Source organism: Lagopus leucura, unplaced genomic scaffold, assembly GCF_019238085.1.
Source record: "Lagopus leucura isolate 7727_CA_CO unplaced genomic scaffold, USGS_WTPT01 Super-Scaffold_100038, whole genome shotgun sequence".
NCBI classification, from domain to species: Eukaryota; Metazoa; Chordata; class Aves; order Galliformes; family Phasianidae; genus Lagopus; species Lagopus leucura.
The window spans coordinates 2,471,556-2,524,565 of record NW_024962287.1 but is presented as its reverse complement, the minus strand read 5'-3'; the positions used below and the strand labels follow the sequence as shown (position 1 = coordinate 2,524,565).

General features: G+C 39.2%; 1 protein-coding gene across 1 annotated transcript; it reads right to left on the bottom strand.

Annotated features, from left to right (window-relative positions):
* Nucleotides 1-13,824: 13,824 nt before the first annotated feature.
* On the bottom strand, nt 13,825-49,928 carry TFAP2D (transcription factor AP-2 delta). The gene is made up of 7 exons (XM_042883474.1): nt 49,885-49,928; nt 49,076-49,191; nt 45,240-45,405; nt 42,308-42,426; nt 34,927-35,068; nt 29,305-29,418; nt 13,825-14,044 (listed from the first exon to the last, which is right to left on the bottom strand). Exons 1-7 carry the CDS (start codon nt 49,926-49,928, stop codon nt 13,825-13,827), a joined length of 921 nt encoding a protein of 306 aa, XP_042739408.1.
* Nucleotides 49,929-53,010: the final 3,082 nt, after the last annotated feature.

Here is a 53,010-nt window from a genome sequence, read left to right as displayed (position 1 = left end):
TTTCCCCTTTCCCCTTTCCCCTTTCCCCTTTTGTCTCCCCTTTTTGGATTCATGGCACAAAATTCAGATGTAGTCTTAAAAATTTAGGCACAAACTTGTTGTCTGATTTAAGTTAACCGCTTCCTCATTGTTTTCCATGCAATATTAATTCTAGTGATAGAATGTGATATTAATATTAATATAAACATGTCATTTGGAATTGTAATCCTAAGGTAATTGTATATCATTGCTTTCATTATTATAAACGCACAAGCACAGTACAAATCAATATTTCCTACCTAAAAGGCATAGGAATGAGCAAGTATAAATTAATCATTTTTGCAGTTTTGAAATTAAGCATTTTGTTTGTTCAGTATCGCAATAAGGGAGGTGAAATTTAAACTTTTAAATTTCCTCCTCTTTCCCCCCCAATTTTTGAAGTGGACATTTCCTACTGATTGTATTTGACTATTTGAACCTATGTTGCAAAAGCTTCCAGGCACCCACTCTTTGATAATCATACTTGTTTACGGAGCTTTGAAACATCCTATTGAAAATGCGACTACAACGTTCTGTAAATAATGGCCACAAAGCATCTCTGTCTTGTTTTTACATTGTTGATCTTCACTACTGAAGCTCTTCATCACCATTTTTTTTCTCCAACTAGGTGATGGTATATGGTGAATCTGACTACACTGAGGACATAGAATCATAGAATCACAGAATCATAGAATAGCTTGGGTTGGAAGATGAGGATCATGAAGCTCCAACCTCCCTGCTGCAGGAAGGACCACTAACCTCCGCACTTAATACCAGCCCAGGCTGCCCAGGGCCTCATCCAACCTGGCCTTGAATACCTCCAGGGATGGACGGGGCATCACAGCCTCTCTGGGCAGCTGTTCCAGCACCTCACCACTCTCACAGGAAAGAACTTCCCCCTGACATCCAACCTAAATCTTTCCCCCTTCAATTTAAAACCATTTCCCATAAAAGAGAGATATGGAATATAAAAGAAGGAACTAAGTCAGGGTGGTGGAGAGGGGGCTGGAATGTGGGAGTAGGGTTCCACCTCCCAGCCCTACCTACATTACTGCACTCCCCTCTAGCTCTAGTGCCCTCTCGGCCTTTGTCTGAATCTGCTTCTCTATTGAAGCTCCTGTCTAGCCTTCATCAGTTCTCATCACATTATTAATTAAAAGGAACCTGATCACACCAGAATGATATTAGAAAGACATTCATCAGAATGCCCTCTAACATCAAAACCCCTTTTTCACAAGTTGTAGAATCACAGTATGGTTGTCTGGAAGGGACATCTGAAGATTAGCTGGTCCAATCTTCCTGATAAAACAGAATCACAGAATCACAGAGTCACAGAATTGTAGGGGTTGGAAGGGACCTCCAGAGATCATCGAGTCCAACCCCCCTGCCAAAGCAGGTTCCCTACACCAGGTCGCACAGGGCCATCAAAGCAGGTTGCCAAAGACCAGATCTTCTGAATATCTTCATGGATTGAAATTTCACAGTCTCTCTGGGAAACAGATTTCAGTGCTTGCTCACCTCTATGGAAAATAAATTATTTCTGATACACAGAGGGAACCTCTTGGGCTCCAGTTTGTGTCTGTTGCCTCTTATCTTGTCACTGGGCACCACTGAAAAGACTGTGGCTCCATTTCCTTTCCATCCTTCCTCCAAGTATTCAGAGACAGTGATAAGATTCCCTTAAGTCTCCTTAAGGACTTAAGAACCAACTCTCTCAGCTTCTCCTTGTAGGAGAAGTGTTCCAGTTCCTTCATCATCTTTATGACCTCTTGTTGGACTTTCTCCAGTATGTCCATGTCCTGCACGTACTGAGGAGCTCAGAGACAGAGCCAGCACCACAAGTGTGATCTCAGCAGTACTGAGCAGCAGAGCAGGGTCACCTCCCTCTATCTGCTCATGATGCTTTGCCTGGTGCAGCCAAGGATAGTATTGGTCTTTTTTGTAGCAAGGGTACATTGCTGGCTTGTGTTCAACATAGTGACAGGACAAGGGGGAATGGTTTTAAACTGAAACAGGGGAGGTTTAGGTTGGATGTGAGGAGGAAGTTTTTCCCCCAGAGGGTGGTGAGGCACTGGCACAGGTTGCCCAAGGAGGCTGTGGATGCCCCATCCCTGCAGGCATTCAAGGCCAGGCTGGATGTGGCTCTGGGCAGCTTGGTCTGCTGGTTGGTGACCTGCACACAGCAGAGGGTTGGCACTGGATGAGCATTGTTGGCCTTTTCAACCCAGCCCATTCTATGATTCTGTGATTCTATGATACTATAACCCCAGGTCCTTGTTTGCAAATTCAAGTCAGTTCTGCAGGATTGTGTCAGTGGTGCTACTTCATCCTTACTCAATTCATCAAAAGATTTTTTGAAACGAGGATATCACAAAGAAGAACAGTATTTCAACTACAAGTTAATGACAGCTGCAAGGTTGTCTTTATACATAATTACATTATATACTTTCCTTAATTTAGTCACAAGACATACCTGACCTTCTGTCCTCAAGTTCAATTTTATACATAGTGAAGTGTCGTAACTCACAATCCCCTTTCAGAGTCAGTGCCTTCTGGTGCAGAACGAAACTTCTCCAAGGGAAGAGATACATGTTTTCAGATTTAAAAGTTCATTTTCTGTGTATCAACACATTGTTTTCTGACATCCAGCTTATCCAGCTCATGATAATTTTTTCCCCTTTATCAGTTTTCCCACAATCTTTCAGTTGTGCAATCATCAGTGATGTAGTATGTTCCCATTGGTAAGAATGCAAAGTAATGTCATGGCAGGAATTGGAATTTGAATTTGAATTAAGAATTTATGTGCTCAGTCATAATTCTCCCTTTGTCATCCATTTCAGGTTCAAATACCTTTAGATCCATCTGATACATGGAGTATTTTGTCTCATGTAATTGTAGCCAATGTCTCATGTCTCATGTAATTGTAGCCAATATCCCTGTGATTCCAGGTTAAATGTGCACTCAGAGTCAATCAAAATTGTAATCTCATTAAACAGAAGAAAATCAAGTTCATTTGACAGCATCTACTTTCTGTGAATCCATATTGATTAGTATTAATTATATTATCCCTCTTTAATTTTTCATTAGCTGAGTCCTCATCCATATAATACGTTAGTGGGCACAGTACTGATACAATATTTTTAAGCATCTCATTATGTAGACATTTCTTTTTGTCTTTTTAGAATTTCGTCAGTAAATTTGCCTCTATGCTTCAGCCAGTCATAAAAAAGAAATGCTTATTTTCCATGCAGCTGATAATTTACTTGAAAACTCAAACTGTTGCATTCTGAGAGACTGAGCAACCACAGGTGAAGTCAGTTCTCATTCATAGTTCTTATTCCTAGTGTTTCTATTGTCTTCTTCTGAGGCATTAGTAACAGGTGGTATCAGAGGCAGGTTGGTGAACCCAATGGTCTGGTTGTACTCTTCACCTATGTACTCATGCACAGAGCAAAAATAGCACTTTTAAATGAATATCTTACAGAATAAATAGTATATATGTATATGTTTTTCTTATTCTTGAAGCTTTGTGAACCTTAAAGTTAAAGGGAAAAAATGGCTGTCTGTGAGTTCATTGAAAACAAACAGATATCAGATAGCTGTAACAAAAACAACAACAAAAAAATTGAAAATGTGAAATGTGAAATATTCCCGCTCTTTTTGCCACCAAATCCCCACAAAATGACTATGAAACCACATCTGCTCATGTCTATCTTAAGTATTTTTCTGCAGAATATGATCTGAAACACAGACAAAAAAGCTCTCTGTGCAGATAACACATATCACATCTAAAATGTGCGAGTGAAACAAGCAGGAATCTGTAGCTCACTAATTACAAATCCATTCATGTGAAACATGGTATTCCTCCTTGCAGCAGGCTGAACCATGCTCAGTCATGCAGCACGTGCGCAGTGTGGTTGCACGACATGACTGCTTGGAAAGAACATCTTTGGGAGGGTCATTTGGGTTTCCAGGCACTAAGAGAACTGGGTTTTGTCATGGTCCCAAAGGCTGTCACTGTCTGGTACATTCATGGCTTTTGTTTATTTTTCAGTTTTCAGTGTACTTGTCCTTCAGACTTCACACGTGTGTGGAGTTCAAGAGGTAGCCTTATAGAGAAAGGGTCAAAAAATACTGCTAATAAATGGAGCTGTCTGAAATTAACCCCCATTCTACCAAAATCCAGAATTATTTTTTATTGACTCAAATGAGTACTAAATAGGGTCATTAGCCCAAACAAATTTTCAACACAAGTTAGTGACTTCTCCCTGTTTGGTTCGTATGTAGTGGTTTGAATACAGAATCTTCAATTTTGGAATCTTTGAAAGTTTAATTGTACGAATATGGCCAGACTGACAGTTGTCCTGAAGACAATGATCTTGAATCTACCTAAGCAGATCAATAGAAGTCAACAATCTGGAGTCAAAGCTGTAATACCAGCTAATTAAAATTCAAATAATCATCCAGACTGTTGGATGTATTGAACCTGTATAACTGAAGGACTGTGTGGGTTACAGAGAAGACCATTGCTCCCTCTTCACCAATTCAACTCTGAAATGACAAAAAATTAATAAAATTTTCTCTCAATTATATTTAACTGAAGACAGGATTAATATTTTTCCTTTTCTATCCAAAATTTAAGCACTTAGTGAAGCTAGGCTTCCTCCACATTCAGTGGAGATAATTATCCTATCTCCACTGCAATCAGTTTAAATATATGCCTGAGATCTCAATATCAAAAACCACAGAGCTATGCAAAGGTGTTCTTTCCTTGAGAGGATGAGTGAAAGGCAGATTAAAGACAGGTAGAAAAATACTGTAATAACAATAAAAAGTAAGCAAAGGTCAACCAGCAAAGCTCCCTCCCTTCAGTACACCTTTCCCTAGACCACAGTGCAGTGTTTTACTTTTTCTGGTGAATGAAGGATTGTTCGCTTTTTTTGTTTTGTTTTCCTTTTTATTTTCAAATCTTAGGAAATTTTATATGAGAATTTTGGCCACTCCTTTCTCAGACCCGATTATCTTGGCATACTTCCAGCAGTTTATTTATCAAGAGTCCAATTTCACTAATATGTTCTCTACTGACCACTCCTAATCTTCTGTGCAGTTTCGTTACTTGCTTTACACTGTATATGACTTGTTAAAGGATCAGTGCTTTGATAACTGCTTCATTTAGCTGACTGCAATGATGCCCCAGGATAGTTCATTAATATATGTGGAAAATGTGTATCAACAAAAATGTGTGAAAAATGGATGACTTTGGACAGGGACAGTAATGGGACTCATCTTCTTGCCCTTTCATGTCCAGTCCAAGATTTCAGATGAAGAAATTGAGTTTCACAGTGTGTTGAAATCACTTGTGTATGCCACCATACACAATGTATGCCTTGTGTTGGCACGGGTACCAAGACATGACTAGTAACTACTGCCAGGCAGCTGCTCTTTTCACAGTTTCATGCATTTATGAACAAGAATTAAGGAATTTGGAGGTGGAAGATGTGACGTATCTGGAATAGTGCTCTGTCTGGAATAGTGAGCAGAGCCTAGGCAGGATAACTTATTTATTTCAAAAGAGGACAGAACTTGTGTAGAAAAAACTGAATTCAGCCCAGAGGTTCACAGAATCACAGAATGGTTAAAGTTGGAAAGGATATCTCAATATCACCACCCTTCTCAGAGCAGCACCATCTTGGATATTTTGCCAGTGACATATTCTGTCAAATTTGAAGAATATAAGAATACTTAAGGATTTCCACAACTTTTCCGGGGAACTTGGTCCTGAGTTCCAATACATTCACAGAAAAAAAAAAAAAAAAAAAAAATCCCAAAGGTTTTTTTGCTTTTTAATAGAATTTCCTGCATTTCAGCTTTTGTTCATCACTTCTTTTCCTGTCACTGGACACAACTGAACTGTCTGGTTTTGTCTTGTTTATTCCCCCTCACTCTGTGGGTTCATATACATTGCTAAGATAGATCCATAGGACCTATGGGAAGCCTGTGCTCTCCTCTCCAGAAGCTGAGATGGGCACCAATCAGAGTCCTCCTGGGCAGCTGAACTGGCCGCTGTTGACTGTGCAACTGAACCAAAGCAGTACATCTTGTGCCACTACACTACTCTTTATATAGACTGTACTGCACATGTACGCTCACTGAAAAAAGCATGTTTAGTACTGTTTCAAGCATCTTTGAGTTTCCAAGATACATACAAGAAGTGGGAGACCTCTGTCCCTCAGTAGAAACAGTGGGAAGGCAAGAAGGATAGGCAGGTATATATAAAATGTCACTAGATGGTTATATGTGGGTGAATGGATGATGCCACCAGTGTGTTTGTTAGAATAAAGTGACCATCAGCTTTGTCCTGACTTATGCAAGTCTGTCTGAGTGAGAGAGATCCTGAATGATCAGAACTTTGTCCCATATTTCAGTGCAATCCTAGTAATACTTTCTCTAAAGGCAGGCTGCTCTGAGATAATTCAGAAGCTGCATTTATGTACCCCTAAATCAGATGAATTTCCAATAAAACCATCAGCAGAAAACCCAAACCATAAACCTTTGGCCACGGAACCAACAATTTATGTCTTGAAATCCATTAAGGCCTGAAGTTGCTCCTTATTTCTTGGCCATGTCTTTTCAACAGCAAGGTGAATGCAAATACCAGTCAAGAAACCAGATACTGTTAGATTTGGCTTCTAGTGCCCATGTAAAAACAGAGGTGTATTTTTTCAGCAAGATATAAATGAACACAACCTTTCTTACAGAAGTGGGAGTTGTGTTGCTGAATATGTCCAAATGTTATCTTATATCCTTCATCAATCCTTCTATTTCAGTAAACTCAGAATTTTTCAGGTTGGGTCCCTCATTTCACATTGTCAGAACTCAAATTTGTACGAGCTCTCCATATGTAGTTTACACATAGAATCTGGTAGAGGTGGATTGTTTTTTCTTATTGTTCTTTTTGCTTTTCATCTTCTCTGATGTTGCAGTGTCTACAAATTAGAAGCTATTGTTGCACATTGACATGTACTTTGGCACAGTACTTCTGCAAATCTCAGTGGGGTTTTCTTCTTCTTCTTTAAATGGAGCGAGTGGAAAAATTAACACACCAAAGTGAAGAAAGGTGGCCGACCCAACCTTTCATGTGATTATATTTAAAATACTGATGAAATTGCCACGGTTGTATTTCCTCTGAATTTGGATAAGAGTGTATACAGAGCTGATCAGAAGAATTCAGTAAGACACCAGGGAAGTTGTATTTCCCAGAAGATTAAGTGGTAATATTAATTAGTGAGAGTTCATTTGACAGGGAACAGAGGTGGAGGTTGGATAAATTGAATTCTAACATGTAGGAGTTGCTTTCCAAATAATTTCCTTTTCCACCTGAAATCTTTCTGAAGTCTCTACCACTGCAGCTTTGCCCTTGGTGTGTCATTGTCTAGAATGACTCACAAAGTCATTTCTACAAGTACTGAAACAACACAGAAAGAAGAGTTGTCATCAGGTTCTTAAACAGTTTTGAAACATTATGTCTAGGAAACTGCTTTTAAACCTCCTCCCTTTTTCAAGGAAAATTCCTTTTTCAGCAAAACTTTTAAGATCCATTTATTTTGGAAAACTTGGGTGAACATCTAAGCTAGAGTTCCTTCACATCAAACCTGCAGAAGGATGTAAATTACACCTAAAGACATATTTTTTGATTCTCATTGTTTCTCCCTAGGAAAAGTCAAACCCTGTACATTTGGACAAAAATCTAGAGTGATAGTGCTGACCATTAACTCAGACCATTGGCTGAAGTAGGACTTGGAATTCAACTGCTATAAGCTTGCAGGAAGAAGACTAAATAACTACTTTGAGGCTGTAGACACATGGTTTTCATTGCCAGCATTGTAATATGCAGTCATAGGGAAGGCACTTCTGAGAGTGTTCATCTCTAAGTATCCAGGTTTTCTAGATTTGGTTCAGTTTATATGGAGAAGGACAAGGATTTCTGTCACTTTTCTACCATGGGCAATTGAGAAAGACCAATCTAATGTAAATCAGCCAATCGAGTTTGGATTCCTGTATTAGGATAGAACAAACTGCCTTGTGTTACATCTTTCTTTCATACACCAAGAATAAAATCAGGTTAACAGGTTCTAGATGAGATAAATATTTAAGAGTCAAAATTGCAGGAGGTAGTTTATGTATAGTTTTAGTCTCTGTATAAGATGGTTTCTTCTCTGTGATACAGGAATAGTGTCATTGGTGTTCCTTTATTTTTACATCTTATGTAGGTAGACCTTATGTCTGGGTCTTGTAATGCAGAAGTGAAGGTTATTCAGAGATGGACATTACTTTCAAGCACAAGACAAATTAGAGTTAAATCAGCATAGATTTTATTGCCGTGAAATGTTCGATCAAATGTGGTCATTATTTTCATAAACTCATGTAAAACGGGTATTGGAAACAGAAATATAAAAGGTCATGTTTTTCACCACTGAATTGTAAATTAACTTAGATTAAGTGGAAAGGAAAACAAATAATAAAACAAAAAAGTGAATCCCTAAACCAATAAATAGGACATTGTTGGTGACCAAGTTGTGTACTCACATTTAAATACAATCACAACAGCTGCTGTACAGAACACAATTAATAATACAAAATAAAGAAACTTAAAGAGTAGGAATAATTAAAAAAAAAAAGATTAGACCTCTCAGATGACCTTCACCTGGCAAAGGAAAATGACAGTTTTCCTCTCTCCCTCGTTCCCCCACACAGTTGTAATTGAAGTCCTGTTGAACCTGTAATGTGGGCAGAGGCAGACAATATTTTTACAGTTACAGTTCCTATACAGATACATTTGCTGATTTTTGCCTTGTGTGGCAATCTTATGTCTTCTGTTACCACTGTGATTTTTTTATTGTCCATAAAAATGAAGATTAGAGCAGCAGGACATTGTCTCCAAAAGTTAAAGGAAAGTCAAATGGCAATGGAAGTCATCAGCAGCTCTTTTGGATACCTAAGATATCTAAGAAGAAATGTGCTTTCTGGTATTAGGAAACAAACAAACAATTAAACAAATAAAAAGGCAGTTAGAGAAATTAGCTCTTAGGACACGAAAGCAGCCCCTCTTCAGCCTTGCTGTAAAATAGTGAGTAGCAGATGTGCCACTGAGTCGCATTCAAAGGAGCCGAGGAAATATGTACACAGAGGTCCCAGATTTGGAAGGACTGTACATTTCACCTTCTTAGTAGCAGATTTTTTGTTATTTTTAGGAACAGTTAAAGAGAAGCTTCAAAGGGCAACAGGTTCCTTCTTGATTTGGAGAGGTGAAGTCTTTTCCCAGCGATTACTGGAGATTATCTTTTAAAAAAAGGTAAATGAAAGATCTGAATTTACCCCCTGTGCTAGTTCCCCAAGGCAACAGAATGACACCTGAAAAGAATTAAGGTTTAGGATGGCAGCATGAGGGACAGAACCCTTGGCAGTTTTCAGTTGTCAATTGTAGGTTGCTGCTTATTTCCCCTTCACAAGACACATAAATACTGTACCAGTCCTCATAATCTGCGTAAAACTATCCCTTTGCTACTCATCTCTGCCATTTCATAGTATTAATGGAAGTCTTTGTGAACAGAAACCCAGCTCTTAGGGTAGAGGTTGGAGGTGCAAACATCACTTGTAGGTCTGCTAGAGACTTACCTTCTAAACTTAGTCAATGCCACAAGCTCTTTGTGCCCACCTTACAATAAATACCATCTTACTCTATAAAGAGTGGTTAATCAGCAAGTTTACTTCATGTTTAAGTTGCTAATAAATCCAAGTGGGTGGTCTTTGTCACTCAATGATAGTATTCAACGTGTTTTGGTAGTCATGGTGGGAAAAATGCAATGTGTACAAAGCTGGAAAATAGCCTGAAGTACCACAGGACCCAAATACTTGGACAGCTCTTGAGATATGAACCTAATCATTTCAAGGTTTCCAACATTGCAATGACTCATGGGTTTGGGTACTTTTTTGTATTTAGATGTTTTTGACCAGTGTGGAATAAACAATTTCATCATCTCACAAAGGGAGAACTTCTTTTTGTCAGATAAGGTTTATTTCAAAGTCAAAGAGGTACAAATACACTTGAATTGGTTACCAGTGAGCACTCAGTAACTTCAAACCATGCCTGGCCTTCAGGCTGATCTAATTCATGAGTGTGTTTTGAAATGAGGATATTTCCACAGAGACGAAGTCTTAGAAATGGGGGGAAAAAAGCAAAAGCAAAAACAAAAGCAAAAATAAAAGCAAAACCATGGGAACAATGTTCATGTATGTGTAGAAAATGGATGAGAACTTAGGCTGAGATTTTAACCAAAACCTCAGTGAATTAATCAGCTAAAACCACACTGAAAAATTCAATTTTGAAAACCAAAGGCTTTCTGATGTCAAACTATTCCATAGATAATTCAACAGAAGAGGGAGTAGTGAATATTTTTTCTTTCAATAAAATTAAGTACTGAGAAAAATAAATAACAAAGCCTGTGAATGACAATAAACACTGCAGTTAAATTTTAAAAAGGATTTTTTTTTTTTTTTTTTTTTTAAATATGGTAAGATTCCAAAGGAAAAATAGGAAAAATGGAGATGAAGATGCAAACAGATTCTTAATGGTAAGAATTTCTAGGAGTTCAATCAATTTGAACCAGATCCGTACTGAAACCTTCCAAAAATCCAGAGGTCATTAAGGCTAAAACTAGAAGTTCTGGGTCTTTAAGAATATGCAGATTTGTTAATATTTATAGATAAAGTGATCATCAAGATGAAAAAAAAAATTGTTGCCAGCAGAGCAAAAGCTCATAGGGATTTTGCAATAACAATAGGTGCAACTCTTGAAATAAATTACTGTTGGAACCTTGGATTGTACCCCAAATAGGTGAATATTTCAAGTAATTCTGCATACATGTTATTTCAAATATCAAGCATGGTTGTAGTAAGTTATTGCTTTCTCAACAGTTTTACAGAATAATCTACACAGTCACTTCCCTACCTTCAGAAGACTGATACTTCACTGAGAAATGTGAAAAGGGTTTTCAAACATTTTTACTTCTCTCCTCCATCCACCAAAACAATTTGAATTTATTCACATCTTGAAGTAGAGAACCACAGTTAAATTTCTCCACAGTACATTTTCGTGAGGCAAATCTGTATCAGTGACACAGTCAGATATTTAATTTTCTCCCCTTTTTCTTTCTCTCCTTCAGTTTGGACAATAGAAAACAAATTTCTTTTTCACTTTTAATCCATGCTCGCCTACGTCCACACTCAAGTATTTCATTTTCTAGAGTGGTTCCACAGTGAAGCAGATGGTGTTGAAGACATCACTGAAGAACATTCACTTGATTTTAGCACAGGGCACTGGAGTGACAACTTAATTCAGCAAAGTTTAATTTCTGTTATGCACTTAGCTGATACTAGTGAGTTAAGGAGTTTGAATTCCATGGAGATGCATGTATTTCCCTCATTTCCCTGCAAAGAGGAAGCCTAGATTGATGGTATTAAAGTAGACACCTAAGTTATACCCTTGAGCAAAGACAGATCTGAGCAAAATCATAGGGATTTTTTGTTTTGTTTCAGATTTCCTCACACAAGGAAATAGGAACTCTGCTAGATTTAGCATGCTTTCTCACCTTGATGACAGTGTCCTTATTGATCTCAAAAAGGACAGTATCATGCCATAAATGTTTTGTTTTCTTCCATACATTTGAAGAGTGAGACTGATCAAGTTAATCATCTGGTTCCCTACGTCATAGATGCAAATGCCTTTGGAGAATCTTTACAGTCTCTAAGTTGATAAATCTAAAGCAGGTCATGAAGAATGTTATGTGTCTTAACTAGCATTAGAAAGTTACAAAGAATATGAATGCTTTTAGTCCTGTCTTCCTTTATATCTATTTGGAAAAAAAGACACACTTTCAGGGCGTGATTGTTTTGAGATGGGATGAACTGTACACTCTTAAGCACCTTTCCCTCTCTTCTGATTATGGGGAGCAGAGGGTGACTAGTCCAATCGTAACCATATGCAGTACAAAACACCACCATTAAATGCCAGTTATTATTGGTGGAGAAAGGCATGAACTTCCAGACCCCTCTCATCTGTCTTAGAAACTTGGTGTGCATGTCAAGTGGCCACTCATACATCTGTAGTGCTGTCCTAGGGGGTCCTCCAGCTCCTCTTCTAGGAATACCAATCTCCTACATGTTTTGTGTCATTTCTACCAAAATTGTGGCTGTCTTAGACACCCTAAAGCATCTCAAATTGCTCCAAACACTCACATGTGGACAACTGTATTTCTTTTCCTGCTGTAGAAAGAGATGAATTATCATTGGGAAGAAATAAACTGATTTTGTTCATTTTAGAAAGGGTTTACTTATCAGCATAATCCCACTCCATGGCATCAATCCTTCCTAATTTTCTCAATAAAATGATAACAGAAAAGGAATTGAATGAATGTTTCATTGAAGAATCCAGACTATGGCTGCAAAATGCCTCCAGACTCAAAGAGGCTTGAGTTCAAACTACATCTTCAATGTTTCCTTTGTGAGGATGTGTGCTGAGTAGTAAAGAAATATTTCAGGAATATATTAGTAAGATTGTTAACCACTTAACTGCTGTGGACCGTGCCAATCTGACATACATGTCATTTTGTTATTATTTTATAGATTTTTTTTTGTGTGTGTGAGTGGATTCTGTTAGACCTCTGCACCTCAGCTGGATTTCCAAAGACAGTAAAGCTGCAGAAACAAGCTGCTGGAGAAAAGAAAGTATCGTAAAATGAAGGCAACACAAAAGAAGACTCCGATTGCCTGCGTTGATCCTGTTGAATAGAGACCTGGGTATGGCAGACTGCGGTGCTGTGGGGCCAGGGACTGAGAAGACAGAGAACAGAAGCCCATACAGTCTTTTAATCTGAAGTTCACAGGAGATCAGGGCTTTTAATGAAACTATCGAGGCGTGTTGTTTTTCATTTAGTCTGCCATATTCTGCTCACAGGAGATGCTTCAGTTGCTGCTTGAATAGCCAGGACAGATTCCTAACAGGTTCTGGCCTTGTTTCAGTGCAGCTTTATCATACATTCCCATATGGGGAGATGCAGCCCCCAGCAACGAACAGTTCATCTGTCCCACGACCTGTAGATTCCTCTCTAGCCAGGTTTCCATATTGTCTTCCCAGCGGAGAGTGGATCAGGCATTTCTGATGGACCAGAGGAAACCCTTCTTCCAACCTATCCAGCATGCAAGCAAAGCCAGTATTCTAGAACTGCATGTCCCACAGCTGATGTGCTGGCCCTGACTTTGCTGCCGGAGAAGAAAGTGCTTCACATTAGCCTGCAACGAACGCCATGTGCCACCTCAGCCAAGTCCAGAAGTGCTTATAAAAAACAGTGTTAGTGTATCATTCAGAACAATCAAATACTACATGCACGAAAAGTAGTTTTAGAGCAACATAAATTTTTAAAAAAGTGACAATTTCATCACACAATTACTGTACACTGCTGTTCTTAGGGTTGAATACTTTCCTCTCTCACGCTCTCTCTTTCTCTCTGTTTTAATCTTTCTCTTTTTCCTTTTCCTTTTTTTTTTCCTTTTTTTCTTTTTTTTTTTTATTCCCCCCCTCCTCCCCCTGTTTTCTTTTTGTTTTTTGTTTTGTTTTGTTTTTTGTTTTTTTGTGGTTCTTCTTTTTTTTTTTGATTTGGTCCACTGGAGATAAATCGCCCTCAATGATATATATATTTAAAAAAAATATCAGCAGCAAGACTCTCTTGAAATAGATTCTGTTTGATGTAGCTAGTCTGTCTTTTCTGTTTTGCCCTCTTTCACAGCAGCCTCTGAAGTTTTCCGTAGGGGGGCTTTCTCCGAGTTGGCGTGTCCTTGGCCGGATTCCGCCGCTCCTCCGTTTTTGTGCGATGTGTGCTTTTCCAAGTAGTTCAGCATTTCACTGAGAACAGTTTGGAAAGTGCTTAGGGCAGCACATATTGCAGGAGTTCCAAAACCGTGAGTGATCAAACTGCAGATGGGAAAGAGAAAGAAAAAGAAATGCACGCACGCATAAATATATATAGACTTACATACGTTGAAGTGTTTACAGTACACACATTTCAGGCTGAAAATCGAGACTTACTCCCTAAACTATTTATTACCTGTGAGAGAAACAGAAAATAAAAGAGCAGAGCAGTGAGAGCAGACTGCATACAGCTTCAAAGGTTGCTTTCGGTAGGAGCATCACTTCTAAAGCACTGTGGGACAGATCTGTGGATTGCAGATTGACACGGTATTGTTGACTTCAGAGCCAAGAGGGGATCCATGCCCTAGGCTGCCCAGCACTGCTACTTTTCCAGTCCCAGAAGGACTGACTCCCCTTTCCTTAGGTGAAAGTAGCCAAGTCTGTGTGGCTTATTCACAGGTCAGACTTGCAAGCAAGCTCTGATTATTCCAATTATCCAGTGGATGTGGCTCTGGGCAGCCTGGTCTAGAGGTTGCTGACCCTGCACATATCAGGGGGTTGAAACTGGATGATCATTGTGGCCCTTTTCAACCCAGGCCATTCTATGATTCTTTGATGATTCTATGATACCATGTGGAGGCATGTATGGTTGCATACACAGTAGGAAATTAAACAGTGCCAGGGCAATTGGCATAGTTTGGTCATGATTGTGACTGCTAAGCTTCCTGAGCATCGAACAGTGTGGGGTGCAAACTGCCCTTTGGGAATAACTCTTGGCCCAAACAATGCCCAGGAAATGTTACACCTAGAACTAGTTCAGCCAGGCTAAACACACAGACAAATCATTGTAGAATCATAGATTGGCTTGGTTTGGAAGGGACCTCAAGGATCATCAAGCTTCAAGCCCCCTGCCTCATGCATGGCCACCAACTTCTATATCTAATACTGGACCAGGATCAGTGAGTTGTAAAAATAACCAGTTTCCAACACTCTTGCATTGGTGGTTGAATTTCCAAGGGTGGATTTACCTTATTGCACCTTTAGTTCATATAAGCCATTTTCTCAAGATAGCAGTTTGTTCTTCATGTTTTTTTGCACTGTAAAGTGTCTGAATTTCAGCAGTGCTTTTCACATATCAGTTACTGAATTGAAGCCTTAATGGAGTTGCCAAGCAGTCTTATAGTGGGCAAATCTCATTTAAGTTTAACGATGCATTTCAGGGCACATATAGGTACATACTGCATTTAGGCACCTTAGCTTGGCTTCTATTTGCAGATCCTGAAATTCTCCTATTTTCTACAGTTTTCTGTAGCAATCATCAGCTCTGCAAGGATTTCAGGATGTCAGAAATGGCACTAGAGATCAGTTGTTAAGCAATTGACTCCAGTTCTGTCTGTTCAAATTATGTGTGTGCAGCGTATGGGTAACTAAATTTTTTCATTCTTATAATGAATAATTTTGATAAGTTCTGGGTGGAAGAATATGAACAAAAACAGAAGCAAAGAAACCCAAAGCAAAAAAACATAATCCTTCCAAATGTTTTTGTTCCATTTAAAAACTGTTAAAAAGTGGAAAACTACTTCAAATGTTGAAATATCATTGCAGTTTTAAAAATACTTATTTCAGTAATAAAAACTATTTCATCCTGTGCTAGTGAAGGTCTTCTCCCCCATGTAACTGCAGGTGTCTGAGGCACCACATCAGTAAATTCCAATTTAATGCACAGAGCCATGCCGGAGGTCAGAAATAGGAACACTTCACTTCAATGGGAATTCCTCTCCTCCACATTTTGGCTTCTCAGTCTTTAAAGATGTTTAAGAAAATAGTGAAAAAAATAGTGGTCTGGGGAAAAGAGTTTATACAAGACATGGACGACTGCCAAGATGTTGGACATATCAAAAACAAGCATGGGAAAGACTCCAAGACGTCTTTCAGGGTGATCTTCCTGTCTCTGCTGGATGTGGGAACCTTGTTTGTTGGGAATGCTAAGGAAGACACCATGCTTAAGGAAGTCCTAACCAAAAGAAGGGCTCAGCATGGAACTCCGTCACTGTTTCAGACTGGGAACTGCCCAGTCTTTTATGAAGGATGTTCTGAAAGCAATTAAAAAAATAGCTCACTTTTGGAATGTTTATTCACCAGTATTCCAGTCGCTTTTCAAAGCAGGAAGCTGTGTTTATCCCTGGTTAGCAGCGAGAGGAAAATGATATTGAAATATTTGCAAGGAGTATTTTACAGGCATCAAGTAATGATACCAATGACTCTTGAAGTTTGGACTTACAGTAATATTTGAACCTTTTAAAGAAAATGGAGTTTTGGGATCATTTTTAAATTTTGTTATTATTATATACTTTTTTGGGAAATGTCTGGCATACTAAGAAAAGAAATCATCATAGTTGTCTTCTCTGTTTAATTTTTTGCAAAACCAATACCAGCTCAAGCATGCATACAAGAGTATTTTTAGCCCTTTCAAGTCCAATATTAAGGTCAGGTGATTTAAAGATTTTGTGTTGGAATTCATCTTCATTTTTATCCTTTGCAAGTCTGGAGAAATGAAAATGTGAAGGAGCTAACATTATCAGAAAGCAAGAAAAATAACATCCAAATACATCTGTACTAGCTAGAATACCTCATGGTTTTTACATTGCTTGTGTGGTCTTCTGTGCCACGTTTTGGGGAACTGACTGAACCAAGAAATACATAAAATATTTATGGACTTATGTGCGAAAGAAACCAGTTATCTGTTTAAGAAGTACCTACAGTCATTCATTTCCAGTAGATAGGAATAGTAAGTTTAACAAAGGATTGACTAGAAAAGAATTCTCTTGGCCTTTTTGTCTTTGAACATTTCCACTCCTGAGCAAAAGGAATAGTGCTGTGTTCATATAATAGCTCAATACGCCCTGAAGAGTGAAGAGGGAATACTACAGTGAAAACTGAGAAAAAACAGGGCTAAGAATGAGAGTAGAAAACGTTCTCAAATGCTGAACAAGACTGCAGTAAGCACCAGAATGGGACAAAATCTGATATTTAGGTGTGTAAGCAACGGTGCCAACTTGTAGCTGTATCCTAAACTCCCTTCACAATCAAATTGACTTAATTCAGTTTCCTACATGGCAGAGCCTTCATTGATTTGAGATGCCCTATGGCACTTGAGTCATTCGTGTGGAATGGGAAGACAAGATACAGAATTCCTTTAAGTTCACCTTGCTTCTAGGTGTTCAGAGGCCAGACACTTCTATGGTTTCTTTTATGCATCTTTACATGTTGGTAGCAGATGCCAATGTTTAGGCAACCGAACTGAGTCCTGGGGCTTTACTCAATACAGTCAGAGATGTCTGGAGTCTGGCACTTGAAAAAGAGACATCTCCTTTATGAGAAGCTACTCCATTGATTCTGGCTGCAACGTGAAGCTGAGTAAGAATGTGTCTTTGGTGCCACATCAGATGCCTTATGGTAACAAGACATTTATGCCAAGCAAGTGTGTGTGCAGGAGAATAGCAACATTTAAAAGAAGCAATGAACTGATGGTACACCTCGTAGCACCTAAAAAGAAGTTCCATGCTATTGTTTCCTGAGCTGTATCTTTTCATAGACAGTCAAGTCTCTTGTCTACCTGGGAATCTTCAGCACACAGCTGATAAGGAGATGCCTTGATGCTGGTATTTCAGCCTGAGCAGAATCTTGAATGTGCCTGAAAACTAATGGTTATAGGAAAGGGATTTTCTGGGATAAGTTATGGGTTTATCTCCTTTATAGATCTGCTTTGTGGTATCTTACATATCAAAAATAGTAATTAAAAAACAGATGTTTTTAAAAGATTACTTTGTATTTCTTATTAAAACTAAACAAAACAAGAAAAACTCAACAACCTTGAAATAGCACTGAAGTCTAATGATAGCACAAGTTTTGATTCCTGTCGCATTTGTTCTCCATAAATTGAGTTATGCAAAACTTATTAAATTCCCCATGATGCTTGTTGAAAGAAACTATTTTATAGAAAATTTCTGACCAGCTGTCCATGTTATACTCCTGTGAGGGTATATTTTTTTTTGGCCCCATTTTATGTAACAGGCATAGAAAGGCAAAGAGATGCTATCTGCTATTTTATCTTACATTTTTATCAGTAATTCCCACTACTCTAATTTTGGTGAGCTTTGTTTATCTGCAAATCTTTGAAAAATCTAAGAAAGTTGGATAATATCCCTTTGCTGATGAAAGTGAGTTTCAATCTAGGGAGAAAATCTGATTTTACATTTAAATCCCAGGCAAAACAGACAGAAGACTAATAGCAAAGTATTAAAATGTTTCCTGAAAGTCATATTTAATTGCATGATTTTTAGACTTGACTGAGCTCCCACTAAAGTCAGTTCATTTTTGGTGTGCTTCACACCTACAAAGAGAATTGCTTTCATTATAAGACTTTCATTTGTGTTTAAGATCCTAAAATTAAACACAAAGGTTTTATAATGGAATCATCTGGGTATTCACAGCTTTTTAGTACACTTCATTGCAACTCCTGTAAGCAAGAAACTTTATTGTTCTGAAAGGTAAGGCTAAAGTGTCTGATTTGGGTACTGTTCACAGGGAGATTCATACAGAAGGCTGTGAATAGCAGGCCAACATATTATAAATCCTTATGCTTAAGGACATCCAGATCTCCCTGCAATCCTGCCTGGTGCTACGATGCAATTATGTCTGCTCATGTTTTAAAGATGGCCTTACTTAAAAATGAAAAGATCCAGCTCTGCCTGAAGGCTTGGGTTCTCATTTGGCACTTACCTCAAGGACTCCTTCATACCCTAGGCTGGTGAGACTTCGACTTGTGGCAAAAGAAACAGATTCTCTCTCTGTGGGGGGCAAGAGGCCATCTGCACTGAATGTTTACAGCCTCATTTAAAATAAATAAATACTTCAAAACAATAAAGAAAAAGCAAGCTCAAATGCATTGTTTGAAATTTCCCACAATTCTAAATGTGAAGAACCACTTCAAATTTAACAGTGCATGGCAGATAACGAGTAGTGAGATCTGATAAGATTTTGGATGGCTGTAAAGGAAATGGAAAAAGATTCAAATCTTACTGATACAAATAACTTCCTAAGTTAGAGGTGCCTCTATTGATTTCTGTTTATTGCAAGGTCTCCCTTATGAGGGTTGCCCAGAAAGCTAAATTGAGATGATCTCACTTCAGAAGGTCAGTGTTCCTAACTATGACAGAAGTTAGACTGATAATTGTGATGAACGCTGGAATATGACCAGCATGTGCTACAGGGATAAACAGTCTATAGGATCAGAGTGGGCAATATCATATAAAAAGCTGCTTTGAAATGTAGGCTCTCATGCTTATTTTCCATTCATAACCAAACAATTATATCAAAGACATGCTCTCCTAACCACATGGTTAAATCCTTTTACTGCATATAAAAGCAAAGAAAAAGTGAGAGGGTAGCACTAAAACTGATGCTCTCTGTTCCCAAAGTATTCGATTTCAGCTCTGCGGATTTTGGATCTTAAGGGTGACTTTCCAGGATTTTAGAAGAATTACCTAGGGTATGTCTCAGAAATACCAAGGACTGTGTCTATAAAATCTTTTCAAGCAACAAACCAAAGATTAAGACATTGAACTACGGTGCACATGGCACTTGTAGAAGCTCTTGGATGTTTGTCAATAAATGTTTCCAGCACAGCATATCTTATCTCCCCAGTAAAACACTGGATAACCCCATGACTTGCTAGTTTTCACTGAGAAAAAAAAAGAAAAATACAAGCTTCTGCCTTGTGGATGAAAAGTGGCCTTGCTGCCCATTACTTCTTGAGAAGCCAAATACACCAGTGAAATCATAGAGAGATTCAAGATGACTAGTTAACTTGAGAAAGCATAAGCACCTCCCTCCCACAGACAACAGCTCCTTTAACTTCTGCTTTCGCCAAGCGATCATATCTTCGCCTCACAGCAAAGCAAAGAAGCAAATGGGTTTCAGCCGACTTTCTATGATGTGTAGACTTCTACAGTGGAGCAGAAAACATGGCTGAGAAGCCATACTGATCTCCTCAGACAAGAAAAACTGAAGAGCTAAGCATTATGTATAAGCATTATAATAAGCATTATAAACACAGTTATGTGTTTAAAGCAACATCATATCCCAGTGATTTAGGATTGTGGAGTTATCAATTCTTTTCCTGGGAATCAGGAGGAAGTGTTGAATTGAAAAAATGTCAAGTCTCCACAGTTTTCGATCTTTGATGAATACACATTTGTCCCTTTCTCAATAAGCAAGGCATTTATATGTTAATGAAGAGAAAGAAAACAGATTCTCATCAGATCTCTTAATTCCATAAATGATGGCCTTAAAGGAATCCTGGAATCATTTAGGTTGGAAAAGACCTTCAAGATAATCTAACCCAACTGTCAACCTACCCTACCGAATCCCACCACTAAACCAAATCCCTTAGTGCCACACCTACATCTCTTAAACCTCCAAGGATGGAGACTTCACTCTTCCCTGGGCAGCCTGTTCCAATGCTTCACCCTCCGTGAAGAAGTACAATAAGAAGATTCATTATAAAACTCAAATGATTTGCCTGTATTAGTAATTCGTCCTCTACACACACACACACACACACAAAAAGTCTCAACCCTTTCAAAAGGATTTTGATTATGAACAGAGCAGGAGGAGATGACAGAATCCCTGCTAAGCAAAGCGACGCAATGATCTTAAAGGTCCCTTCCAACCCAAATCATTCTATAATTCTATGGTTATGATTCTAAGATTGAAGACAGAATCCCTGGAAAGAGAATGCTGGAAAAATACAAAAGGAATGAACTCTAATGCGTTTGGCAAATGCAAAAACAAGTAAAAGAAGGAACAATATGAAAAATAAAGGAATAGGGTAAGGGCTAGGGTAAGGGCTAGGGTTAGGGTTAGGGTTAAAGGCTTGATTGCAAATACCTCAGTGCTAAGAGGTGTGGTCCTCCTCAACCAGCTGAATTGAGGGCCAGATTTGAGAAATCATGAACTGGGGAACTGTAGAGGGTACCAGAGCTATTTCACCACACAGTCACACACCAAGCTTCTTTCAATCCATGCATCTAAACAGTAACCTGCTACCCCTGATTAAGATGACTGGAATTATGACAGCATATGCTCTATCTCTTGATAGGAAAGTAAATGTAAGAAAAAGTGAAAAATACAAAAGGGTTGTACATGTGTATCTGTAATTGCAACCCAGCAGAAAGAATTTGGTCTTAGCTTTTCGCTACAATTACAAAAATGCTCCAAGATTCAAAACCTATTTCATTGCTCTCATTTACCCTTCAGAAAGAATGACGTTGCTTCCTCGCTGCTCCCAGTGTCTGAGCCTCTGCTTTTTTTTCTGTTGCTTTCTGTGTCACCTTGTCAGTGTGATGCTAGGCACTCACAGGAGGCTGACAGCTTCAGGCTCAGAGACTAACTAAACGACAAAACTCTTGTCTCCAACAGTTTCACAGGAAAGGTGTTTCATATCAGCTGGATGGCTAGGCAAAATGCAGAATAATTTGTGAGGATGATGATTGCTTTCATTCTTTTGCTTTAGTATTCTGAGCCTATTATTTTTGTCTGTTTATATAAGGTTTCTGCAGTGAAAGAAGTGTCACTTGCAAGGAAGTTGTTTTCCCTTCACTATTTTGCTGTTTTAATCTTTTATATATAAAACAGATGATGTGGATGTGATATTGCACCTTGATGAAATGCAACCTTACAGGATCACACTTCTGTAATCAGTAGATATTCATCTTTCCCTATGTAATGGATGACATTAGTAGGATAGCCGAGCTTTCTGTCCACTGCAAATTCTTGCACATACAAGTGACCCAAAAGCAGGCAAAGAAGATATGTTTAAACCTAATTTTACAAGTGAAGAATGTAAGACTAAGAGACTGACTAATGAGATCAGAGAGCCTGTACTTGTGGAAGCCAAGAAACGTGCACAATTCTCTTGAGTACAATCTCAGCAAATATTCCTTTTGTAAGGTTTTGTGTCACATTTTTTTGGCTTCTCTCAGAATCATGGAATCACCAAGGTTGGAAAAGACCTACAAGATCATCCAGTCCAACCATCCACCCATCACCAATAGTTCTTGCTAAACCATGTCCCTCAACACAATGTCTAAATATTCTTTGAATGCCTCCAGGGTTGGTGACTCCCCCACCTCCCTGGGCATTGCTACCAATCAATACATAACAACTGTTCTCCACTATTTGCAACATGAACATTCTACAACTTAAGGGTTATCCACTCAAGTTCACTCATTCAATTAGAGATCCTATAGGACATCCAGAATAATGGTAAGGATGGTAGATGTGATATGGGGCTCACAAAATCTCTTGAACTGAGGTAATGGCAGATGCACATGAGACAGAATGTCCTTTCACAGCTAAAGTGACCCTAGATCCCCAGATCTGTGAGACAAGTGAATGATTTCAAAGTATTTAAACTGGTGCTAGGATGTGCCTCTAGTCACATATACCCTTGCTGGTGATGTGAAGAGTGCCTAGGCTCCTCTGCTGCGAGAGGCCACATCTCCTTTATTCAAGTATTTTAACCTGTAATGTGGTGCAACTTCTCTGATTCCAACTGGGAACATCCCTTTGACAGGGTTAAAGCTAACTTGTGCTTGGAAATTGTTTAGGATGGAAAGAGTTGGTCAAGGCCAAATGCATACAGGAAACCACAGTAGCAATCAAGCATTATAGACATCTGTGTCTAAGGGTCCAGGACCATGTCAATACTGTCTAAAAGATTAGCTTGTATGTGTATTTGGGAGGGGTCTTAATTTCTACATTCCATTCCTGAAATACAACGGAAGCATTTCCTTTCTTCAGAGCAGGGGTCTATGCAACAGAAAGCAATCAGTTAATCTGGCCTACGTCTCTGCTCTGGAGGTGGCAGGATGAGATATATGAGAGAGGTGTCAAAGAGGCAGGTGACTTGTGAGTTAACGCCAACCATTTCCCATACTGAGATGCTTATGTGCCATCAAAACACCAGCTCTGTACTAGCTGGTTGTGCTGGTTAACAGTGACTCAGATTCAACAGAATTAACTGCTGGTCTGCAATGCCAGCACTCAGCTCTGCTGAACTAGTGGCAGGATTGTGGGTGTTGGAGGGTTATGCAAAGCTTCACCATCTCACGTGACAACCAACCTGCACCATATGATCTCTGGGTGTGTATCTCAGAGCTCTTGTGCATCCAGGTAGGCTTGTCTTCTTCTGCTGTAGTTCCCAATTGCCCTGGTTCAACATTTCCAAGCTTTTCTAATCAAAGCTCTACATATGAATTTCATTTACATTCATCTTTCTGCTTTCTCTAACCATTCCAACCTCTATTTTTCCTCCCATCACCCTGGATAATTGAGAGTTGTCTGTCAGTTTCACTGAGTATGAAACTAGGCTCTTTTACCTGTTCTGAATCCAAAGACAACCAATTTACAATGCTAGAGAGATTTGTATAACCTTGCTGTCTTGAAAAAATAAAGAAAGATGAAATCTCTGCCTTGCTGACATCAGTGGGATTTGAAAACAGTTTTAGTTCCAGGATAAATTAAAATCTCAGCTTTTCCCTCTTGCACATACAGACATATGCATATGTACACAAATGTTTTATTTGATTCTGTGGGGCTTTTGGAAGAAGAAGCTCGAATTATAAGTAATAGGCAGCATTTTGAAAGAAACTGAGATTTATCTGAATATTTTTTTTTCGTTTTTTCCCCCCAAATATTTTTGTTCTCATTTATTTTTTCTGTCTAGTATCTTCCTCTCCCTTTCCTCATGCTCACTCCATTTTGAAAGCGAAGGGCTGGAGAAATGGGTTTCTCTCTTTAATGTTGTAGGAACATCCGGGTTCTTTTCAAGTACTGTGCTGACTTAGCCCTCAGATGTTTGGACTGATACATGCATTTACACATATCAGCCTTTAGAGGACAACAAAGAGACAGTCATGAGTCTGGACAAAAAGTGTCAGTATGGAACTGGATTTTTCTGGGTTTTCTTGTTTGCCCCATGGCTTAATGCTAATTTTGTCTTTAGTCATGGCTTTCAGGCTAGACACAACCCACAGAATTATTCCACTTGCTCCGCTGCATTTATCACAATGGAATCAAAGAAGAGTTGAAGGATTGCATGAATAGCCCTACAGCACATCACCTCTTCATGAGTCCACGTTTATGTACATGGTTAGAAATCCGAGCTGCCTCAGCACTTTGCCCATGAGGTAAAATGATCTAGTCCTGACAAGGTTGGACTTCTCTATCCTTAGTATGTTTTTTATAGTGCAACTAAGGCACCTAGCTGAGCTCCAGGAAGGGCTAATGCTTTCCTGAATTCTTAGACTGTATGCATATTTATAATATATATAGTATGTCTATTACTATAATATATATATTAGTAATAATTGTATGTATTAGAAATATATATGTGCCACTGTGATGAGGAATCCTTTGGTACAATGCCTCTTAGATTAGGCAACAAAAAACAAAGGATCTTGCTAACAAACAGCACAAGCAGACAACACATGCCTATACCCTGGCACCTTTTTATTTATTAATATCAATTCAGCATCTTTGCAGAAAGATACTTCAAGATGCATTGAAAAGGAAGACTTCTTGAATAAAGCATAACTGACATGACCCTGGCAGAGGTAATGCTAAGTAATTGCTGTTATGAATATGAGGCTCTACAGAATTGCTTCTTCATGGTCATACAGCACTGAGAAATTATTTTTCTTGCAGGCTTGAGTTTTCTGCATTCAGGTCAGACGGGAATCTCAGAGCAACTGCACAAACATGGCTGCACCAGGGGTGTAGATGAACCTCTGTTTTTTTGTGTATTTGGTAAAGTTGTGCAAAACTCAGCAGTTTTCAGGCTCACTGGCAGCTTCTTTGAAGTTTTCCCCTGTTCTAAGCTGTGTATGAAGTTGAGTTTGGAGTTTGAGCAAACCCAGCATTTCTGAGCCCTTCATGGGGACTGTCCTGTGCTTCAGATGAGACACACGCTTAAAGATCTTGAAGAACTGGGACTTGGTGGGAAAATATCAGAGAGAACTGTGAGCTTAAAGTTTTAAAACTGATTTTGCTTATATTTGACCTGTGCCAGCCTGTGAGCCCTAGTCAATTATTAATGTTAAGCAAGAAACACTGCAAGCAAGTAGAGATCATGATTCCACATTTACCAGAGGCAATTTATTCCTAAAAAACACTTTCTTTTACCCTAAAGTAGTAGATGTTGGATTCTAATAGGTATCAGATTTTATAGCCCTTTAGAAAGGGCCTAACAAAGGTTATTCTGATAACGTATATTTATGTGATTCCTCTCACTTTTTTCCTGATCATAAAAGTTCTGTTTCTTTCTGACATCATATGGCATAAGCATATATGTATATGTATAAAATCTCAACATTTCATATTGTTGGGAACAACTTTCGGTGCTTGAAGACAGAATTTCTGAACCTCTTCTTGTGATGATAGATCTATATGAAACTTTATGGGATTACTGATGGTCTTGTGATCAAAATTCAGATCATATTGAATAATGGCTGGAAAACACAAAGTCATGCTAAAATATTCAAAGTCCTTCATCAGAGGTTCTTGTTTAAGTCTACAGACTGCCTTTCCCAAAAGTAATTGTAATCTCAGTCTAGAGATTTATACATCACTGACATAGGGAATTTATTGTGATTAATCCTACAGTTCTGGAACACAGATAGAAATGAAGATGAAAAATTCGTTATTGAAAAAGCATATCATGAAATTTATAATGTTTTTATGTAGTTCCTCATTCAGATTTATACTTTTTTTTTTTTTTTTTTTTTTTTTTTTTGGCAGAGCACTAACAACTCCTGGCTATTTTGGTCATTCACTTTGGTCATATTTGGTCAGTCACTTATTAGGACAGTCCAAATAATCTCTAATTATTGTAGGCATTATCAGAGTATTCGACAGTGAATATGGTGAAGGTGTCAAATACTTCTCTGACATACAGTTGCAAAACTATCTATAAACATAAATGCTTCATATGCGTTTCTAATTCACTGTAATCAATAAGGACATGTTCTTTCAGAAATCTAGTTTTAGATGAAGGCCTATGATCAGGGATGTGGAGGCCAATGCATGTTGAAGATCTGAATTCTTAGCTTGCTGTTAGGTTGACACTGCCAACATTTTTTAAAGAAACCTTTCCCTTCAGGTGTACAATGACAAACAGCTCCTTATGCTTGTAGCCAGTAGGAGGCTGTGCTACGCCTAAGACAGCAGTGCCTGCTGTTCCTGGGTTACAAGGACCTTCTCCTTGCACATGAGTTTCTCCCTCATCTCTCATCCTCAACTAATCCTCGACAGCAAATGTCCTGTGACAGGGCTTGGCTCAGTCTGAGGATCATCCCGCAGAGAATGACAGACAAACCAAGTGATCGTTGAAGAGGAATATCTGTTGACTCAGAAAATAATCAGTTCTCCTTGAAAACATATGAGTTAAATTCTCACATCTTCTCTGCCATCTGAGACAGGTTTATTTGCCTTCTGTGATATTTAATCAAGAAGGCAAGTTGTGGTAGAGTGATAGACAACGAAGCTCTGAAGACTGCCACAAGTAGGAGATGAGAATCGTTTTTTTTTTTTGGCTCACACTAAATTTAGGTATTTACAATATAAGCGAGTATACATGTGTACCGTTTGGCTCAGATCCCAAGATCTAGACTAGACTTATCAGTCAATGGAGTTTAGAGATAAATTTGTCATATGGTAGATGTTTATGTTAGTCTTGCTGAATTGCACTGCAGATTCCAATGGCTGAAATAAGATCCCTATGGACAATGGCAGGAGGTTATACACCTGGCTGAAATAGAGACATGCATGTCAATGAGTAGAGTTAGAGGTCTGGTTCAGAAGTTGGATGTGACCTCAAGTTCTGTGCAATAGATGGGAAAAGTACATGGTCTCAGCTCAGCCTATGGGTCTGGCAGCACTCAGCATTTCCCAGGCACACATTCAAGAGACAGCAGTCCTATTTAAGCCCAGGGAAGCATCTGTGAAGGATCAAGACCTGTACTTTTCCAGATACTCATCTACAGTCCAATGCTTATTGCCTATAGCAGGTATAAAAGAAAGTACTGACTGATCCAAGAACCACATACAGAAGCCTTGTACTCCAACCCACTGAAGTCAGGCAGAGAAAGAAGGATGGAAGCTGTACCAGTTGACAGCTGTTGTAGCTGAAGCTGCCAGCATTTTACCCCTACTGCCATTTCTTTGAACACAGGAATCCCTGGCAATTAGGTATCCTCTATCCTACTTACTTTGTGTGCATGTAATGGGCCTGGAGAAAAGAAGGCTGTGGGGTGACCTCATTGCAGCCTTTCAATACCTAAAGGGAGCCTACAGACAAGAGGGGAATTGACTCTTTGAAAGGGTTGATAAAAGAAGGACAAGGGGAAATGGTTTTAAGTTGAGGGAAGGGTGATTTAGGTTCGATGTCAGGGGGAAATTCTTTACAGAGTGGTGAGGTGCTGGAACAGCTGCCCAGAGAGGCTGTGGATGCCCTGTCCATCCCTGGAGGTGTTCAAGGCCAGGTTGGATGGGGCCCTGAGCAGTCTGGGCTGCTATGAAATGTGGAGGTTTGTGGCCCTGCATGGCTCAGGGGGTTGGAGCTTCATGATCCTTGAGGTCCCTTCCAACCCGGGCCATTCTGTGATTCTGTGATTCTTTGAATTAACTATTTTTAATATTTTAATATTTTAATATTTCTTTGAATTAATTATTTTTCCACAAGCCTAGGTAACTCAGTAAGATCCTTCTTTGAACATTCTGTCTAAATAAGTATGCTTTCTTTGATATGCAAGTGTATTTAAATGTTTTGGAATAAAAGAGAAAGTATGCATAGAGGTAGGCAGTGTGTGCCTGTGTGTGCACATCACTGCATAAGAACAAAATTGAGGTTGTCTTAGTGTGTTCATATATGAATAGGGCAAATACAGCTCTATGCAAGCGTAAAAAGGAATGTGTATATTTGTGGACCAGGCATTACCCCAGCCTTCTAGCCTTGATGAAACACATAGGTAGAAGAAGTGGATGTTTTGGATGCCATTCAAAGCCTGAGGGATTAAAATTAGGTACCATATCACCTAGCTGGTAGGTTTCTGATGTTCTATCAGAATCTTAATAACTAAAAGATGTTGGAATACTGGGGCATAGAAGCTATCTGCCCATCCAATGAACGGAGTGTATGCTATCTCACTGCACTAAAGAATATGCAAGATCAACCTGGAGTTTTATAGTATTAAAAAACCTGCTTAATATTTTGGTTTACAAACTGTTATATACTCTTCTCTGTGATCCAAGCAATGGCAGAAGAACCTCTAGGATATTTCATCACTTATCTTTGATAAATCTCTTAGATAATCTCACTACTTCAGCATAGCCCTTTGGAAAGGTTTTTACCATCACTTGTGTATCTAGCACACAACATAAAGTGAAAACATGAAAATGGGCAGCAACACCTGGGCTAACAAATCTTGCAAATCGTATGCTGTCTACATGCTTCTATCCATAATTTGGATAAAATTCCAATGAAGTGTGCCATTGGAGTTCATATACAGCAAATCTTCAGCTTCTTAGCTTCTTAAGCTGTGACAAGAACTGATCTACATATTTATAGCACTCTCTGGCACAGTTTAGGTCTGGGCAAACTTGCATTCTATCAGACCATTCCAAGGTGCTGTTCAGGAGCATGTATAGCAAGACCATTCCCAGCAAACAGTGTGCTTTGAGGCCAGTGTGGTTTGGAGGCTGAAGTATCTATAAGCTATATAGAATAGGGTGATCGCAGTGACATAATCTCAAATGGATTTACAAGCATAGACGAAGCACTGGGACTATTTAGAAAATTAATAAGGATGCAGCTGAATTGTTCCTCTGTTCATTGGTATTTTAATTCATCTATATAGCCAATGCAGCTGAGAATGTGTATTTCCACACTTGTGGACCATCTTCATTCTCTCTTGATTTAGCTTGTGATTTGGCTCACATCTAGAGATAAGGATATTGGGCCAGTAGATATTGAAAATGACTGACTCACCCTTGCAGTAGGGTGAATACAACCAGCTGGAGGTACTTTGCTGGGTAAGTATAAGCTTCTAGCAGGCACAGATAACAAACAGAATATAGACAATACTGCAGTCCGTATGTAGACATATAGACTTAAGTAAGGAAACAAATACAGTTATATCTTCATACGTAGTATTTACAAAAATGACACATTTTGGGTAATTGATCTTCTTTTAAAATCATACCTGAAATGTGTTAAATGTCTCTGGATGTCAAGGTCTAGTATTGGAGTCGGTCTGGAGGATCCAAGAGGTGACCTGTCTTGACTGAGAAGGTCTTGGAATTCTTTACATATTTGTCTAAAAGGAAAGCAAATATTCTTAAATGAGATATGGCTAACTTTATGAAATGGTGATCCCCATAACTGCCACTTTATACTGGGTGATCTCATTCATAACAAATGCTTGACAGAGGTAGTGTTAAAGAAGTTAAAAACAAATTAATCCTCTCTCACCACCTTGTCCCAAATTCACAGAGCAGACAACATATAGAATCTCTTGAAAAGGAATAATTCATCTCTGAAACCATGCTAGGATTAATATATACCATTAATGAAGACTTTTGGTAGGTAGGACCTATGATCCCAGTTTCAGCATCTTGCAATAGGAGCTCAGGATATGTCTTGCCTGACCTCCCAGCAGTCTAAGGTCTTTAAAAAGGATAGTAAGTCTATCTTCCCCTCTATCTCCTTATCAAGATACCTCAGCACTAGGGATATCCTTATATAGGACATAACAATAAAATATTTTAATACTTGTGATATTATTTTATTGGGCTAACTTGTCAATTACTCAATGCATGTGCTAGTAATTCATTATAAAAGAGAAAAGGAAGGAAGAAAGGAGGTTGATCCATGCCCTCAGAAGAATGCTATTGGGACCTTGGATGGCAAGAAGTCACTTCCTTGCAATTGGTTTATGATACAGTTCAGTAGGCTAAAAAAGGAGAGATGTCCAAATGTCTGTCTCAAGACTTCTTTGATTGGCCCCTTTCCCACTGCGTGTATCAGGGATACAGGCACTCAACATAAATTCAGAAGGGGCACAGTGCCCTCCAGATAATCTGGACACTCAGCTATGTTGCCTGATACTAGCTTAATACTCAGCTGGTTTGTGCTTACTACACCTAAACTAGTAAACTAAATGTTGCCAGGGGTTGTTCTCACATCCTATGACCCACTGGCATTATCAGATAAGGTTCATATGATTTTGCTCCTAAAGAATGTGACTGCATCAAAACAGATTCCTGAAAATGGATGCTGGTGTAGATTGTCTCCCACAACCTGCACAGAAGATACTGCAAAGATCAAAGAAGCAGTTTAACATTTTAATAATACATTATTAAATCTCAACTTATGCCACAGGGTGTGCATCATTTACTTTGTGTCTGAGCCCATGTTTTAATACTGAAGAGAACCTCTATGGTATGATTTCTGCTAGCATACATTTGCTTTGCATATCTGATCCTACATAGAGTTGAAGTTCTTCATCACGACCTTGTAATGGTTGTCCTTTGGGCCAGAAATGAAGCAGGTAGTCTCAGCTTTTTGTTCTTTATCATGTTTCTCCTTGGCCCTGTTACAAGTAAGGAAAGCCTGCTAACTTGTTTTTACTCTTCATTATATCGCTGTTCTACCAATTTGAACACAGACAAAGCACGGCTATATCCTAAGAGGAGAGGGAATGCAGAAAGCCATTTCCCACTGTGACACTGGACTTCATCCAATCCTGATTTCTCTAAACACTTGTCATCAGCATGGACTCAGACACTGCTTGAAAAGACAGCATCGTCTTAGCCTTTCAGGCAAAGAGATGTATTCAGCAGAAATGTATGTAAATGTGGCATACAGTTTTAATGAATCAGATCCTTAGAGGAAAAACAGTTCCTTTCAACAAATGAAAACAGTCAGTCATTTTGGCTCCTAAACAATCTGCTATCCCCAGTCGGCCCTGTCAACACCGTTCCTCTCTCCTTCCTCCAACCTCTACTTTCTACCTGTTGAAAAAGTTCATCTTACAAGTTCTTACATTTTGACAAAGAGAAGTGTCAGAACCAAGTGTGCAATTAAGTTCCCTTCCATCTTCACATGTCAAAAGTCTTTACTGAGTGTTGCAGATTGAAAGAAAAGAAGAAAAGTTTTTTATTATACATGAAAACCTTTAAAAGGCAGTAACCTACTTTTGCAAGGGGATTTTTACTCAAAGTGGAGTCTCAGTGCCTCCACTACCAACAAAACATTACCTGGGCAGTGACAGGGAGAAGGTATGAAAGTTGTGTACCATGATGGACTGTGACTTTGCATGAAGAAAGAAAGATGATTAGAGATTAGCTGTGTCAAGATTCTCAGCTAAAAAAATAAAATAAAATAAAATAAAAAAACAAGGTAGAGAATCCTGGACACTTCTGCAAGGGAGGCAACTAATGATTTGTGATAGATTGGATGGTCTGGTATATGATCAGAAAAAGGCAAAAAAAATCTGTGCTGGGTCAGACCAAGAGCTCATCTAGCTCATGATTCTGTCCCTAACAAGCTTATCCTTTCAGTTCCTAGTCAGAGCGCTTCATTCTGCCTTTGCTGTCACTTGTGTTCTGTGTTGCATATTGGCTACAGAGTCCATCTCTTCTTCCCACGATAATTGTCAGCTAGGGCTCTGAGTTTTCATTGTCTAGACCATCAGATTGTTAGAATAGGCCATAGCAATACCTTGTTGCATCAAGTAGCACTGTCCTAAGCAGATCCTGGTGAGCAAACGTGAAGAATCATTTTTGAGAGGTAGTTTTAGAAGGTCAAGTAGTTTAGCAGGATGGACAGAGCCATTAAAGTGGCTGTTCTGTGGAAGAACAGGCCACTAAAAATGGTCTGTTCCATAGCAGAAGATATTCCTGATCTCATTCATTGTACTACTATCAATATAGCCTCGGATCAGGTAGAAATGAGTGGGTTGGTGAACTGAGTTACTTCAGGTTTGGTGCCCTGCCTGGGTTAAGGAGGGCTATTGGTGTCCAAAGAAGCAATCTGTAGTCTTTATTAGCACATGGATCACAGTTTTGTACATGGAAGAGATGCATCTGCTCAGGATGGATGGGCTGCATGATTGCAAGATATAGATGCTCTTGATAACACATAGAGCTTCTACCAGACAATGGGGACTTCTACACTGCAGTTATCAAGGGCTCTATTTAGATGCTCGCATATGGATATGTAGTATTTAAGACATCCATAAGAAATAGAAAATGCAATACAGTAATGAAAAGGTGCCTATGAACTTTTTGGAGCAGCTGCTTGTTACTAAACTGGATTAGCAGTTCATCTCAAATGATTGTAGGTACCAGTGCTTGGGCAAGCTAACCCAAATCTCCAAAGTTGAATGTCTGAATCCAGCACAGAATTCCACCTATATACCAGGAATTGCAGAAATAATTTTGTTATTTCCCCTTATTTTTCCTTAAAAATCCAAATGTAGAAGATCTAGCCAGTTCTGCCAAAGGAATGCTTTTATGGCTCTGTCTCAATTGAGACAGTGGCAACACATACGGAAAGTGGCACTCAATTTATTTTCATAGGCAAAATTTATTTTGAATGATTTTACCTCCTTGTAATTCCATTTTCATTTTTGTTAAAGGAAGAACAATTGACTCCATTTTCAAGTACCTTCACTTGCAAGCACGAGGCAGTGGTTATGAATTTAATGATATTATAAGCCTAGATCTTATGTATGTAGGTTGAATAATATACACTTATGTCAAATAACAAGGCTACTTGCTATCAGAAACGTGGAAGTATGGCTGGGAAATGTCAAGCTAGTAATAGGAAGTCATGGAACTGTGTGTCCTGCACTATCGGGGGCTGGTCTGTGCAGCTCTGTTCCCCTTCCAGACAGGAGAGGGCAGTAGTAGCTCACACATTGACCCATCGGTCCCTATTAGCAAGTGCTCTGACTACAGCGGGTTCTGTCCTGGCCTTCGATTGCCGACAGAGCACTGATCAGTTTGCTCGTACTGATTAAAAGAGAGAGAGAAAAAAAAAAAAAAAAAAAGACCTTTTTTTCTTTACTAGTGCAGAATAAGCCTACAAGCATAAAGTTCATACAGTTTTGGAATAATGGATGTCCATGACTCCCTATCTCAAGAGTAAAGGAGGATGGGAGAGTAGATAAGGAGTGATGAGAAAGAGTAATCAGAGTATTGTCCCTCAGTGGAGGAAGGACATGACAGTCATCCTGTGATTATTGCAATCTGCAGCAAAATGTATATCTCTCTAGAGTCAGAAAAGAGAGAAAATGATTTCTATCATTAAAGTTGAATGATGTTTTATACGTTGGGCAAACCCTTGAGCTAGGGCAATTTGCATTCTTAACTCTTGTTTGTATGCTGAAGAGTGGTATGTCTAGCTCTTACAAAGTTATAGGGTGCAGATTGTTGATGGGCTATGTATCAATGGAGAGACACAGCTTGCAGAGAGCAACTACTTTTCTCTAGCTGTTTTCGTGTCTCTGAAAGCCCCTGGGCGCTAAAAAATGTATGTAAGTAAGAGTAAGATTACATTCCTCTTTTATTATTCCTTTTAACCAACTTAGGAACATGATTAAAGAGGTCTCCTCAACTTCACACCTGGTAAATTTCCCCATATCACATGGTACTCTACTTTGAGGATCATAATCTGCAGTGGCATTCACAAGCCTGAGAGGTTTCAATGCATGTCACGTCTGTGTCACCTTCAGGATGAAGATCTCTGGACACAAGAGTCACAAAAGCCGTACATTCTGTTCCCCACAGACAGGCCACACATAGGGACATTAAGATGCAAGGGACAATCCTGTGACTGGTCATCTGTCACCCCTAATGCAGGGCAATTCTTCTGTGTTGGATATCACAGAATCACAGAATCACAGAATTGTAGGGGTTGGAAGGGACCTCCAGAGATCATCGAGTCCAACCCCCCTATATCTCAGCCTGAATCATTCCTATATTGGGAAAGAGATTTACAGTATCTTGGCTTCTGGACTCAGCTCCCCTACTGTATCCCTGTGTAATACTGCAGCAAGCTCAGGAGGAGTATGACTATACTCAAGGCCACCCCATGCAAGTATACCACACACCTAGTATAGGTCTAACTTATGCCATGCAGACTATTTATTCCAATTTCCTATGGCTCACAAAGCCTAATTCCTCCTTCCTCAAGGCTAATTAACCCAGATGAAATGTTATCCTAACATGATGTTGCTGCTCCAGGGAGGTGAGTGGCTTGTTTTGAGTAAAGCCTGGTGTCTCTGAGTGTCTTTAATGGTTTTAGCAAAGCTCCCCTGCTGGTATACATTGTTCCAGTGCCTTTGACTTCAGGGAAATCTTACAACCAAAGAGGATCTGCCCCTCTGCAAACACTCCCTCATCAGACTAACGTTAGTTATCTAAGAGAAACTAGTAGTTCAGCAGAAGCTTAGATCTCCTGCTCACACATCCTTGTTTTTGCTGTTGTACAAGCAGGAGGCAAAGCCAGGCTCTGTCCTACGGCTCTTACCATGTGATAGCATTCTCTCTGTGTTCCCAAATCACATCATTTTAGTATGGGAAGATGTACATCTCCCTAACTGCAGGCAAGGAGAATGCCACCACTAAAACCTTCTCATGGTAAACAAGCATTTTACAGCACCTCTGCTGAAGCTTGCTCTCCTTTTCTGGCACTGAGCAGTTGTGATGGCAGTCACCACAATCTCAGATCTTTATTCCCACTCCTCCCTCTTCCAGCCCCCAGGTTCAAAATGGAAAAACAACAGACAGATTTAATTGACATTATTCCCCCTTCTTACTTTGTTGCTAGGATCATCTTTTTCCTTGCTGTCTGCTCTTTCTGTTCCATGTGCTGTCTGGCAATGTGCTCTCCTACTGCCTTGGCAGGGAATTCTGTTTCACAGGTGTAGCCGAAATCTCTGGCCAAATGTAATGCTTCCCCTGTGGGTAAACAAAACAGGTCAGTCCGTTTTTAGGATTTTAGTTTCCTTATACAATTTCTACCATTATTATAAATTAATAAATAACAAGACACTTTTAGAGACACCCGTTTCCAATCTCTGTTACTGATTTCTGTCCATTCCAACTGTTTGTGCTTTATCATCAGATGGTGACAGGCAGAAGGTAGGAAGGATGCTCCTGTTATGAGAAAATACTAGTCAAGACTCTTGGGTTTGACTACCTCCCTTGTCAATAGAACACTGGGTAGCTGTGAAAGTTTTGTAAACTCATCTCATCAATATTTAAGGTGTGAAAATTGGTGAGGAGTGAGAATAAAACTTTCGGAAGAGCCAGGATTCAACCCCGACACTTCACTTTTCTACTTCTGAACAAAGAATAGCCTTCTACCCCAAGGTAGATCTGTGGAAATAGTATCCATTTCAGCATATTTTCTTGGAGTTAAACCAGCAAGCACAGTGCATATGCCCCACAATGGAGTACAACAGAAGTAACAATCCCGTTTCCAGAAAATAGACCCGACAAAATAAAAAGGGAAGACAATGAAGATCACAACTGATATTTTGTTGGTAGGTGTAAAACACCCTGACTACGCTTTATGAGAAGTCTGTGACAAAGTAGGCACTGAATATCTCCCTGCATCAGCTATAAAAACTGGACTTTCAACTCCAAGCTGGATGCCAAATGCCTCTGGAAGCATCTGTCCCACTCTACTAAGTCAGAGAACCCAAAAATAGATTTTATGATTTACCAAATGCTCCGTGATTTGCATGCTGGGACTCTGACAACCCTGGCATGAGATTTAGCTGATCAAACACAGCTGACTGACGTGTGAACATCTGTGCCTAAGTTAGTCTTTTCCTGGTGGGAAATAGGTACTTTGAGATCACGCTTGCTCTTGTCTCAAAGTAGAAGGTAGAAACAGGTCAGCTACCAGAAGTGTGTGTTGAAGCACATCTGTATAAATGACTAACAGGGTTGTGCTCCAGAATAACTTTGGGGTTAGGGCTTTTTCTGATCCATTTGTTTTCAGGGGTGTGTACTTGAGTGCCATAATGAATGGTGACATTGGACCCTGGCCCTTAGGAGATCATGCTGATGCCTCAGATGGACAATTAGGAGGGATTCAAGACCTGCCACAACTTTTGAGAATACTTGCAGTGAGATTAATGAAACTAAAAGAGAATATTGGTGTCTTAGCTAAAACTCTACAGTCAGTAGGTAGAAACTAGCACTTGAAGAACATAACCTGCATCAAAGTAGAAAGCAAATGAATCATTTAATTTATTGAAAAGACAAGGTTAGCTGGCAATTATGGAGATCTCCTGTTGAAAGCAAGGCTTTAGATAAGGTTATTCAGGGCCTTTTCCTGCCTAGGCTTGAATATTTCCAACCATGGAGATTCCACAACTTTTCTAAGCAATTTAATTCAGTATTATTAACTTATTTTAGTTCATTTGTTAATCACCACAAAATACTGATTTCTCCCCACTGACTACAATGGGACATGAGAAAATATTCCAATAGAGATGATGAGGGGAGACAAGTCCTCTCCTCAGCAAAACTAAGTTTGCTCTGTACTGACCACACAAAGTCAAGGAAGATGGAAAATTTGATGGGAGAAGTGGTTTTGTGTTGCAGGCAGCACAAGGTGTAATGGACCACAGGCACTGATCACTATTCTCCACCTTTTTAAGGTTTATGATGTTCCATTCTATCTTTGGAGATTTTATAGGAGCTTTACCAAAAAAATATAAATATTGTTTTCATAAGGAAATACTTGATTATGTGTATATTTGACTTAATTGGACTCGGATACCGATACATGTAATACTTCAGGCAACTTGTTTGCTGACACCAGTCAACAACTACCTTCTCAGATGTAAAGGATTTTATATGCAAAAGTTGAAAATAACTCATAGTTATAGATTTTCAGTATCTCTGAGAAGAATAAGAAGTTAGCAACCAACTCTGGGTTGGAAAGACAAATGGTTTCTACTTGGCTTACATATTCTGGAAACTTTTCTGAAGACAAACAATTTTCAGTGAAAATAAGATGGATTTTAACAGTGAATCAGAATGAAGTGGCATATAATACAACCTGACTTGTTTCTAAGACATCCATCCTTCAGTTCACCATAAGTGAGAAAGGGTAAAAATTTCAGCTGTAACTTCTAAACTTTTATTGAAGGGCATCAAAATTTCTGTTTTATTACTCCTTTTCTGTCCCTTAAATAAATGCTTGAGGACTAAATCAACAGCAGAAGCACAATTAAGTGCAAAATCGGATTTTGCTTTTCAGCAAAACTCCATTAAAACACTTGACAGGTTTGTTTTCATGTCAGTGTAGAAAGAAGACAAAAATCAAACCCTTTGAAGCTGTCATCAGGTGGAATTGCCATTCTCCAGACAGCTCTATTTTGATACAAGTCAGACTCAACTAATGACACATAGAATGTAGTCAGCAAAGCCATTGGAAAGAAAAACTTGCTTTCTTCAAGAAAACCAAATTTTATGTGATAAAATGTCAGCATTTATTTAACATGTTCAGCAATAAACCAACTGAAATTTGAATGTTTTCACATAACGTCAAAAAAGAAGGAAAAGAAAACATGACCTGCCATTCAGACAAATCCTTCCAGAGATGGTGTATGTAATTTACTAGAGTTGAAAATACATAAGTGATTGGATAATATTAGAAAATTATATAAAATTATAGGACTTGCCCTTTCTGTAGGTAGCTGAGATTGTGACTGTGACTTGGCTGCTGTAGCATGTAAAGAGAAACAGTCAAGAGCAAAAAGGAACTGTAAACGATTTACGCATCAGCGATGCACATAGGTAGGAAAAAAAATTTGGCTGCAGAAGTGACTGTGTGAACAAAATAAGTCCGCAAATAGTTTAAAGATTTTTAAATATTATTTTTCTTAGTGGAAAGGGAAAACTGATGTAGATTATGAATGTAAATTATAACACTGTCTAACTTCACGTATAAGCACATACTTCCATGCGACATATGGAATCAGCATTCTAAATTACAATGTAAAATTCCAGATAAAACTACAAATCCAGACATGGAAACACTGTACTGAACATGATTTATCATACTTCACAGTCGAGGCAATATGTCATTTTTGAACTTGAACTAAATAACAGGGTATTTAGTGGGTTAGAAGTGGGTAGTGATGTACTTCTGTTCATAAATGTGTATGTTTAATCTCAGTGAATGGAAGTCTCTTGCATTAAACCACAGTAAAAAAATAAGTCTGTGGAAAGTGGTTTGCACAAAATGTTGTGGAGCGCATTCTTTCCATTTCTACATCAAAATTTTGATAAATATTCACTATAGTGGAGAAAGTGAAAATGCTGGGAACATGAACGGAGCGATTTCTCTGCTTTCACCTTAGATTTGGAAGCATCCCTGCAGGCATTCAAGGCCAGGCTGGATGTGGCTCTGGGCAGCCTGGTCTGCTGGTTGGCAATCCTGCACATACCAGGGGTTGGAACTGGATGAGCATTGTTGTCCTTTTCAACCCAGACCATTCTCTGATTCTCTGATTCTATGATTCTATGATTTGCTTTACTCTGCTTTGCTATTACTGATGTCAGGAAGGAGGTAGAAACCCCTAGAATTCCTGGCTGTTACAACAAATTGCTTTGTTTCAACCTAAAATCATATTTCTCTGTGCAATATCTCAATCACTTTCCTTCCATAGAGACAAAGACTGGGTGCTGAGGATCACTGGCTTTTTCTACTTAAATCCAGCCCACAGCTTTGTACATATATTTTTGCAATTTGACAACTGACCAGAGAGCTTTGCATGATGGAAAAGGACAGTTACCAAAGATTAATTGGCAGAGACAGCTCTGGAAAGCCTCAACAGAGGGACCAGCCTGCGTACCTTGACAGGCTTCTGCAGGCAGGTGCAAGGAGCAGCGGGAGCCTCTCCTGGGTCTGGCAAGACTGAGAGATGCTCCTATGCAGAGTGAAGGCAAGAAGAAGTGCCCCAGGAGAGGGACATGTGGCATCTGAACCTCCTGTTCTCTCTTCAGCTTCAGCTCCTCCAGATAGCAGAGATGCTACCCAAGGGGGAGGAGGGACAAGCAGAAGGTGGAGTGAACAGATTTTTTTTCAATTTGGAGGATGAGAATTACAAGTGGAAGGATATTAAAACAAAGGCTGATGGAGGAGAAGTGTGGCAGTTGCTGGTAGGGTGAAAAAAGTAAACAGTGACCTATTTTTCTCAAGAGTTTTGGTCCCCAGATGATAAACGTAGTCAATTCTGTATTGAGTGAATGTAGTGTTTCGATTAGATTTGTCATGAAAAGAATTCCAGATTTTGTCATAAATATTTTTTATGACATTTGTATGAAATTCTGCTGTTTTAAAATCCATTCATGTATTTCTTTATCTGCATCTGCAGGCACATTTGTGCTGTCTCTGCCTTATGAATGACCTGTCCAAGCAGATGGGGATATCTCCCATCTTCTCACATCCTTCCTTATTCTCACTGGGGATACTTTTGACTCCCTTGAGCTAGCAGTAACGCTTAGCCTAAGCAACGTTTATGCTTAATGGAGAAGCCTTTATTGCACTGGCTGAAGTGTAGGATTTTTAACATGTTTATTTGTCTGTTTGTTTAAGAGCTGGTTGGAAAAATGGCCTTTCCCTTCATCTAACTTAGGCACTAGAGGGCATTCCCGACATACAGGTTGCACAAAGCTTTGCCCAATTCCACTGCTGCAATGCTATGTTCTGTCTCCCAGTCTTCCTTTCCACACATTGTGCTGATCTATTTGGATGACAACATAGAGAACAGATCTGGTTTGTCAAGCTGTTTGTATTTTGAGCCCAGAATTTCTTGCCAAGGACAATAAAGGTGCAACCTGATCAGTGAAGCAGCAACACCAAATAGCCATCAGCCACTCTGAACCAAAAGAGAAGCAGATTTGTAGAAAGGAAAATTTAAAAACAAAATGAAAAACAGAATAGTTTTCATAAAACCTGGATCTTCAGATGGCCACCACAGCCTAGAAATCTCTGATGAACTTCGATTTCCCCAGATTACAGTGATTTTATTTTATTTTAGACAAAGAAGAGTCTTAGTTTTGTCAGAGGCTTTTGAGATGTCTTTGGACAATATATGCAGTAACCATACAGCTAGCTTTGCCTCTTTTTAGCTCTACTTGGTACTCAGGAGGTCAAGCACATTCTTACCCCTTGGGATATCAATGCCAGCAATACAGTGAGGACTATGAAAACCTAATCAGTTTTAGTTAAAGAATCTTAAAACCATCTACCCTAATCAAGAACGACACAGTCCTGAATCTATATGAGAAATCCACACAGTCCACCTGCTATCTGGGGAATCAATAAGGCTGAAAAATCATGATGTCAATTTCTGCATTAACATCACACGCTGAAAGCCAATGCTGTTTATTTCATGACCTCTAAAAACTGTAGTGAGCTTATGCATTTCCATTTCTGCCTCATCCAGCCGCAAATTATAGCACCTTGGAAGTGACATCTGCATTGACAGAGGGAGGATATCTTACCCCACATAGAATTCAACCATACTGCAGATTTTGACCAAAGGTTATTTGCACAGAAAATGAGCTTCAAATTGATTTCTGTTAGAACATGGCAGTATCTTTCCCAAAAATTCCACTTGATAGCATTGATGCTTAGCATATTGAAGCAAGATGGACAGTGTCAAAGTGAAATCTGTCTCCTCAGTATAAATCTTTAGGACTTAGAATCTCACAGTAGAACAGTACAAGAACAGAAGCGATAGCTCAGAATCAAGAATAGGTTTGAAATTGGCTATGAGCAAAAGGCAGGGAAGAAAACTTATTTTCATCCCTGGGAAAAAAGGGATCTAACTGTGATTTACAGTAAAAATACATTACCATCAATTGCTGGCCAGCAATTGAAAGATTTCCTCCCTCTCCACTTCTTCTAATGAATGAGTAACTGGCCACATAACTCTTTTTATTCTTCCCTGCTAAGACCCAAGAGTCACTGAGGACTCAGCTCTTACTCTCCCATACTGGTATCTTTCATAAGACTGCAGCTTAATTATGTCTTTATTACAGAAAAGTGTAATATCAACATATCTGTATTTCTGAACAACCTTTCTGTTTTTTTTATGTGCTCAGTGGCCCATGGAGATCTCAGATCTTCTCTTAGATTCTGAAAAAAATCTCCCTGGATGTGGATTCAGTATTTTTTTCTGTCTTGTGGAGTCTCCATTCTTGCAGATATTCAAAATCTTGACTAGACAAGATCCTAAGCAACCTTCCCAGTTTGACACTGCTTTGAGCAGAAGGGTTGAATTAGAAGATCACCAGAGGTCCCTTGCAGTCTCAGCCTCTCAGTAGTTCTGTGATTCTGTGGTAATACACGCCAAGACCTCATTCTACTTGCCTAGATCTGTATGGACTTTTCAGGTTATAATCCTGGAAGGTGGTGACCTTTAGGATGAGCTGAGTGCTCTCCACATCAAGGAAGAGGGATCTGAAATTCCCAGAGCTGCTCCTTGCAGCCAGACAACAAACTGAGTATTTAGTGGATTCACCCGGAATAGAAGAGATTCGGGGAGAGTTTCCTCCCTTTGCCTGAGGGGTTTGAACCTGCCTCTCCCAGCTGAATGTTCGAAGACCCCGTCAGTATTTGGTGAATGGTATTTAAACAACAAATAAAAGCCAAGAAAATATCTCCTGGGTCTGTCTATAATTTATCTGGAAAAAAAAAAAAAAAAAAAGAAAAAGAAAAAGAGAAAAAAAAAGATTTTGTTCATTTGTGTATTGGAGGAAAAGGGTTGTCTGAATAATATGCTTCTTATGGGAGTAAAAATATCATGTCTTTGAATCAGCTCCAGGAAATTCACAAGAAGGATAAACAAACCTACTTGCAGAGCTGGTATAAGACATTCATCTCTCTCACATGAGCACTTGGATCATCGATTAGTAAGTCAGATCCCAGTACAAAAAGCGCAGATCAATGCTGAGGAAACTTCATGACCAAACAAATTGCTAGGAGCCAAGACATCTCAGAGCAAACTTCCATGTTGCCTCTGGTTCTGTCTGTGGCTTTGGGCAAGTCAGTTCTCCTCTTTGTACAGAATACAGATTATGATATTTGGCACAGTGGATGAAACATGTTTTAATACAAGACATTTAAATTACAGTTATACTATATCGCAGAATCATAAACTCTACCTTCTACCAAGGAAGTCAAGAGTGTGACATTTGCTGCTTTTCTTCTTCCTGCAGGTAAATTCAGTCCCAGTCTGTCTAATTTTTCTCTCAGGCAACGTCCTCCGTTCTTAGATTTTGCTCTGTCAGGAGAGAGAAACTCATATTTACTGTGTTCTTTCTTCACCTACAAATGGTATGCACCTTGTTGGCAAATGTGTGGAGTAATGCTAGCTCTGATTACATTGATGGGAAATCTGTCAGAGTTGTGTTGTTCACTACGTACTCACACTGTGTGAGTTTTTCAGGTTTATCTTTTAAAAGTTAAGTATTTTAATGCCTGTCACAGGGGCATCAGATCTTCAGACAGCTTTCAACCTAGTGGGACCCATGGCCCTGATTTGGGCACTGTACCTGGGATTGCAAAGACTGAATACAAATATTGGCAGCATTGTCGGTTGTACCTGACCTAGCCACAGAAGTCTGGGATCAGGAATCTTTGCCTATTTCTTCTACCTGGCTAAAAAAAAGAAGCCAGACATCTACTCAAATACAGAAGTCAATGTGGAACCCAGCTTTAGCTATCCCTATATGACTGATATAGAGATCTGAGTGTTAAAGAATGTAGTCTATGAAGGCCAGCACTTATTAAGAATAGGGATGAGACAATAGAAAATGTTAAGGCTAAAATCCCAGTCATCTTTGGCTAACTGTACCCCTATCCCAGATGCTTACATCACTTTGTTCTCATAGAATGGTTGCTGGTGCATCCCATACCTGTTTTTCTGCAGTGCCTGAGAAGCATTTCAAGCTCATCCACTTATGCATCAGACTTAGGTTCAATTTCTTGTTCAGACCTGAGGAAAATTGAACCTCTGCCTTTTAGCAGCCAGCTGGGAGTGCACAACTAATGTTAAAATGCTAATATTTTGAATAGAGAAGTGACTGGAACCTTGATCTTCCCTATTCCAAATGAATGATCTGGTCATTAGATAATATAATCAGCACTACAGTTATGCCTTCACTTTTACCCACAAAAGTTTAATCATCACAGAATGAGACTGAGAGCTCCCTAGCTTAGAATAATCCAATCTGTTAAGATAGAATGAGGGGGAATATACTCAAGTTGCACCAGGGAAGGTGGATGTTAGGAAAATCTTCTTTTCCAAAAGAGTGATAATGCACTGGAATGAGCTCTCCAGGACGCTGGTGAAGGTGTTCAAGAAATGTATAGATGTGGTACTAGGAAACATGGTATAGTGGTCAATATTGATGGTAAGTGGATGCCTGAGATAGATGAACTTAAAGGTCTTTTCCAACCTTAATAATTCTGCAATTCTATCTTCCTGTGAGTCTGTGAGTCTATGATTCTGTGAGTCTGTGATTCTAAGAAGAGTGTCTGCCTAGATGTTTTGAGATTTATCATCAAGTTCCTTCAGATAAATTCAAATTTGGAAAAATTTGAACCAGTTTTCATGGTTGCTTTTACCCACTAAGAGATACCACAATTTTGGATATGTAATATGTCAGAAAGTGTGACCTGGGTGCAGCTTGCTGGAGAGATAGTTTGATAGTGATTACTAATAAAACATAAAACTAACCCTACCAGGTCTTGTACAAATAATGAATTGTATTTGTTATCACTACCTCTGCACTTGTCAGCTATGCAGTGATTGAGTCTGTTCTGCAGGACCTGATCAGATCCATACTTTACACTCTTTGCCATGTGAAACAGAATTGCTGTATCCAAACCACGAGCTTGGAACAGCCCCTGACTAAATTGACAATCACACCCCAGAGTAATTTGGAAGAGTGATAATTGGTCTGGGTCAAAAACTAATGGGCATCATTCTAGCATTTTAATAAAACAGCAGTCACCATGCTCAGCCTCGTGCCCTTGTATCCTCAACAGCTTGCAATACTATTGATGAAGTCAATGATGTGAGTATTTAAAGTGAATATTTCTGTGATTCTTAGCTGACGGCATCTTCAAGGTGAAGTAAATAGGAGAGGAAAATTTTTATAGATGTCGATTTTGGTCCTTAGTCTGCAAGATGGCTTGAGACAGCTATTAGACTGCTATGTATTTTAGAATTTAGCAGGTTGGATAAAATGACTTTCAGTATGAGTACAAGGATCAGTGTGGCCTTCAGTGACAGCAGTGAAATAGCCAATAACTTTCCAGCTAGTTTTGATCAAAGAGCATTTAAGTAGCTTATGCCATCTAAGTTGATGCCTCAGGGACATTGCAACTCTCATATGCCTGGCTGAAATACAGTTGTCTCCTTGTTTTCCACTTGTAATGTGAGGCAGTCTGTCTCTTTCTTCCTTTTTGTTGCTACTCTATGCAAGTGTCTACTCTGGTCAGTGGATGGTCAGAGGCAAAACTGCACCTAATTACTTGCTTCTCCTTCAGCATCTTACAATGAGAAGAAAACGAAAACTGCATCTTCTGCTAACTTTAGCCTTTCCATGCTCAAAAGGCGAGAGAAAGTGAATGTAAGAATGATAAATCCCTAAATCTCCACGACTTAGGGATTTTTTTGTGTGTAGTTATTGCTGTTTTATACTTGGTAAAACAATTTACTTTGAAATAGCTTCTCAAAGAAGTCAGATTTACAATGCGGGTGAGATTTTCTGCGTACACAACTTTTTTTTCCATTTTATAATAAAGCAAACAATGCCTGTCTGTCTCTGATGGGTAACTGAACTAAGAGAGTAAAATAAAATGAAAATGTAAGCTTTCTGTAAATAAAACAAAAGCAATCTGAATTTTTCCTTATTTTCACTGAAATTTTCCCCAGAAATTGTCTTCCTTCCTAATCAGTCTCCTTCTGCTTTCCCAAACTGTGACCACCTACCCAAGCAAGTTGAGAGAGCAACATTTACTTGAGGAAAACGAAATCACAGAAATGACTGCAATGCCTAGTAATTGTTATTCTTGCCTTCACCTTACCTTCTCAAAATACCTCCTAAGAGGGAAGCGTTGAGGCATTCTGGCGGTGAAAGGCGTCTCTTCACCTCTGCAATGGTCACTTTGTACTTTGAAGTGGAGCTGAGTAGCGACAAGCGACCAGGTACAGAGCAGAACAGGTCGGTGGGGTTAACAACGCAGGTACCACCTGTAGTGCAAATGAACTGTTAGAGTGAGGAAATCTTCAAATTCCCTGTTTTGACGGATTCAGTCTGCGAATCAATGACATAGTGTGCTGTTGTTTTCAATATTGCATCATTTGCTTTGGGAAAGATGAATGATTACCTATTTCAGTGCAGAAAAAGCAAACTATTGGATCTCTTTAAGTTTTATATACAAAATAGGTTATTATGGCTACTTCATCAGATTTCATGCTCGACAAAAATTACACAATGTCGTTGAAAGACTGGTATGTATGTCTGGTATGGTAAAAACATATAATTGAACAAGATTTGGGTGTCACTCATGATTGAAAGAATGCAAATGGTTAAAAAATTTGAACATTGGTTCCAATGAGAAACAATTGTTTTGACTCTTATAGAGGTGTTTAGGATCACAGGGATGCAAAGACACTATAGGCTTGCAGCAATTTGAAGACAGAACAGCTTTCTATGCCTTTTAACTCTCACATAGTCCTAAAGTCAGGTCAAATCCTCAAATATCGTTAATGATTGAAATCTATTGAGCTCCATCACTTTATCTCAGATTAGTTCTGGAACAGTTTACCTTTTGAAAGCGGCAATTACTTAGACTGGGTCTAAAACTGCTGAATGATCACCAAATCTGTCAGTGAAAAATGTGATCAATAACTCCTTGGGTAAAATGGATCTTTTAAGTCAAAGCTGATTTCTGAGACAGTGAAAGAAAAAAAACACCAGAACTTTTTCTGGATCTGATCCAAGAGGATAAAGCAAAAATCTTAAGGACTAGCAAATATTTTATCACCAAGTGCAAAATGCTCTTCTTTAACCTGCCTTCTCCATCCTGACTAAAAAAAAAAAAATCTGTGGAAGAAATAAATCTTACCACTGCATGCACATCTTTCCCTGTGGGAAAGATGAGAAAAAAAAGAACCAGCTGCATGTAACAGTGATATAAAATATTTTTAGTTCAATGCACTACTGCAAGGAGTTCAGGTGTCCTCTGCATATAAAGACCTTCTTAGGGCAGGATGACTGTGTGCACATTCATTCATCTTATAAAAAAGTCACAGTGTTTTTAAAAATACCATTATAATTCAATTTTTTTTTTCCAGTGAACACCTCAAACTCTTAGCAATGTAAGAACTCACTTGTTCAGGCTTAAAAATTAGTTCATTCTCTGAAATTTTAAAAGCGAAGGGAAGGGGAGGGAAGGGGAGGGAAGGGAAGGGAAGGGAAGGGAAGGGAAGGGAAGGGAAGGGAAGGGAAGGGAAGGGAAGGGAAGGGAAGGGAAGGGAAGAGATCACTCAGTTTAGACCCAGACCCAGATCCTAACACTTTTTCTCCTTTTTTCTGATCAAGATGATTTTATCAGTTCTAGCTTAAGCAGAGCCAGAGGAGTGTAACACAAGGATTGAATTTTGTTAAAGGCAGGCTATTCCTTGCTTGCATAAAGCAAACAGAATTTCTCTCCAAAAATTTCAGATCTTGATGGTATATTTAAACATTTGCGCTGACAGCAGAACCAGAAAAGAACATCTCTTGGTATAAATCCCAGATGGGTGAGATCCTGATTCAGTACAGCAGGTTATTTTATGACTTTTCCAATTATACCACAGGATAGATATTCTCAGACAGAATATGGAGACAAATTGTGCATCAGCAAAAACATACAAGCATCAAGGGTGCTTGTGCACAGTTTTGCAGAGCTGAAAGTTGCAATTTATGAGTTCAGATGCTCAAATACAGAAATCTGGTACCACATGCCTGATAGATTTTTCCTTTTTTTCCCCTTATCTGAGGCAATGCTGTGCAGAAAACTAACAATATTTTCCATCAACATTTTCAAACTCCTAGTCTGCCAGGTACATTTGTGAGGAGTGTTAACGCTGAGTAGATTTGTTTGTTTGGCATCTCTTGCCACACTGATACACAAATATATATCTGCATGCTTACATGTATGTGCCAAGAAAACAGTAGCAATGGTTACATATTTATTTACTTCAGTAAGACTGTAAATTTTATAATGAGCAAGACTGTAATGGAATCAGTGTGATATTAATGTTATCTTCTTGCCAGGTTAAGTCAGTATGTGCACCATTTATGCCAGATAAATAATTGTTCCTTAAATCCAAAAACATGTTACCCTGCAGCTGCTCCTACCCGAACCAGAATTTACTGGAACACATCTCATTATTATTTAGTAGAAGGTTGTTTACAGCTTGTGGTGTTTGAGAGTATTTTGATTACGCAGTATGGTCTTAAACAAAGCAATTCCAGGTAAGTCAAGTATGGATTAAAAGTAAGTGAAAACAAGTCTGAGCAATTAGCTTCCCAGAAACACAGAGAACAAGTTGTAAATTACAAGGAGGTAAAATCTGTTGCATATAATTATTTCAGCATATTAATTATTCATTGACATGACAACAGAGAGCGGCGTGGTGCTTTCCAGACAAAGCTATGTCTTGCTTGCAAACTGTGCACGATTTTAAAGGAATGGCTCTCTTTCCACAGGCAGCACTATGGAGAGGAGATGGATCAAGTCTTGGTCTTCATATCAGATGGTAAACAGAAAAAGGAGCGACTGCGAGCAAAGATGCCAGCAAGTGAAAAGAAAGGCCAGGTGTAACCCATTCAAAGATGAAATACTGGAACAGTTTGCCCAAGGAGGCTGTGGATGCCCCATCCCTCCAGGCATTCAAGGCCAGGCTGGATGTGGCTCTGGGCAGCCTGGGCTGCTGGTTGGTGACCTGCACACAGCAAGGAGTGGAAACTTGATTGTCATTGTGGTCCTTTTCAACCCAGGCCATTCTGTGATTCTTGGATTCTAAGTTCCGAAGTTACACAGTAAAAATGAACTGCCTTGAACAGGGACAGGGAGATATTTAAGTAGCCAATACCTCTGCAAAATAGTACGTATGTATTATAGGAACTCATCTCTGTCATTCTTTTTCAAAGAATTAACCATCAGTCTAGGAGGCATAAAGATTTCTAAACTAAGTAAAATGTACTTGGTATATTCAGTGCTGATGAAGCTTCAGCTGGACAAAATATGTCAATAAGGATATCAGCCCAACAGCACATGTAGATAGATGCAAGAGAAAGAGAACCTTACAGATACAGAAAATTTAATAATGAGAAAAAGAAAGAAAAGCTGAGATGTTCAATTAAGGGAAGAGATGCAGCTGCTCTTGAAAAAACTTCAGAAACTTGTTCTAGAAACAAAAGCTTTCATAGAACTCTTAAGATTAAAATGGCATAATAAAGGAAACATCTGCAAAGTTATTTGAGACACCACAGTGAGCAAAAGAAATATGCTATCCTCTCTCATGGAAACTGCCAAACTTTTTTGCAATGGTCTGAGCTCGTTTCCTGAGCAATGGAAATTTTCTGCAGGACAGAACTCTGGGCAGCCTGGGTTAGTGTTTGGCGACCCTGCCCACAGCTGGGGGGTAGAAACTAGATGATCTTTGAGGTCCTTTTCAACCCAGAACATTCAATGATTCTATGATTCTATGAAGGGCTGTTCCTTTCAAACACACACCACGTAGACTCTTCCTTCCTCCATACTCTGATCATATGTTAGAATGGAGGAATGATATTCTAAGCAAGTACAGCTTAGTGAGGGGAGGAAGAGGTACGTTTATGTTGCACTGAACATCACTGACAACAACAAACTTTCCCTTCCCATCAACACAAAAATGCTGCTGTAGGTGCTGTTGATCAGTCCTTGCTCAATCACTCGGATGGTCTTGTGACAACTCGGTGTTGGAGATCTGCAATGCTGAGAGTAGCTAAAGAAACAGATGTCCTCAAAAATAAAATTTAAATAATGTACTTCTACTGGGAAGCAAACATTTCAACCCGGAGATCCCTACTTCTCTTGGTAGATTTTAATTTCTTTAGAGGTCTTTACAGGCTATCTTTTGGTGCTAAGATACACAGGAACTTGTGAATTCATCAGAAGAACAACCCACACATAATCAAGACAAACAAATGTGCCTGTGTACATAAACAACGGAAAACTGTCCATTGCTTCCTGAGTTTGCCCACACAAATGATCCTGATACAAAGCAAGGAGGAAGAATACTGGAGCTGGTAAAATTGTCTAGTAGGTCACCTCGACAATTTCCTGCTGTAGGTGTGATGTGAAATGAGCCTTTGAATGGTAAAAAGACTCTTTAAAGGACAACTGTTTATTCCTTCAGTGATTATATGCCCAAAGTGAATATTGGTCGCACATCATGTGTTACCACAAGATTCTGCACTAGATACAGCTGGAGATGGTGGTAGCTGTGCTGTTACAGCCACAGAGCTCTAAAGGCACTGGCAAGACAAGATTCAGAGGAAGACATGATATCTGTTATTTTACAACTGATAGAGATGGGAAATAGAAAGAAGGAAAGGAAATTTTCAGGCACACACCATCATCTCCAGGGCTTTATCCAGCTGTTTTCAGTTACTTCCTCTTCTAGACAGAATTTTACCCTTCGTTCTCAACCTTCTTGCTGATTTCATCCAATACAGTCATTTTGAAAGGGAAAGAATGGGAGAGGAAAAGTTACATTTTGTGCAGGAAACAACACGTGGAGAAAGACCCCAGGCCTGCTTCTGCTTTATACTGAATCTCCTTGGCTACAGTGAATCTAAATTAATTTCAAATGTTCCAAGAGAAAGGAAGAAGGAAAAACTACACTATTTTTTATCAGCTTTCCTTTTCTTTTCTTTTGTAGCTGACGGACTTTATGAAAAGTACGCTTTTGCTTTGTTACCTACGTGTACAATGAAAAAAAATAAAAAAGGTAGGCTAAGTGATATTTAAAAAGATAATTGCAGCAAGTGTTTGGAAGAGCGTTTTCCTTCCTTATTCCTGTATCCCCATCAAATAGTTGCTGCAAAGTGCCAGCACACACTGATGAAGAGTTGTGGAGATGACAGCAACAAGAACAACAGAGAAATGCTCCAACCCAAGAGCTACACAGTCTAATCTTGTCGACATAACTAAAATCCTGCTAACTCAAGAAAAATAATCACAGAATCATAGAACAGCCTGGGTTGAAAAGGACCACAATGCTCATCTAGTTTCAAACCCCCTGCTATGTGCAGGGTTGCCAACCAGCAGACCAGGCTGCCCAGAGCCACATCCAGTCTGGCCTTGAATGCTTCCAGGGATGGGGCATTGCTTGGTCCGTTTTGGTTGTAGGTTTCCCTATGCATAGTTAAACAGGACAATAGGGTTGCTAGAATGAGAAGATTGATTCTGATTCAATTATGCACTTGGGCATCAGCTGAGAAGTAACTCTCCCTGACATCCATGGAGTCAAGTATCTGTGCAGCTTCTCATTGACAAATCCACATTCTTGTTTGCTTTATCATTTTCTCTTGCAAATGAGAGACTGATAATGAGAGACTGATGCTGATGTTTCTGGATAATTTTTTTGCACTTCAGATACAAACTTTTTAAAATGGTCTCTGTCTTTTTATAGACACACAATTGCATTCTGCTGCATTATATCTTATCTGTTAATCGTAACAGATGCCATATGACACATTTCATTCAAGAAGTGGTAGATCCCCATCCCAAGATACTCATTCATAAATATCATGTAGTAATGGAAGGAAACGTAATTTACTAATGACAACAGCACAGAAGTACTGTTTATTTTGCTTTTCAGGATAAATTTGTGAGTATGCTCCTGTTTGTTATTAAGCATAAGCATGCATGAGTGCCTAATAATTAGTCTTACATAAAATATTAATAATGCACTTTTAATATGCCTTTTATTAGCCTATTTATATCTTCATGTGCTGTTCATGACAGTCTGCAGCTTACACTATACTTCAGTTCTGAAATTCTAGCAGGTTTACAGTCTGTTACAAAGTGAAGACACAGAAACCTATCTTTCCTCAGCCTTTTTTTTTTCTTTTTTCCCTAGCAAGCAGCAAACCTAACCATGCAGTTAACTGTGTAGGGGTTTCTCAGCATTATTTAATCCAGTGTTCATCTCCCAAAGGCCTATAAGCAATTGTAAGTGTTATCCAAATTATCCTCAAATGATCCAATCATTAATCTCAGGAGCTAAATAGTCGAAGTTCTAAAACTCATAGACACGTGCCAGGATAAAACATACAGACTTCCTCCCATCCCTCCCCCCAGTTATTTGTTTTTGTCTATTTCTTTGTTTCATTTATGCATATAAACTTTGCAGCATGTAGAGCAGCACGAGCAGCTCTGACATAATACCCCTCACTACAGTGTTCCTGCTAAGGGAACACAGATGCCCGCATGCACTGAACAATTTAACATATATACTAAAGTATATACATACTACATATACATATTGTATACGTATATATACATGTATGTTACATATATGTATATGTATGCATACTATATATACAAACTAGCAGTAGGACTGGGGAGATGATCAGCAGTTTTTAAGACCAGCTTATTACCCACCTACAACTTTCAAGATTGCTAAGAGCATTAAGAGTTTTAAAAGTAGACAACATTGGGAGAAGCAAGGAATCACGATGCAAAACACGATAATATAAATAAGGGAGATTTGAATGGGAAGTCAGCTTTGAATATTGCAAAGATGCAAAATAATCTGAATTCTCAGCCACTCAGGACTCTAACAAGTTTAGATGTTGTACTGAGGGATATGGTTTAGTGGGGAAATGTTGGTAGTAGGTGAATGGTTGGACTGTATGATCTTGGAGGTCTTTTCTAACTTTGGTGAGACTACGATTCTATAAGTGTAGCTACACTGGTATAAGCCATAAAGCATCTAGAGGCAGAGGAACAGAAATCTACTTCATTCTTCCTCCATAAGAACTTATCATCACTTTGGGAAGACAGTTGTGTGCTGCTGGATGGGGTGCATGAGTCTGCAAGCTGGAGCAGGCTGTGTGTGTAGTGGGGTGCGTGTGTCTTGTAGAGCTTTAAAGCTCTGTCCGTGGTGTTCCATGCTTGGGGTAGGGAGAGAGCAGTGTAGGAGGGAGCTGATGAGTTCTTTGTTGGGGTGTGCGAGGGGTACATTGGCAGTTCGAGCCTCATGAGCGTGTGTGTGTATGAGTGTGTTTCTCCACAGCTTGTGCCCTGAGTCTGAAGGATACCGGGGTTCTTTGAAGGATGCTCTGTGTGCTGCGTGTTATGGAGAGCCAAGACGGGACTGTGCAGATTGCAGCAGCACTGAGCTTAGAGTGGAGCAAAAGACAAAGGAAAAAAAGCAACAAATAATACACAACCTCTACCTCAGCAGGATTGAAGAACGGCACAACCCCCACAGCGGATGGGAGCCGTACCATGGGCTACCCGCAGTCGGGAACGATCCCTTTACAGATCAAAAGAGAAGGACAAACAGAAGGAAAAACAAAACAAATACAACAAAAAGCAACTACCAACAAATCAACACCCATCCTCACGTCCCTTCCCCAAAGTTGTCCCAATGATCTTGATCCCAGCAGGACCCTTTCCTAAGGGAGCCGCCAGAGAAGCGATCGGGGTCCAGGCAGATCTCTGTGCTCAGCCCCCTCCGTTCCCTTCCCCGACCCGAAACTCTCTGAGAGCTGAAACTCGCTGCCCGGTTTGGAGAAGGCGGTGGTTTTAG

Coding starts and splice junctions, on each gene's coding strand:
- TFAP2D (XM_042883474.1), bottom strand. CDS start 49,928: ATGACTGTATTGGATGAAATCAGCAAGAAGGTTGAGAACGAAGG. Junction 35,069..42,307: donor CTTGACTTCCTTGGTAGAAG/GTAGAGTTTATG, acceptor GTTTACCCACAG/GGGAAGCATTACATTTGGCC. Junction 29,419..34,926: donor AAGATGATCCTAGCAACAAA/GTAAGAAGGGGG, acceptor CTTTCCTTTTAG/ACAAATATGTAAAGAATTCC.